The 61,758-nt window shown below is 33.4% G+C and overlaps 7 protein-coding genes across 9 annotated transcripts in view; all 7 read right to left on the bottom strand.

Annotated features, from left to right (window-relative positions):
* LOC100794184 (gamma carbonic anhydrase 1, mitochondrial) overlaps nucleotides 1–417 on the bottom strand; it is a 4,188-nt gene extending 3,771 nt beyond the window's left edge. The window contains exon 1 of the mRNA XM_003517170.3: nucleotides 47–417. Coding sequence (XP_003517218.1) covers nucleotides 47–161 — 115 coding nt within the window. The 5' untranslated portion in view covers nucleotides 162–417. The remainder of the gene's footprint in view (nucleotides 1–46) is intronic.
* A 1,241-nt stretch (nucleotides 418–1,658) lies between these two features.
* On the bottom strand, nucleotides 1,659–4,993 carry LOC100527574 (uncharacterized). Of its 2 annotated transcripts, none has more exons than XM_041015053.1 (9): nucleotides 4,776–4,936; nucleotides 4,214–4,350; nucleotides 3,976–4,004; nucleotides 3,557–3,622; nucleotides 3,255–3,362; nucleotides 3,088–3,153; nucleotides 2,465–2,585; nucleotides 2,078–2,159; nucleotides 1,659–1,968 (listed from the first exon to the last, which is right to left on the bottom strand). In XM_041015053.1, exons 2-9 carry the CDS (start codon nucleotides 4,338–4,340, stop codon nucleotides 1,926–1,928), a joined length of 642 nt encoding a protein of 213 aa, XP_040870987.1. In that variant the 5' UTR covers nucleotides 4,341–4,350; nucleotides 4,776–4,936; the 3' UTR covers nucleotides 1,659–1,925.
* Nucleotides 4,994–6,379: 1,386 nt separating this feature from the next.
* Nucleotides 6,380–11,442, bottom strand: LOC100817775 (uncharacterized). Of its 2 annotated transcripts, XM_041016232.1 has the most exons (11): nucleotides 9,412–11,442; nucleotides 8,993–9,103; nucleotides 8,885–8,917; nucleotides 8,508–8,685; nucleotides 8,238–8,419; nucleotides 7,872–8,008; nucleotides 7,690–7,785; nucleotides 7,393–7,462; nucleotides 7,233–7,307; nucleotides 7,001–7,046; nucleotides 6,380–6,678 (listed from the first exon to the last, which is right to left on the bottom strand). In XM_041016232.1, exons 1-11 carry the CDS (start codon nucleotides 10,609–10,611, stop codon nucleotides 6,617–6,619), a joined length of 2,190 nt encoding a protein of 729 aa, XP_040872166.1. In that variant the 5' UTR covers nucleotides 10,612–11,442; the 3' UTR covers nucleotides 6,380–6,616. The 2 variants fall into 2 exon arrangements, with proteins under 2 accessions (XP_040872166.1, XP_025984434.1); XM_026128649.2 differs by lacking the exons at nucleotides 6,380–6,678; nucleotides 7,001–7,046 and having other exon boundaries at nucleotides 7,203–7,307.
* Nucleotides 11,443–20,168: 8,726 nt separating this feature from the next.
* On the bottom strand, nucleotides 20,169–21,184 carry LOC106794483 (phenylcoumaran benzylic ether reductase Pyrc5-like). Its single transcript, XM_014761768.2, has 3 exons — nucleotides 21,158–21,184; nucleotides 20,797–20,827; nucleotides 20,169–20,683 (listed from the first exon to the last, which is right to left on the bottom strand). Exons 1-3 carry the CDS (start codon nucleotides 21,182–21,184, stop codon nucleotides 20,460–20,462), a joined length of 282 nt encoding a protein of 93 aa, XP_014617254.1. The 3' UTR covers nucleotides 20,169–20,459.
* A 4,615-nt stretch (nucleotides 21,185–25,799) lies between these two features.
* LOC547659 (NADPH:isoflavone reductase) lies at nucleotides 25,800–27,674 on the bottom strand. Its single transcript, NM_001249108.2, has 5 exons — nucleotides 27,399–27,674; nucleotides 27,152–27,286; nucleotides 26,646–26,883; nucleotides 26,354–26,557; nucleotides 25,800–26,220 (listed from the first exon to the last, which is right to left on the bottom strand). The coding sequence occupies exons 1-5, from the start codon at nucleotides 27,612–27,614 to the stop codon at nucleotides 26,057–26,059; spliced, it is 957 nt and encodes a 318-aa protein (NP_001236037.2). The 5' UTR covers nucleotides 27,615–27,674; the 3' UTR covers nucleotides 25,800–26,056.
* Nucleotides 27,675–32,591: 4,917 nt separating this feature from the next.
* Nucleotides 32,592–34,495, bottom strand: LOC100778149 (NmrA-like family domain-containing protein). The gene is made up of 5 exons (XM_003557045.5): nucleotides 34,091–34,495; nucleotides 33,867–34,001; nucleotides 33,348–33,585; nucleotides 33,051–33,254; nucleotides 32,592–32,951 (listed from the first exon to the last, which is right to left on the bottom strand). The coding sequence occupies exons 1-5, from the start codon at nucleotides 34,304–34,306 to the stop codon at nucleotides 32,788–32,790; spliced, it is 957 nt and encodes a 318-aa protein (XP_003557093.1). The 5' UTR covers nucleotides 34,307–34,495; the 3' UTR covers nucleotides 32,592–32,787.
* A 20,455-nt stretch (nucleotides 34,496–54,950) lies between these two features.
* Nucleotides 54,951–60,569, bottom strand: LOC100794711 (phenylcoumaran benzylic ether reductase TP7). Its single transcript, XM_003517171.3, has 5 exons — nucleotides 60,254–60,569; nucleotides 60,011–60,145; nucleotides 55,968–56,205; nucleotides 55,655–55,858; nucleotides 54,951–55,469 (listed from the first exon to the last, which is right to left on the bottom strand). The coding sequence occupies exons 1-5, from the start codon at nucleotides 60,434–60,436 to the stop codon at nucleotides 55,306–55,308; spliced, it is 924 nt and encodes a 307-aa protein (XP_003517219.1). The 5' UTR covers nucleotides 60,437–60,569; the 3' UTR covers nucleotides 54,951–55,305.
* Between the last annotated feature and the right edge of the window lie 1,189 nt (nucleotides 60,570–61,758).

Below are 61,758 nucleotides of genomic sequence, written 5' to 3' on the forward strand. Positions count from 1 at the left end.
GAAACCCTAATAAAAATGGAAACGGAGAAGTGTAAGTAAAGCATACGCTGTTCTTGAAAGAGGTAGTTGCCTTGGAGACGAGAGCCGAGGCGATCGATGGCTTGGCCGGTCTCGCGGATCCAAAATCCGACGGCGTAGAAAACTCTGCCCAAGGTTCCCATTCTGCTGTTGCTAGTGGCAGTGGCAGTGGCAGTGGTGACGGTGGCGGTGCTATTGCTATTTGCTTCCTCACTCACCGATCTTCTCTTTTCTTCTCAGAACTCTCGCATCCAATCTCAGAAATCACTTCACGGTTTACACTCATTTTATTATTATTTTATATAAAACCAGAATGCTTCTTTCTAAGAGTATATTTAATTATTAAGATAAAAAAGAAAAAACCATTTCCGTAGATTTAGAAATTATTTAGATTTTCCTCCTCTGAGCATATTTTTGTTACCTCTTATGAAAATAGTATTTTATTTACAAAAATTTATATAAAAAAAAGCTGCATAGCCACTTGCTACTGGCTGCCTTTCTTTTTTTTTTTTAATAAAAAATAACAAGTGTTGTTAGAAAAAAAAAAAAAGCTTTTGTGCCGATAACATATATTAAATTAACTTATTTTAAATATATTATTAACATAAGTTTGATTTTTAAAGTATTTAACGGATTTCCTATATTTAAAAAAAAATGGCTTCTTAGCAGTTTTTATTTTTATTTTTACAGAGGCTTCTTAGCAGTTAATATCAATTAAAACTATTAATATTTTAAACTTTTTTTAAGGGAATATTTTAAAGTGTTTTTTAAGAAAAAATGTTTTAATTTTATCGAACCTATTTCACAACTTATATAAAGTATAATATAATAGAAACTCACTGGTCTTGTTTTCGATTATCACGAATAAAGAAAATACTTAATATCAATATGTGCATTTAAATAAGTTTCAATATATGTATAAAAAAATAGGCTTCTATATTTTAATGAAAATTAAGGAAGTAGGACCTGATTAAAATTTCAGACTGAAAATATTTAGAATTTCATAAAAAAGTTAAGTTATAAGAGACTATTTAAATTTTGATAAAACTATGAAAAAAATAGAAAATAAGTTGATGTGTTTAATTAATTTTTTTTATAAAAAAACCCTGCTTATCTTTACTGATTGCCTAAAATAATTTTTTAAAAAACAGTTATAAGAAAAATTGTTCACAAACATGCAACTTTGTAATGTCTATTTGAGTATTTGTTTCCATTGTAATAGTTTTCGAGGGTAAAATAATTGGATTCCAAAATAATCACACGTTTGGTTTTTGGATTCTTAAAATTAATTGTGGTAAATAAAATTAATTTTGAAAGAAGTAAAAGTTTTAAACTTTTCCAACATGAAAACGTTGATTCTAAGTATGAAATTCCATTAAATTTTTAACATATGTATATTTACATTTCAAAACAATTTTACTTTAAAATACTATTTCGGTCCAAAATAAATGAATTCAATCTTTTAAATTTATTTTTTTCAAAATCTAAACCAAACTGAGTTTGAAGTTAAAACTAATGTGGTAGGACACACGTACTCGATGCAAGTCTCTATCTTTTCATGTGAAATTTAAAGAAAAAGACATACTATTATTTGTAACTTTATCAAAAGTAAAACCAAACATACAATAAAACTCGAGGAATTTGCTTAACTGAAAATTCATTCATGTGTTACTATTTCTCCAATACCAAACAAAGGATAAGGACTTCAATACTAGAAATGAACTCATTATTGGGGGGCAGTACAACCGCATCCAAAGCAGAAGTTTTAGACACTGTTGTGTCAATAACCGAGGCAGCACTAGTGCATCACAGAACAGCACGGAAATCACAATGTTTATGGAGTTTCATTCACATTTTACATATTTAGTTGGAGATCACTGAAATTGGCTATTCAGTTTCTAAAGAAGTTAGTGCCTTAAGCTCTCAACTATGTAAGCAGCATACAAGTCCCTGCAAAGGGAAACATCCATGTAAGAAAAATAAAATAATCATTCAAATTACAGCCAAGAATTCAAAAATGGACACAAAATTTGAGTCACGGTAAAGGAAAATAGCTCACATGGAGTAATTGATGGCATCAATGGCAGCTTCAGCCGGTAGAAAGTCTTCAACATCAACTATTTTGTTCTCATTCTTCTTGTCTAGTGTGACAAGCTAAGGAAAACATGCAGCAAACCACTGAAACCAGGGGATGCGGCATTGATAGAAGAAAGTTATTCAACAGGTCATCAAAACCTATGGGGGACTTAGAGTGTATTAGGTAATCCATTAGAAATTCGTCGTACATGTTACGAGATAGAAAATGTGAAAGTAAAAGTTTTTATATTGGCCCAAACGTTCTATAGGCTTTTATTCTAAAAGAAAACTAATCATTAATGAGCATAATTGTCAATAACTACGAACAGAGATGCATGTGGTTTATTTGTACGTGCAAATAACAGGATACAGTCCTCAAAGAATCTTCTGATTTCAGCAAGCCGATGTGGAGGAAGCTCATTGATGTCAGTGTAATGGCGGAACTCAGGGTCATCAGCACAAACTGCTATGATCTTGTCATCCCTCTCACCCTGTAGCAGAATTTGTTAGAAAAAAATAATTTTTCTCCAAATTTGGACTTTAAGTGGTGACAAATTATTCGAATTATGCAATGTTGAAAGACAAGTGAAATATAAAGTGAACAGAAGTTGCAGTCAGATCCTTATAATGGTGTTGAGATGCATTTAACAATGTTCCTCGCAACCTTCAATTTTATTTCTTTGATCCCAAGAAATGAACCTCCATCTCAATCATACCACTCTCCAAGGTAAAATTGGACTAGGGTTTGAAAGGTTAATGGTGACAAATTTCACCATGTCATATCAACTAAGAAGGTAGGGCAATGTTTTTTTTCTCATTTCAATAGACTTTGATGTTCAATACACTACCACTAGGCGAGGAGCAAATAATTAACTAATCAGCTAAATAATTAAAAATGCTTAATGCCTTTTATGTTTTTTCAGAAAAGATCCTCACTTCTTCATTGTTCCAATGCAAATGAAAAACAGAAAGCAAGGAGGAGGCAACTTTTACCTGGTCAATCATAGGCATTAGTCCAATAGCACGAGCACGAAGGAAGGAACCAGGAAGCACGGGTTCCTTCTCAGAACAAAAGTTCAAATTTTAATACAGTTGAAATTTTGGCTGGAAACAAACATTTTCTCTTAAGTATCAGAAACAACAATTTTAAGCATTGGTACCTGCATTAGAACCAGCACGTCCATAGGATCACTGTCTTCACAAATGGTTCTTGGGATAAAACCATAGTTGTGTGGGTAGACAACTGATGAGTAAAGAATACGATCAACCTAAGTTGGGTTGATCAGAACATTCGTTAGTGAGTTAGTTATGCTTCACCACAGACAGGTAGCAATGAGAAATAAATTTGGAAATGGTAAATGAGAATACTGCCCTATTAAAAGAAAGTCTTTCACATTTTGCTAATACATTAAGCATATGGAATGGAAGAAGAGGAGTGCAAGAAAGAAAATGGAAACGACACCTTTATAAGTCCACTTGTCTTGTCCAGCTCATACTTAACCTTACTGCCTTTGCCAATTTCAACCACCTGCCATGGAAATCAATTTATTTCTCTAGAAACAAGAGTTAAATGGAATAATCTATGTAGGCAAAATGTAAGATTTGGAGTTTCAGACTGCTAGTGATTTCTCTTTATTTAAGCACAACCTCATTTCAAGTCATAAAATGAGGATTCCATTACCATCGTATCCTTGTTAATGCTATAGTACTTTTTTTTAGCTGCATTCACTACATACAAGTACAAAGATTAAATATTTGAAGGATTGCCAGAAATAAATTATTATAAGCCCCAAAACTCAGATGGCCATGGTGTTGCAAGAAATCTTTTGATACTTTTTTTCCTATGATTTGCAATTAAGTTACAAAAGAGTAAAAGCTTACACAGTTGAAAACAGCTGGAGCTCCTGGCCCTGCATGTGCACAAAAGCATTTGATAGTTTTCCGTCAAATATTGCTACCTCAGTGAAAAGATGTTTTGTTGAAACTGAAGAGGAACTCCTTCTTCTTCATTGAGGAGAAAACAAACAAAAAAGGTTTTCGCTTTTAAAAAATAAACCATATTTCATTACATTATAATTAAAAGTGACAAAAAAAATCCAAAACAATTAGGGTGTTTTACCAATCTCTAAATCGTGCCAGGGGTGAGCAGCAACAGTTCTCCGTGACAGAGAAGACAGAATTCTTTCATTGAGCTTAGGGTGAGGTATACTCGAATTCCATGCACTTGAATCTTCAAGGTGAGCCATGTTGACTTAGCTACATAAGCATCACAATTATCACTCACACAAAATAAGAGACTATCAATCAAAATCATTACGATTCTTTTTTCTTTATCAGCAAATATTAGTTTGTTAGTTTGATTAGAAATGTCAATGGGGAATCCGAACCCACAACCTCTCCTCCCTTCTCCCTTCTCCCTTCACCCTTAAGCCCTCTTTCCAACTACAAAACCAATCTTATATCTCTCAAAATCATTACTATTCATTGCAATCAAAACAACAATCAGAAGAATCCACCTCAGTTTCTTAGAAGTACTGATTCCAAAAGACAAGTGAAAAAAAATGATTCAATTAAAACGTAGCTGTTGAAGAATAAAGACCGAAATTGACAAACACAGCATCAAGCAAAAAGAAACCTTGGGACCTTAAAAAGTACTAGCATATATGAAAAATGGTGATTACTTCATTTTTTTCAGGTTGCATTAGATCGAGAAACAAAAGAAAAAAAAAAGGGAAAAGAAGGAGCATAACGATCAACGAGGGCGATGCAGAGAATAAAAAAGGAATCATCAAAAGGAAAGCAGAAAAACAGTAGCATAGTGAATATTTTTGGGGTGGAAAGGGTTAAAGGAAGTTACAGATAAGAGAAAGAGTCGGAGATGGTGACTGAAAGAAAGTGCGAAACAAGTGAAGAGTAAAAAGGTAACGTATAGCACTCAGTTCAGCGGCCAGTCGTTGAGTGAAAATGTGTCGTGTGATTAAAGGGAGTTTCCATCGGACGGCTATGGTTGGAGCGGCTAAACGGAATATTTGGATTTCGGACAACGTCATATGTCAAATTGTCAATCACTGCTGACTGCTGGCAAAGGAACTTTTTCCTCTGTGCTGACGGCTGATAAAAAATAAAAGAATAAATATTTATTTTCATTTAGAAGACTAATAAATTTATTTTCAAAAAATAAAAATCTAAATTTAAATTTTCGAAAGTGAAAAAAATAAAAATACTATAAATTTATTCATCCAAGCTGTATGTTATCATTGAATTTGTCAATATTTTACCTATTTAAGAATAAAAATAATTATTTATCTAAAATAAAATTACTAATTTTTAACAATTTAATGATAATTAAAATAGGTGATTAGATTAATATTTATTAAATTAAAAATATATGGTATGTCATGTAAAATTAATTTTATTTATAAATTAAATGAATACAAAAGTAAGTTAAGTAAATAAGAAATTTAAATAAGATTTAAATATATTCTATTTTTATATTTTAAATAACTGAAACAATATATAAAGTGAAAGTAATGATATTATAAAATACTTCTCTTTGTTTTTGATAAAGTTGTGATATAATTGATAAATCTTGTGGTTAAATATATGGTCTAACAGTTCAATTTGATAGTCTTCATATTTTGTTAATTTTATTTTACTTTCCAACTATTCTTAAAATCATTTACAAAATATGGAGTCAAATCCAATAATGTCATAGCAAGTTAGCAATAATAAGTTTTTTCACATTCAACGTAAGAATATGACATGATTTTCACTCGGATCATCATTCCACCAAACATCCAAACTTCTGTTTGGATTTAAGGAAAGAAAATAAAGAAAAAATATTAAATTTAAATTAAAAATAAAATAAAATTTAAAATTTGATAAACCGCTGCCCAAGAAAAGATAACGTGTTTTCTTGACTAACTCATAGGCGCGAGTCAGTGTGTTTTCGGGGTGACGACACAGTGAAGCAAAATCATCGCCAATCTCATGATGGAGCTAAACAACACATTGTTGTTTCCAAAAATTCACGGTGACATCAGGATTTTAGCTCCCAAAATCGATTACCTGTGGCATCCAAACACACTCAAACATTTTACAATATCACGGTGTTAAGGTTCACTGACTTCTCTGTGGTTCACTATGAGTTTTGAGTAAATTGGCTTTTTTTATTGTTCTTTTTTCAATTATTTACTGTGTGTTGTCTATGTAATTATGTTAATATTTAATTTTATGATTCAATTTTAAAAAAAAATATAAGAACAAGAGAGAAATCAGGTCCGAAAAGCTGACTTTTTGCTTGAACAATAATAAATATTTTATGCATGCGTTTTACAAATGAAACAGAATCTGATTTAAGTACTTTCCTTTCTGATCTCTACTAAAGTATTGTTCTTTCGAAAGGGGATACGGAATCACGTTCTTCTACTAATTAAAACATTCATTAGTGCTGCTCATATGATGTTAACATTCTTAACTGTGTCTGAGTGAGGATTCATCCTGTAATGACATCCATGTTAACCTACACATATTGCCGATTGCCAGAGTTTTTTCTGCACATGCTCATGAACTTGGCCACGAATTCTGCAGAGAATAGCATATTAGTCAATAACAGTATACCCATCTCAGTAGGTTATTTAGGGAAGTCATGCATATTTAAGGTTTTAAATTGCGGTTGCGGTAAGTCAAAAAACTTTTATATTACGGACAATTGCAGAAAAATGTGACTGATGTGGCTGCAATTGCGGGGCGATGCAGTTGGGGACAGTCAAGAAACTGTTAAGTTGTGGCTGCAATTGCGGTTGCGGGTCGCAACTTAAAACCATGTATGCCTTAATTCTTGGGTTATTTTTGCTAGGCAATCTATATGGTTAGTTTAAAAAAGATTAGAAGTGTTTTGCCTTACCTTCTAACTTTAGTAAAGCAGTTATTCCTGGGGGGAGTCTTCTGTCCTGTTCATTATAGACTTTGGTTACTAATTTACCACAAGAAACACACATAAACTATGGGGTGGAGGGGTTGTCTAGAATTTTAGGGAAAATGGGGAAGGAGCACAGAACTGTTATGTTAGAAATGCGCCAAGTTCTATTTTATAATATACCATCACCTTAAGACAAATTATGGAGGAAGAAACTCACATAATAAGCATGCCAGTAGTAAAGCTCCCTTCTTAAGCTGACCTCAATTCTTTTTAGGAGATGTCCCACGAGTTTCTGCATGTTTGAACAGAATGTACTTTATGCACTATTTTGATGAGTTGAATAAATTGTTTATGGACTCTTATTATTAGTTTATTACCTGGAGAATCAATTTCGGGTGGACAAAATCCAAGAGAAGCATTTGAAATTTCCCTCGTATTGAGAGTAAGCTGATAAAACCATAACAAAATTCAAATTAAAAACTTAAACCATAATCTGATCGACACTTTTCAAGTTACAAAACGATGCTACTTATATTGTTTCTGCCTTCAAATAAGTCAGTCTTAAAAAGAATAGAAGTAAAGCATATTAGTTGTGTTCAGAACCCAAATGATAAGATGTTGTTAGCTTCTAATTCTCTATTATAAAACATAAGATAGAAAAAGAAGTTTCTTGCCGTGAAAATGATGGATCAGCTAGGATCTCTGCGGCAACTTCTATTACAATCTCCTCCCATCCAACCGGAATTGGTTGTTCTGCAGAAAATGGATAGCTGCCCATCATAGTGCCCCGTTTAGTCTCTATAGAGAATTTTCTAGAAATGTTAAAATAAATATGTCGCCAGTCAGAAGTTCTTACTTGTGTGCTTTGCATGCTTCAAGAGCCATGATTGCTTTTCTGAGGTTCTGCTTAGATTTTGTAGCAATTTTTGCAGCAAAATTCATGGATAGATCAATTTCCTCATTCTTTGCTATCTGAATAAGAACCTCAATAATCTGCATAGTTGAAGGTGCATATGTGTTAATTAATTTTTCTTTTTTGACAGTAATGGAAGCAAAGTTTGATCTTTACCAAAATTGCAATTTACCACAACAAAAAGACATCTTGTAGGATAAAATGATCTAGAAAAAAATACGTATAGAATTGCAGGGGAAAAAATCCATGATCTGATATGTTGCAGATTGATGTTTACTTTTACAATTTCTATAGTGTTTTTATTCTTACTTCGTGATTTTGAGGAGCATCAACTTGGATAACTTTGAATCGATTTTTCACATGTTCAATAATGTCTGCATCATCTTCACAGCAGAGCACTAATTTGCAAATATCCGAATAGCGGTCTATGATCCATTTGATAATGTGCCGGATATTATCTACTGCTTTGTGGACGTCATAAAGAACTATAACTGAAATCAACAGAACTCAACCACATTAGCTAGGCTCACATTAAAGGATCACTCAGACGTAAAATAAGCATGCGTTTAAGCTACTAACCTTTAAAATCTGACTTGAAATTAATATTGCTGACTTCGGGGGCAACTGCATATATATTGCTAATTTCTTTGATTAATCCCATTAAAGCATATTTAGCATTTGATTCTGAATTTACATCGAGCTCCATGTGATGAGAACTGGATGTTATTGGAACAGATACTTTCTTAAGCCTTTGGTCCTGTCAAAGTAGTAATACTATAGGAGATGCAACTTTTTGAAATAAAAAATTAATAATAATAATAATAATAATAATAATAATAATAATAATAATAATAATAATAATAATAATAATAATAATAATAATAATAATAAACGGTTTTTTAATCTGTACTTATCATATATCAAAACCTATAGGTAGGAGAGTGAGAAATCTCTACCTGAATAGGGAAATGTCTTAAATCATGAGACAGCTGCAAAAGGGTCTGATAAAGTCAGCCTAGAAATACAAAACATAATTGGAATGATAGTTATGGGAAGAAGCATACGTTACAACATGCATCCCCATATATTTCTCGAAGAAGAGCCATTGCTAGTTCTCTTTTCCCAGAGCCAGAGGGTCCTTGAAGCAAAATATGAGGACAAGAGCCCTGAGACACCTGAAAAGCAAAGTAGCTTGAGTCATAAGTTATTATACAAATACAAGTAACAATAAGAGAAGAGGAAAAAACTTAGACGTAATTTATTAAGTGATTTTAGTATTGCTCTATAACCAGAATGAAAGTTTTATCTCAGTAATTCGCGTATTAAAGATTAGTATTAAATATCTGCTCGAGGTACTGAATGAAACTTCAATTCTAATTGAAAAAAGACACTAAAACTACCTAGGGAACTACATCTTAGTTTTGTCCACAAGAAGAATTCAAGGGATGTAATGGGGACCATATTTGAGTGTTTGAGAGCATACCAATTCCTTGAGAAGTTGAGCTTCTTGTCTGTTGCAAATGAAGCCATTAAGTGAAGCAGGTTCGTGCTTATCTGCCCAGAATTGTGGGAGGCTTTCGACTACCACTGCCCTCTCTATGAAAGAAGATTCATCAATTGGTCGACGTTCAGGCGATTTTCTAGTGGTTCTACAGTTACCTGTTCTCATGCAAGAAAACCATGTATCTTTCTGATTCTTTTTTCTGTTGGCTGTGAATTTCCTCATGCTTTCAGTTGTCTTTCCACTACCTTCGCTTGTTACACTACTTGGCTTCCCAGTGCCACTGCCCTTTCTGCTCGTAGCCGAAGTACTTAAAACCGTGGTTGATCGAGACAAGATATTCATATTCATCTTAATGTCAGCATTCTTTCCTTTTCTTTCGGATGGGACTCTCGTGGTGTTCACCGGTGGCCTTGGACTGAAATGCTCACGTTGTTCGATGCGTCTTGGCAACGAAGAATTCTTCGCTTGAAAGGCATTGCATTCGCGAGAAAAGAAAAGGTCACCCGGATGAATGGAATCAGTGCTTTCAAGCACTGACGAATAATCACTGGTGGGATCTTGAGATAGCTTCACCTGTGCTATCATCTCGTTGATTTCTCCAACCGAAGGAGCTTTGAAAGGAGAAGCTTCTCTTTGTCTATTAACCTTTTCATTGGTTCTCCCTCCGTTGTTGCTCTCTTGAATCCTCAATCTTGGAGCAGTCACTGATCTCTTGTAGTGTGGCTTCTCAATTCTTTGCTCCCTGAAAGGAGACACGGTTCTTCCAATGTCAGGTCTCGACAAGGGACTGATATTTCTCCTTGTATTCAAACCTATTATGGGTGATGATGATGCAACACCAGCAACAGCAACAGCAACATTTGCTTCTGCTACGCGCAGCTTATAGGGTGATTTACTATGGTGTCTTCTTCGTGGAGCTGAAGCTGTTGAAGCTGTTGAAGCTGATGAGACTTCGTTTTCAAACCTTGAAGGGTGCCTCCTGTGTAGTGCCATGGGGCTTTTGTTCATTAGAGTAAAATCTTTTGTTTCTTCTAAAGTGAAGTTTCTTCTTTCTCGTTCATGCCGTGGAATCTCTTGCCGCTCTGACTCTGTGTCTGATGGTTCATAACCACTTCTTCCCTTTTTGGTTGAGCTTGGAGTCTGAGGAAATCGGTTATAATAAGGTGATGACTGATCCATTTATGGATAAGGTTGGTTAGTTTACCTTGATTGCACACAAACAACTACTAATGAAACTGGTGTTTGGGCTCTCATGAGTTTAGAAACTAAAAAGAGGTTGGGTGGAATCTCGTGAGTGGTAATGATATAGTGACAGACAAAAAGACGAGTTTGATACTGTGTGACAATGTTACAAAATGGTATCTTCCAATACAAGGAAAAAAGAAGAAGAATTGGGGATAGAAGCACGATGGTTTCGAAATGAGACCGGTTGGTGACGATAATGACAACATGCTTGTACGTGGGTTTACGTGTGATAGTTTTATTTTGAGTTTTTTTTTTATGTATATCTCTCTCTTTTATTTAACCTATAGATACAAGTAGAAAAATAATTTGCATTTTTCTCTAATTTTTTATTTTCTTTTCTTATAAAAAAATATTTTTTCGGACAACAACATGCAGAAGGTTTGAGAATCCTTTTGCTACACACAATCGGAACCAACGAATTGTCGTCTCTTAAGAGAGAAGTACAATCAGATTTTTCTACCTGGATGTGTTTTTTCTCTAAGGATAGGTTTGTGTGCTTCAACACATACTATTTAAAATTTTTCCCTTAAAATTATTTTCCTTTTGTGTTTATTGTATTTTATATTGTATTGTTAATCCATATTTTGTCATATTCTAAATTTAATTTGCTACTGTAGTTGTGTTCTATAGTTTAAGGCTTTGCATCTTCTTCTTGTTTATTTCTTTTATTTTATTTTTCTAACAAATTTAGGGAGAGAAATCACTTTCTTCTTGCATAGTTTTTTCTGCAATATCATTCTGTTTTCTCAAAATGTCTATCATGGATATGATTGAGTCCCTTTCTAGTACACCTGAACAATTTATGGGTGAAAACACAATGTATTATGCTCCATTAAAAATGTTTTTATTATATTATTTCATTTCTTTAAATTTTAAAGGAGTGAGAGATTGTTGGAATATTTTCTTATAATTTAAAATTAAAATATATTTTCTTATTAATTATGTTTTTAAAGATAAAATACTTTTAGAATTAGTTTTCTTGAAAAACTAAAAGCATTCCACTACTTCTATTCTTATATCTTAGGAAGCTATCTTTTACTTGTCAATTTCCTTTCTAAACGTTACAAGTCTTTAACATTAGAAAGTTTGTTGTTCGATTTTATTTTTTTGTTTCTTAATGTTATTGTTGCAAGTATTTTGTTGCTACACGTTGGTGACTGGTTGCCTTTATATATATGTAGCTCCTTGTTATAAAAAAAGTAAATACATGAAAATACAACACACAAAACAATCAAATGAACATAACACTAACAGTAGATATTTTGCCTATCTCTTTACAAAATTCTACTATTATTTAAAATATGATTTGGGAGTATAGAACATGTGTTAGGAGAAGGTCAAGTGAAACTAGAGCTATCTTTAGTAAATTTTCTTGTTTTAGATGGAGTCTATCACATTTATAATTTTAGGAAAAATTTAATAGGCAAATTTTTACTTTTGGTCCCCATTTTATCTCTAATTTTTGGATTTGGTCCCCCTATAATTTAATTCACAAACTTGGTCCCCCAGTTTTATAAATCCCTGCAAAATTGGTCCTAGAAGCCCGATTTGGACGTTGACCGTTAACCTCAAACGTTGACTGTCACGTGTCAATGACACATGTCAATGTCACGTGTCAACGTCTACGTGGTTCCCTGTAAAGACTTCATTTTTTGTAGGTAAAATTGTACTTTTAGTCCTCTAGTTTTACTCCAATTTCGATTTTGATCCCCTTATAATTTAATTCGCACATTTGGTCCCCCAGTTTTATAAATCCCTTTATAAATTCAGTCAAATTTCACTACTGGAGAAGTTGTATTTCAAACAAAAATACCATTGTCATACATAGGCCACTTAAACAGTTGTATACACATAATACCGCATGGGGGAGCAAAAAAAGAAAAAAAAATAGGGGATTATTACAGAACCTGTTAAAGTAAGAGATCTGAAAATTTCAAACCCAGGTTGAGATTCATGCGTCACTTTCCCAAGTTGAACAACCCCGAAAGTGGGAGAGAGACAAAGAGTGATTTTTCTCTAGATTCCAAGTGAGTGAAAAACTTGCGATGAAAAAAAAGTTCGAGATTTATCAAGACTTACTATGTCTCTAGCACCAGTGGCTAAACCATTCAAAAGATCAATTTTGCAGGAACAATTTATAAAGGGATTTATAAAAATGGGAGACTAAATGTGTGAATTAAACTATAGGAGGACCAAAATCGAAATTGGAGTAAAACTGGAGGACCAAAGTGCAATTTTACCTACAACAAATGAAACTTTTACAGGGAACCGCTCAGACGTTGACACGTGACATTGAGGTTAACGGTCAATGTCTAAATCGGGTTTCCATGACCAATTTTACATGGATTTATAAAACTGGGGGGCCAAATTTATGAATTAAATTATAGGGGGACCAAATCCCTAATTGAAGATAAAGTGGGAGACCAATTTTGCAATTTTGCCAATTTAATAAGTATTTCTTTGTTAGTCCAATAAGGGTACAAGGTTGTTTTTGAGTCCAATAGAGTTGTTATTACTAGACATGTTGTTTTTATTGATAAAGGCTTCATTTGTGATGGTCTGTTTAAGTTAAGTCTGCCTCTTTCTATTAATAAAATATCTAGCATTTCTTCTTTTGTTGCAAATGTTGAATGTTTTGATATGTGGCATGTTAGACTTGGACATGTGAATTTGAATTCTATCAAAAGAATGATATCTCTTAATCTTATTCCTAAAACTTCATGTATTCAAGCAAAATAACCTAGAAAGGATTTTACTACATATATTAAAAGAGAAATTAACTTGCTTGAATTGGTTCATAGTGATGTGTGTGATAGTAATGATGTGTTAACACGTGGTGGTAAGAGATACTTTATTGCTTTCATTGATGATTTCTTCAAATATTGCTATGTGTATTTAGTTAATCACAAAAGTGAGTTATTTGATAAGTTCAAAGTATATAAAACAGAAGTAAAAAATAAATTAAAAAGAAAAATTAAAATTCTACGCTCTGGTAAAGGTGGAGAATACACATCTTTAGATATAAGTAATTTTTGCAAAATGCATGGTATTATTCATGAAGTGACACCTCCGTATGCTCCTCAATCTAATGGTATTGTGGAAAGAAAGAATCGTACATTGCTTGATATGGTGAATGCTATGCTTATAAGTTCTAGTTTGCCAAAAAATATGTGGGGTGAAACTTTATATTCTGCATGTCATATTTTTAATAGGATACCTTACAAATTTTTTTAAAAAACCTCTTATGAGCTATGGAAAAAAAGAGAACCAAATCTGAAATATCTTAAAGTATGGGGATGTCTTGCAAAGGTTAACATCCTTGTTAATAAGAAAAAGAAAATTGGACGGAAAATTGTTGATTGTGTTTTTATTGGATATTCTTTACATAGTACTACTTGTAGATTCTTGGTTGTTAATTCAAAAGTGTCCAAAATTTCTAATGATACTATTATGGAATCTAGAGATGTCACTTTCTTTGAAAATGTTTTTTCTTTGAAAAATAATTTGTTTAAATCTATTTGTGATACTTCTTGTTCTAATTTATTATCTTGTAGTAATGTTAATAAGGACATTGTTTTTGAACCCACGAGGAGTAAAATATTTAAAAACGTTAAGGATTTGTTCTGAATTTTGCTTTTTTCTACTTGAAGATGATCCTAAAACTTATGGTGAGGCCACGAGGTCTATTGATGCACCTTTTTGGAGAGAAGCTATTACCGATGAAATGAGTTCTCTTAAAACTAATAAAACTTAGTTTCTTACTGATTTTCCCCTTAGTTGTAAAAGTATAGGTTGTAAGTGAGTTTTCTGAAAGAAATTAGGAACTCATGGATCTATAGAAAAATTTAAGGCAAGACTTGTTGTGATTGGTTGTAAATAAATAAAAGGTGTAGATTTCTTTGATACATATTCTCTTGTTTCTAAAGTTACTACTATTAGAGTTTCAATTGCACTTGCTTGTGTTCTTAATTTGCAAATTCGTTAAATGGATGTAAAAATTGCTTTTTTAAATGGTGAATTAGAAGAAGAAATTTATATGAGCCAACTTGAAGGCTTTGTAGAACTGGGTAAAGAAAAGAAAGTTTGCAAATTTTTTAAATCTTTATATAGTTTGAAACAAACTCCAAAGCAATGACACAAAAAGTTTGATCAAGTTGTTCTTTCATATGGTTTTCAAATCAATAATAGTAACAAATGTGTGTATGTGAGACAATTTGATGATAGTGGATGTGTCATTTTATGTTTGTATGTGAATGACATATTGATATTTGGTAGTAATATGCATTTCATAAATGATGTGAAGTCTTTCTTGTGACTTGCCTAGTAATTTTGATATGAAGGACGTTAGTCCTGCAGATGTGATTTTGGGAATTAAGCTTATAAAGAAAGATGATGACATGGTTTTAACCCAATCACATTATGTTGAAAAGCTATTGAAGAAGTTTAATTATTTTGATGTGAAACTTGTTTCTACGCCTTATGACTCATCCATTAAGTTAAAGAAAAATTTGAGTAAAGGAATTTAATAACTGTTAAATATGAGTTATTTTTTATAATAAAAATATATTGAAAATATCTTTAAAAATATTTATTTAGCATTTATTTTTTACTTAAATGTTAGGAATTGATATTTTCGTATTTATGGATTGCAGATATGAAAAGGAGAGATTAAAAGCGAAAAACATCCAGAAAATATAAAAAACATGAATAAGGAAGATTTTTGGCACTAGACCTACGTCCACTCCAACAACTATAAGGAGGGAGTCAAACCAAGAAGAAAAGACATCACCCTAGAGACTCGGAGACTCAAAGCTCTCTGATGATTACATCCTAAGCCTGAATGTCTCTAGTAGGGGAAATCTTTCTTTTACTGTCATTTTTCCATCCCTTCTCTTCCATCAGTTTCTAAATCCATTTTCAAGTGTAAGGTCTCTTATGGCTATGAGAGGCTAAACCCTTAGTTAAGGTTTAATAGGCCTAAAAAATCAAAAGATGTATTGTACACTTCATATTTATCAATGCAAACGGGTGTTTTCTTTCCTATTATCCTTTCTTATATTTTATCTATTGAGTCTTTGCAAAGACATTTGCGAGATAGATAGGTAAGATAGGTTTGTCATCGTGAGACATCAGGGACAAGTATCCTAACAGACGTGGGTAGAAAAAATTCACAAAATTGATAGAGAAAAATCTAAAATAATACATCTTAGTCAAATAAGACAGGCTAGGTCTCGACATCACCACATTCTGCACTAATTTTTTTTATCATTATCTTTATCTTTTACATTAAATTTTATTATCTATTTTATCTTCTATTTTTTTCTTTATCATCTTTTAACTTAAATCTTTTATCTTCTCTATCTTTAATTTTTTTTAAATCTCTTATCTTTTCTTTCAGATCTGTACCTTATCTTTTATCTTTCTGCATCTTTAATTTTAAATTCCTTATCTATTGCTTGTAATTTGGGTTTGCACCAATCTAAGTACAAACAAAATCCTTGTGGATTCGACACTCGGACTTCCGAGTACTATACTACTTGTGACAAATTTGGTGCACTTGCCAATGAGTTAACAAAATTTCTTTTCATAAATATTCTTAAATTATTGGTTCTTTGTTGCATTTGACAAACTTCCCTAGGTTTGACATTACACATGCAATTGGTAGCTAGGAAGGTATACTGATAATCCTGATCATTCTCATTAGATTGCATTAGAAAAGGATTTTAGATACTTAAAAAGAACCATTAATTATGACATTCATTATACATGTTTTTCTATTGTTATTGAGGGATTTAGTGATGCAAATTGAATTTTTGATTCCGATGAAATAAAATTGACAAGCGGTTATGTCTTTACTTTAGTTGGTGGTGCAATATCATGGAAATCTTCTAAACAAACTATTATTTCACGTTGTACCATGGAAGCATAAATTATTGCTTTAAATACTGTCACTAGTGAGGTTGAGTTTCTTAAAATTTGTTATGTGATTTGCCATTATTGAATAAGCCTATACCCCTAATTTCAATGCATTGTGATGGTCAAGTTGTTATGTCTAAAGTTGCTAGAAAAAATTTTAATGAAAAAAGAAGACATTTAAGAGTGAGACATAAGTCTATCAGAAATTTGATTTCTCATAGTGTTATTTCTCTTGACTTTGTCAGGTCAGAAAATAATATTGCAGATTCACTTACAAAAAGGTTAATACATCAACAAGTCCTTGAGTCGTTGAGAGAAATGAGACTAAAGCTCATTATTTAGTTACAACAATGGACACCAGTCTTTATGTGATTGATGGTCCCATGAATGGAGTTCAATAGGTAACAACAAAATTGTTTGTTGACTAAAGTACAACAAAATAATTTTTACAAATTTGTTTTATTTCTCATTCCTATGATGAGGTGTATTATAAATTGTGACAATATTAAGGTTAAGGTATTTACATATGTGTATTTTTTGGTATAAAAAAATACCTCTTAATGAATCCGATAACAATTATTGTAGGGATGAGGTCACAAATCATTCTTTGAAAATTCACCTAGTGAGTGTGGTGGTGGGGCCGTCAATGTGAGATATGAGCTAATCTTTAAGTGACACTCATGAAACAAGATACATGCGCAAGGTTGTGTAACGCACAACCATTGATTAGAACCTAAATGAACACAAATATTGTAGGGGTTGTGTATTAAAGTTCGATTAAAAAAGGTGTAGTTCAAGACAAGTATGTATGTACATTTTTCTTGGGTGGAAGTTCATAAACATTTGGTATAGGACTCAAACCCGGAAGATTCCTTATATTGAAATACAATATCAGATGCTATTTCTTTTATGTTTCTACACAAATTGTGTTTTTTTTAATGTTTTAAAATTTATAATTATGTGGGAGAATATTAGTAAATATTTTTTTATAATTTAAATTTTATAAAAATATATTACTTATATTAATTTTGTATTTATAAAATAAAATATTTGTTTTAGAATTTGTTACGTAAAATTAGAATTCCTATCTTTTAGGATAATGGATCAAGTTGGTTTATTACGTTTGTTATGTTTTTTTGTTTGTTCTAAGTGTGGTATTTTTACTTTGAATTTTTTGTGTCACTCCATAAGGGGGTCTATGCATATATATATATATATATATATTAGCCAATAGACACAAGTAGAAAATTAATTTGCATTTTTTCTCTGAAATTCTTCTCTTACTTTTCTTATAAATTTTTGTTTGAGAGCAAGAGTATTAATATTCATAAGGTTTTGGGATCCTTTCACGAGTTGTGAAAAGAAGCGCAATTAGATTTTCCTACTAGTGCAATGAGAGGATTTTCTCTAGATAACCTTTGAGCGCTTTAACTCAGACTATTTAAAATTTCTCCCTTAAAATTATTTTCTTTTATACTTATTGTATGTTATATTATATTATTAATATATGTCCTGTCATATTTTGAATTTATTTTATCATTTAGTTTAAGACTTTGCATCTTTTTTTTTTCTAACATATGTTAAATTGTCTTTTTTCTCTCTGGCTTTGTGGTGATTTTGTATATTACAATTTATATAGGAATTTCGAGTATCTTGTCAGATGCCAGCAATCTGTGACGAGATTACCCAACTTGGTTATCAACGTTGTTCTATCCTGGTCAAGCCTTCTAAAAATTAGCTTAGTAAAATTCACCAATAGATTATATTAGGTTAATTATGCTTTTATTTAACTTCATTATTTTGTTTCTATATTATAGACAATTATGCCTTTGACTTTGTTGCCTACCATGCATTGGTAAACGATGACATTTTCTCATTATTCATGGAGGGGGAGAAAGGGGACCAAGAATGTATTGGAAAGTGATGTGCAGCAATAGCGTGACAATATATATTTTTTTAAATTACTCTTATAATAAGTAATTTGATCCCTCCACTAAATACAATAACGTGATGTGATGATGATTTGACTGTTAAATTATAAAAAAAATAAAGATGAAGATCAAAGAGTTACTTTTGCAATTACTTATCTCTCTTCTTTAAAAAAATGTTAAATAATTGTAAAAATGACAAAGTGGTGTTTTCATCCTTGTATGTTTGATGTAGAGATATGGTGCATGAATGTGTCTTTTCACAAAGAATCTCAATACTCATTTTTCATAAAATATACTAGCATGATATCGGAAACACCAAAGTTGCATGAGAAATAATGTAATTTTAATGTAAATTCAGCTTCAAGGATACAGATAAGCAGTGTAAGTTATATTTATTATTTACTATACCACATCGTTATTTCGTTTAATACGGGCAAAAGAAAGTGCTTGAACATTTTGTTCTTTTTCGTAAAGCGACAAAGCGTAAACAAAATATCATTATATAGACTGTCTATCCTTCCTCAGGTTTGCACTTAATATAAACGACGAATCTTCACTATCAAAAAGCAAAATATGAACGAAGCCAAAGAAGTTTAGTGATAAGCAATTTGTTATACAGTTTACAACTTCAATATTTAGAACAATTTTTTAACAACGTGTAGCCTAGCAAAAAGCAGCACAGACTACAGACTTTGTGCATGGTTGGGTATCCGTTGCAAATGGACGTTAGTGGAAAAATTAAGGGGTATTTGGTTTGCATTTTCATTTTCTGTTTTCATTTTTTGAAAATTGTTTTCATTTTCAAAAGATTTGAATTCTGAAAATATGTTTGGTTTGATTTCTTGTTTTCTGTTTTCATGAAATAAAAATACTGAAAATTTATGATATATTGACTTATTGTCCTTTTGTATTTTTAGATTTGCTTAAAACTACATTCATTGTCACCGCGATTTCATTTTAACCAAAATGAGGTTTCTGTTCTCAACTGAAAATACTGAAAACTAAAATTTTTTGTTTTCATTTTCTAGTTGTTTACTGTTTTTATTTTCACTGAAAATGTTTTCAGAAATCAAACCAAACACATTTTCATCACCGTTTTCTGTTTTCAGTGAAAATGAAAACAGAAAACAACCAAACCAAACACCCCCTAAGTTTGCAAAAGCATTATCACCCTTCCTTTTGCATTCAGTTTGCGGTAGACTATTGAATTTGGTCTCAAAATTCGTGTACAGAAAATTAGACCGGAAACCAAACACGCTCTGTATATTACAGTAAGGAGGTTAGAACTTAGGAGGGATTATTTTGAGGAAAACAGATGGCCAACTGGCTAATACACAAGAGGCCAGAGGTTGTTGTTTTATAAATTTATTGACTTGGGTGGAGGTGTGGAGCAGTTTCTAAATTTCTGTTAACACATTCCTCAGATTTCAGACAAACCGATCCAAATAGTTGTCTATTGTGGTGTATTTCACCTCAGGATAAAGTTCAGAATTTGTATCGGTTTTTAGGGAAAGGAGACTCTACAAAAGGAACCATCATACATAAAATTAGAGATACTTAATTTCACTAATATGATGTATCAAAATACTCATGTCCTAAGAGGAGTTGAACTAAGAATGTTTCAATTTTTGTAGAGATATATCCTTACTGTAATGATAAGGATTACCAAGAGAAGCGAACATCACGTATATTAAGTATATGAGTCACATTTCTTATATATCTTTCTGTTGAGCCTTCTCCTAATCAATATAGGACTAATTGCTCACACTTGATTTTCCAACATGATTGCTGTTGATCCGTGAATTGAACTCTTTCTCTGTTGTTAAGACTCTAGACTTGACAAACAAGACCATCCACCTCTCTATCTATAAATCATTGATGTGTTGATGGATACTAAAGATTCGCATAGGTTAAATTTGTGACAGTAATTAAGTATCAAAGGAGTTCATATTGACCCTGGATGCTCTTGATAATTTGATCCTCAGGAACATAAGTTTTCTCTAGTGCCTTCTGAATCTTGCTCTCCCACAAGGAGATGAGCTCGTTGAAGGTCAAAACATTGGCAGGGGGTTTCAGGTACAGAATTTTGTTCAAGGTTCTTGGGTCATCCACTGCTTTGATGGTATTTGTCCCAATGTATTCCTCGGTGACATAAACTCCTGAAAAAAGGCTTTCAAGAACACAACTTGAGGCAATTGAACTTCATGTCTATTATCTTATACTTGAAAAAAAACGGTAATAGATTAATTTGGCACATAACATTATTTGTTACCTTTGATGTTTCCATCTCCCAGAATGATTGCCTTAATGTGGAGATTACAACATCAACTTCATGTCTATTATCTTATGTCACTTGGTCATCTATCTGATGTTCACTTAATGTGGAGATTACAACATCAACTTGCTTGATTGCCTTAACCAAACTCTAATAATCAGTTAGATCACCCTACAGAATCAGAGGGAGAGGTTAGAACAGTTAGTTTGAACTTTATTCAGTACGAATTAAACTAATTGACTTTTTTTTTTGTTGAAAGATACAAACATAGAGTATAGTAATTCCTGAACTTTTGAAGCTCTCAATAAAGTTTGATTTTGAAGGATGAGCAATGGTGCTTTCCCTGACCAAGGCAAACGTGGGGTGTCCTGCTTTTCTCTGCCATGGAATGGAACCAAACTTCAAAATTAGAGCAGCAATAAATTCGTGATTGTGTGATCTGTAGGCTACAAACCAGATATATTTTTAAAATATGTCATGAATGAAATTATATTATCATAAAATATATTTATGTTCATTTTATTTTATAAGTAAAATGATGAGAATATGAATTGATATCTTAAAGTGCTATGTGCCCCACCTCAAAACAAGTAGTGATTTTGTTTTGAGTCCTTTGAGTAGTTAAACAACTATTTCATGCGGCTAAATTTTAGTTAAATGGATTCTAATCTCTTATTTCCTAACCCAAATTGTGTGGCCCAGATCCAGACAATGGCAAAATTACTTTTATTTAAATATATTTTATTCCTTATAATTTAGTATTTTTTTATCTTTATAAAATTATTTTTTATTTTTAGTTTTGTTTTATTTTTTATCTTTAAAGTACTTTAAATAGTATCTTAAATAATGAAAAAAACATGTTAAAGTGTTATAAGGATAAAAAATTGACTAACATAATTTGCAATGAATAAAAATTAAAAAAAAATATTTTACTAGAATAAAAAATAAAAAAAAAACACTAAATTATAAAAAATATATTTAAGTGTTTTTTTCCTTTCTTCTACTCACTCCCAAGTGACCAAAGCCAATCCATTATTGTTATTACCTCTGAATATCATTATGATCGTTATCCTGCTGTTAATGTTATCTCCCACATATTGCCACCATTACCCATCATAAGTTGTAATTATCCTCACCATCATCAATCACTGTAATCATTTTTTACTCTTTCTTAATATTATTATCACTACCAATCTACCATCACCAATTGTTTGCCATCAGCTAACGCCACCACCTTACACAGATGGTTTGAATTTTTTATCTATTTAAACCACCTTTAACTATCTAGAGCTCTTGCAGGAAAAAAAAAAAAAAACTGTCTAGAGCTCTCATAATGACTGATAAAAAAAGAGTTCACAAAATGAAATTAAAATTCCATATAAGATTTCAATTCTATAGCTTATTATTTTTATGCAATTCAAACATAGAATTATGATTCTTACCAATTTCAATTCTAAGAAAATATGAATTTATTTTTTTAATTCTAAACTAGATTGTCAATTCTACGCCAGTCCAAACCCTTACGTTTTCTCAACAAGCATGTTTTGACATTTGACACCATAACATTGCGGTAAGCCTTCTATACAAATTAGGAATGTTTGAGTGTAGTGAATGTTTGAAATAAAATTGGGACCTTAGAGAGTTCAAAAACAATTTTACTTTCAAAGCAACGATTTTTTTTCTCATTTTATGCATTAGAACACGTAATTTTGTATTAGAATTTGTAAATATACTTTTTTTTGTAATTTTAAACCAAACATACTATTAATCTTAGGGATGATTTGGTAGTGTGAAATAAAAAAAAATGAAAAATAAATATTTAAATCAAAGTAACATGATAGAGATATAAGACTCGCCATTGTTTTGAAAATTTCTCTTCAAATAATTGATAGGGATAGTACTGCAGGAAGAAAAAAAAAACGTGCTATTTAGATAAGTTGTTAGAAAAGAATAATATTGGTAGGGATAGTACTTCTCTTGTTGTTAGTGTTGTCGGGATGTTCTTAGCTATATATATGTACGAAGGTGCATTGGAGGCATGATGAATGAAAATAACAAAGTTTCCTTCCAAAAAAAAAAAAGCAAAATCACAAAATATCCTAATAATATTATTCTTTTCTAACAACCTATCTAAATAGCAAGTTTTGCTTCCTACAGTACTATCCCTATCAATAATAGTGTCTTCTCTTCGATCAAACCACCCCCTTATTGCCTCAATTGACTTTTCATTTATCAATTATGCAATTATATAAAGAATTTTTGTTGTTGCATTTTGTCAGTTTGTATTCATTGATATCTATAGTTATTAATAGGCATGCTTAATTATGAGTACTTTTTTTTAATGATATCTCTACTTGTCTTATTGAATCTAAATTGGTTGTTTGTAACACGTCAACCTAATGTTAAATAAATCTATTTTGTAGATGAAAATTGCATGTATATTTTGATTATTTTCTAAGCTTAAATAATTTATTTTCTATAAAATAGGATTTTTTTTAAAAAAAAATTTAGTCCTTTAAAGCTTTTATTTATTTATTTTAGTTCTTTAAGGATTTTTATTTTATTGTTGTTAAATAGAAACTGACAAGATAATCATATATACATTTTTTAAATTGTATTTTTAAATCCTCATTTATTCAAAAATGAAATTAAACTAATTGATGGGAATTAAGCATTAAAGTTTCTATGAATATAGTCTTTGTTTAAATAAAATGAAACTAGTATATACTTTAATTTATTTAACGGTGAAAATGCAGATAACAAAGTAACATAATATTATTTAAAGACTATATCAATGAAGATTAGTCTAATATCAAATTAATAATATAAAATCTTTTTTTGAATGTATATGGTAGTTGAATTCTATTTTTTTTTATCAGGATAGTTGAGTTCTATATAAAATACGACTTTTATATTAAGGTCTCTAAATAGATCTATAAACCTATTGCTAAATAAACTAGTAACAACAACAATGACATTATTATCATTATATTATTTACATTTATTTAAGTAAAATTATATTCAATCTCCCTTTAAAATTATTGATGCAGTTAGTCCTCTAATTATATTCAATCTCCATAAATATGATCAGTAAGTCTCGATTTAGACATTGATTGTTATAAAAGAATATTCACTGTAACGTAATTTTAGTTGAACTCACGTGTCACGTTTTGATTGGATGTTGACTCTATCGACGATAAAAATGTATTATTGTTATCAACGTCTAATTAGAACATGACACGTGTAGTTAATACTCCTTTGTAACAATCAATGTTTAAATCTGGACTTGGAGATCATATTTACTGGATTGAACATAATTGGAGAACTAAATGCATCAATAATTTTAAAGAGATACCAAAATTAAAATTGGAGACAACTATGGGAACCAAAAATATAATTTTACCTTTATTTAAATAAGTTAATTACTTTGGAATCATGATAACATTGATGTGGAGTGTTAATTGATTTTATTAATGATTAGTTTTTGTCCAAAAAGAAAAATGTATGAACACCTTTTATGAGGTCTTATTTCTCAATCATAATTTTTTATTTACACAACTAAAATATGAGATTTTGTTTAAGAAGATTGAACTTAATTTCACTCATTCATATTGATTAAATAAGTTGATATTTTAAATCTAAAAGATTTTTTAATAACTTAAAACTTAACCCTTTTAGTTAAATGAACTTTTAAATATATCTTAAATTAATTTATTTAGTAACTAACTTGAACTTAAATCTAATGACAACTAAGTCATAGAATATAATCTTTATTATTAGTCTAACTTGTTTCATTATTAATAGAAGATTGTTCATAATCAGTAATCACAAAGTCAATTTGTGATATTCAGTTTAAGATTTTTTTAATGAAACTAGATGACCGAGATTATGTATCTTTTGAAAATTGGAGTCTTTGAGAAAAATAAAACAAATAGATGGAGATTGAAATAATTTGTTCTATTGTTCAAGGATCTTGAATAATGGATTAGGATATAATAAAAAATTCAACGTAATTCAACTTGCATGATGTCACATGAAATTATCTTCCTTTTACAAACTCCGTTGAATTTGGCGACCAATAATGTGTTTCTATATCATGTGGTGCTTGTGTATGATACAAATACAAATTATACAATAAGTAATTTAGGAATGACAAAAATAGTTGAAGTCCAAAAGAATGGAAAAATAATTTTAATTTGTAAATAAATAAAAAAAGACAATTTTAACATGTTATAATTATACTCGCATGCAACAAATTTCAGTGCACTAACTTACGATATTTTTATTTCCTATTTTTTTTACAGAAACTTACAATATTTTTATAAACACTACAAATATTATTTTAAACATTCAACTACTTGAATCAACAATCACGAGATTGTTTTATATTAAATTTGAATTTCAACTATGTAATTACGGTGAATATTATGAGAAAAAGTTTTGACAGTTTGATCTTTGAAAAATAATACTAAATATATTAATTATTGTGTTTATTCATTTTTTCATAGTTTAGGAGAGTATTGTGTTTCTGGCCTTAAATATATGGTGTCTGCCAATGAACTTTGAACCTATATATTGATAAAAAATAAAGCAAGAATGATAAAACTTAAAGATAATATATTTTATTTCATTAAAACATAAAACCAAATAAAATATAATTAAACAAAACTATTCCATAAGGTCTGATTTTATTACAGTCCCTCAACAGATGATACAGTAAAAAAATGTTATATTTTTTAAGAACATGTTTTATGAATATTGAAATGAAATAATAAAAAATATTTTCTTATTTTGATTAATATTTTTAAAAATACATATAAGAAATAAAATATATAAGAGAACTCTACGTCGTTACGAAGAAAACAAGCAATGACAGATGTAACCAAGACGGTATGACCAATACTTTTTTTTATTCATAATAAGTCAATACTGGTGTGCGCTTTAAATAATATTGTAAGAGAACGCTACGTCGTTACGAAGAAAATTAAACAAGCAATGGCAGAGATGTAACAATATTAAAACAGATTATATTATTATTTTTCAGGTAGAACATTACATAAATGATAAATGTGGATACTTTCTTGAGAACAGGACAAACACAAGCAACCACTACGAAACAGACAATGGTAGTGCAGCAAAAAAGCCTGCATAGGCCTTTTCTGAAAGAAAAACAGAAGGAAGAACTGCATTTGTTTTATTAAGCATTTTGCAGAGTGATAAAATCATATAAGTGCTTTGGTTCCTAAGATTTCGGAAATCAGACAAACTGATCCAAATATTCAGAAACAGTGCTGTATTCCACGTGAGGATAAGCCTCAGAAGCCTCAAGGTCTTTGGCAGGGTCAATCTCATACACTGCATCTCCCTTTATCTGCTGTGAGTGGTATAGTGCCAGAAGATAATTATTTGGGAAAGAAGTCTCTGCAGTAAACCAAAAACATTATAAATCAAGACATGGTTTATGGTTAGTTTCACAAAATTGATGTAACATGTACTTAAAACCATATCCTATAAAAATGAATTTTTTAAGTATAAAAAGAGTGTTGTTACTGACCCTTAATTTGCTTAAGAACTTCTTCTTCTGAAACATAAATTTTCTCAAGAGTTTTCCCAATTTTTTTCTCCCACAAAGAGATGATATCATTTAAGGACAAATAATTGTTTGGGAGTCTTATGTGCACGGCTTTGTTCAAGGCTCTAGGGTCATTTGCTGCTTCGATGGTAAAAGTTCCCACATCAGCCTCAGTAATATACGCTCCTGAAACAAGAAAATCAAATATACACCTTGTCCCAATTGAATTGAACTGTGTCACTGTTATTTATATTTATCACTTGGGATTAATTACCTTTCACATTTCCATCTCCTTGTATGAACACCTTGTCCCTAGGAGGAACAGTGATGTCAATCTGTGCCAGGTTACGTAAGAAATAACCAGTAAAGGCATGACAACATAGGTAAGTGTAAGGAATTCCTTCAGCTTCAATTACTCTTCGAATTTTCGCTTTTTCCTCGAAAACTTCTCTTACAGGCTCAGCCGCATCGTGACGGTCCACATCCAGCCCAAATTCAGATGGGAAAAATCTCTGTTGACACAAGAAATTAAGAATCAGCGCTTAACACTGACCATAGTTTAAAATTTTAATGTAATATAAAGTTATAGTGTTTGGAAACAAGCTAGAAACCGCTAAACGTGGATCTCCAACGCAACTAATAGTTTCTTTTGCATCACTTTTGATGTGATTTTGCTCTAAACATGGATCTTGGATGTGGAACCAAACACACATTTAGTGTACCATAATTTTACACCCAACGGCGAAATGGTTATACAATAAAAGGGAGCAAAGTGCGCACCTTGACGTTTCCAGCTTCTTTTATTGCTGCAACGATCTTGACTTGGTCTTCTATTAGTAGTCTACCAAATGAGCAGATTACTACATCAACTTGCTTGATTGCATTAACCAGACTTTCATGATCGTTCATATCTCCCTGCACATTCCATTAAACAGATATATTAAGTTCTCAAATACCTAATGATGTTAGCAGACTTGAGGTCGAAACAGTTTCAAATAGAAGTTGCTAATCAAATGAAAGCACCAACCTGGATTAGAGTAACTCCAGAATTTTGGAAGCTCTGAATGAGCTCTTCCCTGGTTTCAGGATTAGCAGCAGTGACAAGCCTTGGCTTGTTAACAGAGGCAGGGGTGTCCCTAACCAATATAAAAGTGGGATTCCCTGCCTTTACACTTGCCCAAACTATGTGTCTTCCAATGGCTCCTGTGGGTCCCAAAACCAGGATTCTATCTTTCGGAGCCATGGAAGATACTAGTCTAAACAAGCACTGTGTTTTCAAGCTATGTACGTAACTAAACTAGCAATGGTTTGTGGTGCAGAGCAATGCTTTGGTTAGTATTTATAAGGCACTAACTATGATCTCTATGAAATTTTTTTCCGCGTCAATTAAACAAATATCCATTTCGTTTCCGTCCAATAACAAACTCCATCAAAAACTTGTAATAACACCTGAGAAGTATCAATAAAAATAGAACACAACATAGAAATTAAGAAAAAATAGATAAGAGAACCAATTTGATTAACATAAAAAACTCCTTAATACAAGGATAAAAATCATAAGTTGTCGAGACCAAATAAATAATTTTAATGGAGAAAAATATAAGAGAGTCTTTAACAATTGCATTGAAACTTGTTAGATGAAATCCCAAAATGTAGAACAGAGAATGTGAAATACTTATCTCTCTCTAGGTGTAATCGATTGAAAAGTGAAAAAAATTTTAAAAGTCACTTTGAAAAGTCGCATCCCTTGATAAGTTTTTGAAAAGACACCGAGGGCCTATAAATATTGTTGTCTTATCCTCTTAAAAACAAATTATTGGTCAAACACTTGTAAATCAATTAAGGATTCTTCTAAGAACTTCATCTTGTATATTTTTCTCTAAAAGAGATAAAAGATATGTACTTTCTTTAAAGACTTATTGAGATCAAGATATTGTTTGTCTCTTGAATTATGAGTTTCTTGAATACAATGAAAGAAATTTCTTGGGTGTTCAGAAGTTGTAAATTTTTTTTTATAAAATTAGTGAAAATCTCAAATGAGTTGCTTGAGAACTGAAAATAGACACATGATAAACTGAGTTTGCATCTCTCTCTTCCCTATCTTGATTATTTTATCTTGCATGTTTTATTTAAAAGTATTCTGTTAATATAACTTTCATCTTCATCTTCAATATTCTTAACATATAGATTTAAAAGGAAATTTAGAAGTCAATTAAACGAGAAATTTGTTAACTTAATTCACTTTTTTAAGTTATTGAAGTCATTTGTACAACGTGGGTCTCTCTATCTAATCTGATTCTTCTAGACCAAAATAAACCTTCTTATTTAAGTCTTACTCAACATAGGAAGCCCAAAAAACCCAAAACACTCTCAATTTGGAAACAACCTTTTATTGGATAGGTCCTGCTGATGTAGAAAACATGTATACTTACAACCACGACTACCAGGATATTTTCATAACTGTTTAATAATCAATATATAAAGTGATTATTATCATCAAACCATAATTAGTTATAAAAAGCTGAATATTTAACCCATTGTATAAGTGGATATATATTCATAACCAGTTATAAATATATAACCGGTTTTAATAATATTTTTTATATTTTTTATATTTTATAATTAATTTTATACATTAATAATTGTTTTATATTTAATTAAAATCAATTTTGAAAGTCAATTTTTTTAGAGGCCTAAATCAATTGTTATTTTGAAATATATAACTAATTTAGTCGTAATTAAAGTTTTTTCTTAACCACAATGATTTGATTATAATAACTATAGGAGTTTTTATAAGATGAATTGAATTAAATTATGTTAAATTCATGATCAAATCTAACAAAATTTAAACGGATTGAGTTGAATTTACTATTTAATTTTTTTTTATAAATTTTAATCCTAATAAAATTATTTACAAATAAATTAATTTGAATTGGATTAGAAAGTCAAAAATTTAAATTTATTTATTAATTATCACAACACCCGTACCATATTATAGGATGGGAGTATACAACCTCTACAACAACGATCTAATAATGTGTTGTCCCCACCAATTATTGACCTGATTAATAATACTAATATATTTTTAATTATATATATATATATATATATATAATAATAATAATAATAATAATAATAATAACTTAAACCGTGGAAAAAACCTTCATTGATTATTGTGTATGAGATATGAGTTTGATTAGTTAATCCTTTGTTGATTTTTTTATTTTGTTAAAACAGTGGAAAAAACTAAAATAAACTTTACTGAAAGACACAAAACACATATCACACCTTTGTTGACTATAGTAGAGAGTTACTGATTTTTAATCAAGAATAATTGCATTCTCATATTTCTCTCTCTCTCTTTACCGTAAAAGAATCAAAATATGTTCGAATTATGTTATTTTTAAATATTATAACATAATTGATAGAAAACATTACCAGTACGACAGTATTATTCAAATGCGGTTAGTATTTTATATTCAAATTTGAATAAATGAAAATATTTTTCTATGATAAATAAAATCTTAGAATTTATAATTAAAAGCTACTAATTTATGTATTTTAGTTATTTTTAATTTTCCATCTTATCCCTAACAACTTTTTTTTGGTGAATACCTCATCCCTAACAACTAATGATTTAAATACAAAATTTACCACTGTAAATAATTATGTCACTTAGTTTTTTTTTTCTGAGTTAATTATTTCACTTAGTTTTTGCAATTTTATTATAAAAACAATTCTTTAAAATCATTGAAATGAAATGAATTATTTTAAAACCATTTTTATCTTAATATATTCAAATATAAAACTAAATTAATTTCTCTTAATATGTTTTTTTTAATTTTTCTCTTATTTAAATTGATTATTTTTAAAAAGTTTAAATATGTGTTGTAAATGGGTTGAATAGAGTCACAGGCATACACACCGTACTGTTTGACTGGTCAACATAAACGACTCTTGTAACAATTTTATATTAAATCGTATGTAATTTGTCAACTGAACATGTCATCGTTACAAATCATAAACCAACCACAGCGTCATTATATTTAGGTTTGTTTCTGAATAAATTTTGATAAAATTGAATTTTAATTTTTTTTTACAGAATTGAATTTTAAAAGTTAAATACACACCTTTCATTTTCTATATAAATTTCAGTATATACATATATAGTTAAATTTAGTTAAGAACATCTTCTATACACAACACATATTAAAAGCTTTTTTTATGAGACATACATGTATCATTTTTAAGCAACTTGCTTAATATGTTACTATTAATGAAGTGACAGAGGAGCATAAAATATTGGGTATTGTTAATTAATATATTTAGAATATTGATTAAGAAATTAAAAGAAAAAATATTTATTATATAAATTATAGGAGAATTTTTAAAAATTATGTTTATTTTCTAATAAAAATATTTTTATTTTAATTTCTTTAATTAATATATTTAAGACATTAGTTAGTATTTATTTAAAAATTATTTCGTATGAATAATATGACTATAAAAAAATTATAGGATCATTGTGAACCGAAGACTTTTTCAACATTCTCCAAAACCAAACGGGCCGTTAACCATCAGTAACTTATCAATGTGATAGTCATTTCATGAACATAACTACAACTACAAGCTCAAAAGTTGATTTTCTAAAAACTTCTAATGGCAAGGCATGAATGAACCAGATAATGAAAACAAAAGGGGGAAAAACTACTTCAAATTTAACACTTACAGATGCTAATTGTGGGTGAAGATCTACATTATAAGGAGATTTAAGTACTCACTGAGCTTCTAACCACCGTTATGGGCTTGCATCGTTACTATAGAGATTAAGTGACATATCCATGCCTAAATTTCCGCATCCAACAAGTACTTGTACAGCCACCAGCCACCAGCCACCAGCCACCAACACCTAGACCTTTGGCTTCCTGAAATCGACTTACTAATTTCTGTCTTTCATTTTAAGGAAAACCCTAAACCCATATCCACTAAAATCTCTCACGTGGACAACACATTAGTGTAGTAATTATTGTTTGCGTCTTATTATGATATATTATCTTTTTTATGCCTTACAATTTTAATATTTTTTTCTTCGATAATATAACTCTAAGAAAATGGTCAAACCTCCTATCTTCATATTTCATAAATATTTATTCTTCTTTTGCTTATTATCTGGCCTCTCTGATTTCCAATGATTCATCTATATTCCATCTACTCAATTATAAAAGTAATTTAAACAAGATTAAATTAACCCACATGTCTTTGAATTATTTGATAATTTTTAATTAGGTTATTGAACTATGTTTTTTAATTGGGTCCTTGAGCTTGTATTTGTTTCTAATTAGATTCCTAAATTTGCTTTTATTTTTTAATTTAATAACAATAATGATACATACTTTTATTTTCTTTATTATTTATTTTTCATATATATGCCCTATTATATTATTATTTTTCCCTCCTCTCTTATATTATCATCTCTTATAACCTGTGAAAAAAGAAGAAAATAAAAAAAGAAATAAGATGAATTACGTGTAGATTTTTTTATCCGTAAATTATACATGAGTTTCACACTTTTTATACTCAACTTTAATTAAAATATTTTTTTCTTTATTTCCATCCTCAAAACCAAACCGAATAGTGTATACCTAACTTTTGGAGTACACCAAACATTATGCTTATTAAGAAGGACTCGAACATGTCAATAACGTCGTCCTATATATCTTTTAAAAGACCATGCTACGTTTTCTTTGACTTATTCTACCATTCTACCTGTTGACTATCATTTCATACTTTTCATAATAAAAAACCACACATATAAATTTTAAAATTGATGCCAGATAAAAAAATAGTAAGATATTTTAATTTGTTAAAAAATGAAAATACAAATAAACAAAACAATTACGTTATTACCAACAAAAAAATTGATGTAGGAGTACTTTAAATATTTTTGTTATAGTGTTTTAGTTTCAACCAAATTATAATTTTACTTTAATAGGGAATATAACTCTAAAAATACTTAAAATAATGTAGCATTTTTTTATTCCGTTAAGTCATTTTATATATTCGACAATTTGTAGAGTAGAATACATTGTAGAGTATCCCTCTTTGACGAAACTCCGGCACCCACGTGTGAGTGCAGTGTGCTTGAAATATTTTTCAAAGTGAATCCCTCGCCATCAAGCAGAAAATGAACAGTGACATGTATTCAAGAATAATGTAAAAATTTGTAAACAGTGCTTCCGACTGCAGATTAGAGTATTATTACTCATTCTTCTAGGTGAAAAGAAGATTACATTAATGTGGATGGTTTCCGAAGGGTAGGACAAAAGCAAGCAATTTTGCAAAAAGTAAAAAAGGCAAGGGTTTTATTGGGCACTTTCCAGATCAACAAAAATTGCATTGCACCAGTTCCTCAGAAATCAGACAAACTGATTCAAATATTCATCGACGGTGGTGTATTCCACGTTAGGATAAGCTTCAGAAGCCTCAAGGTCTTTTGCAGGGTCAATCTCATACACTGCATCTCCCTTTATCTGCTGTGAGTGGTACAATGCCAGCAGGTAATTATTTGGGAAAGAAGCCTCTGCAGTAAACCAAAAAACCATCATAAATCAAGACATGGTTTATGGTTAGTTTCACAAAATTGATGTAACATGTACTTAAACATGAATTTGTTACTTACCCTTAATGTCGTTAAGAACTTTTTCCTCTGAAACATAAGTTTTCTCAAGAGTCTTCCCAATTTTTTTCTCCCACAAGGAGATGATCTCATTTATGGTCAAATAATTCTTAGGGAGTCTTATGTGCACGGTTTTGTTCAAGGCATTAGGGTCATTCGCTGCTTCGATGGTCAAAGTTCCCACATCAGCCTCAGTCACAAACGCTCCTGAAACAAGTAAACAACATTTACACCTTGAAGAAACTGTCTCTGTTATTCACTACTTGTGTCTTAAATAAATTCAACATATATGAGTATTACCTTTCACATTTCCATCTCCTAGAATGAACACCTTGTCCCTGGGAGGAACAGTGATGTCAATCTGTGCCAGGTTACGTAAGAAATAACCAGTAAAGGCATGGCAGCATAGGTAAGTGTAAGGAATTCCTTCAGCTTCAATTATTCTTCGAATTCTTGCTTTTTCCACGAAAACTTCTCTAACTGGGTCAACTGAATCGTGACGGTCTACATCCAACCCAAATTCAGATGGAAAAAATCTCTGTTGACACAACGAATTAAGAATTAGCATTTTTTAATTATTAGTTTAGAAAAATTTATAACAGCATTAAACAATTGGATAAGTTTTTGAAAAAATAACCTGCGTACTAATAGTGCCATTATTGATTTTTATAATAATTAATTAAAAAGTGATGTTAACGATTATTATTTTTGTTACATGAGCAAATAAAACTAATCTACTAGTACTGCATTAATTTATTTAAAAGTGCATGGCAATTTGAACACATGAAAATTTAAAATTATTCAGTAAAAAGGACCAACCTTGACGTTTCCAGCTTCTTTAATTGCTGCAATGATCTTCAACTGGTCTTCAATTAGTAGTCTACCAAATGCGCAGATTACGACATCAACTTGCTTGATTGCATTCACCAAACTTTCATGATCATTCATATCTCCCTGAATATTCCATCAAAACAGATATCTATCAAATCAATTACTCCTACTAGTTCTAAATAAGAATTTGCCATTCAAATGAAAGCACCAACCTGAATCAGCTTAACTCCAGAATTTTTGAAGCTTTCAATGAGCTCTTCTTTGGTTTCAGGATTAGCAGCTTTGACCAGATTGACCCTGTTGTTAGAGCCAGGGGTGTTCCTCACCAACACAAATGTGGGATTCCCTGCCTTCACACTTGCCCAGACTATGTGTCTTCCAATGGCTCCAGTGGGTCCCAAAATCAGGATTCTATCTTTCCCAGCCATGGAATTGGAAGAAATTAAAACTAGTCCAAACAAACAGTGTTTTTTTTTTTGATAGGTAATCAAAGTAGCTATGGCTTAGTGATGATGTATAGCAATACATCAATTGGTATTTATAGGGCCATCAACTTTGATCTATATGTCAAAATTTTCCCTTCATTTCTCTCCAAGTTTAACGCACCAAACAAACACGTATTAATTTCCTGATCAGCGGCCGGCGGCTCCATGAGTTCCGTAGTCCAAACCAACCAATAATTTGATATAATTTTTAATTAAAAATAATACAAATATATAATAATTTTATGTTTCATTATTCATATTGTAACGAAATGATTTTAATATTCATCTTTTTATTTTTATATTTTAAGATGGCTTCGTAAAAATATTGTTTTGGGAACCAGTGAAAAAGACCATACATGGTCTTAGTAAAGAAAGGGACGGGCGTGTTTGTTTCTTGAGTAGCACAAAATTAAAAATTGAGGAAAGTTCAAGCCATTCATTAACCAAATTATTATAAATGTTAAGAAATATTGTAATAATCGAAGATGAAAAGGAAGGGAAAACGAACCATTGAAGATAAAAAAAAAAATTAGAAAAAAAAGAAGAGAAGGTAGTACTCATCGATCCACCAACTCACCTCCTCCCTCAGGTGCCATTGCCCCTTGGAAAGAGCTATAAATTTTTGTCTTTCCAGTTCTTATATAATGGATAATGTTATTAATTTATTATTGAAATTCAAACAAAACCAAAGTAATGTACCAAATCAGTACAATTGGGTTGGCTATATAATAATATTAAATGGTATACTTATTAAATTGAATTAAATATAATATATAATTGACTTTACTAGTATAATTAAACGCTAAACTTATTAAATCAACATATTCAATTAATAGATGGATTTTCTACATTTAAATCGATCATTTTATTTTTATAGACCTATTTTCAAAGTAAAATTCAAAGCTTGCTTTATTGTACAGTTTTGTTCATGACATAAGTTTTGCTTTCCATAAGTCGTCATAACAATTACTGATACTAGTACTAGATTAGTCAAACAAACTAACACAAACTTATGTCATGATTTTTGTTTTTGTTGGCGATCATGCACGTCTCGTTCTGACTCCTTTGCTCTTTGGTAGGTGAAATATTACGTATAACCTAACAACCTCATTTTAGTCAGTTAACACTAGTAAACGATGCTATTTGGAAAGTTTTGAGACTGAAAAAAATGTAATAGGTTTAATTGGTTTTTATATAAATAACATAATTTTAAGGCAAATGAAATTGTTTTTTAGGTTAAGACTCGCTAATTTTTTTTCTCTAAAAAAAACATATTTCAAAAGTGAATCATTTTATCATTTTTAAAAAATGTTTTTAAATATTCCATTTTAAAAATATTATTTCTAAACATAGATTAATTTGTTTAACATCATTTTTTAAAACAATTCTTTTCATATTAACATGTTAAAATCTATTCTATCAAATTCAAACCAAAAATATCTTTGTTTTTAACGGCAAACATATCCTTTGTAGATGCAGTGCATGTTTGAACTTTAGACAAGATGAATATTTGGGTTCGTCATTGTTTTATTACGTCATTTAATTTTTTTTTAGTATAGAATGAATTGATAAGATAAATCTACTCAAATATTATCAGATTCTTATTATTCGGCATGAATAACATATTTGGATTAGATTAATATATTTTTTATATTATTGATTTATATTTTTAATTATAATAAATAGTTTTCTGTTCTAATTTTTTTTTAGCCAAACCAAAACAACATAATCTTCTACTAGCTAAATTTCAACCAATTTATTAAAGGTTTAATGAGTCATTTGTTCCTGTAATTTCATCACTTGTACTTTTTAGTCCTTATAGTTTTAAAGTGGTTTTTGTAGTCTATGTAGTTTATATTTTAATTCTATGTTAGTCCATGTATTTTGAAAGTAGTTTTTTAATCCTTATACTTTATATTTTAATTCTTTTTTAGTCCCTATAGTTTGAAAGCGGTCTTTTTAGTCCCTAAATTTTATATTTTAATTCTCTTTTAATTCTTATCATCAAAATATGAGTAATACTATCAATTATAATTAACTACAAAAATATTAACAAGTAATTTATAACTAATTTATCGCAAGAAAATCTTTAATAAAAAATAGTTGATAATTTATAATTAATTTGTAGTTAATTATTTTTATATTTTTTTAGTAAGGACTAAAAGGTAATTAAAATACAAATTATAGAGACTAAAAAGATCAATTTTAAACTTTAGAGATTAAAAGAGAATTAAAGTACAAACTATAAAGAATCATTTTTAAACTATAAGGATTAAAAAAGAATTAAAATATAAACTATAGGAACTAAAAAAATCACTTTCAAACTATAAAGACTAAAAAATATGAATCATAAAACTATAAAGACCAATAATTTAACCTTTATAAAAAAAATGAAAAAGTCAAACAAACATTCATGATTCAACAATGGAAGCTTGTTTGATTGCCATTTTAGACGAGCGAGTACAGTGATCCGGAGCTAGAATAATTCTAGTCGAACCTTTTGAGACAATTGAATAAAGATGATAAAAGTTATTTATTCATCTCTTTAATATTTTGAGGCTTGGAGTATTTAATTAGTGAAATGATGTAAGATTTTATTGGGTTCATATGTTAAGAATTTCCTATGATGAGTGAGATTAATTTATTCATTAGGTTAAAAAATATATTGGATTCTAGTTAAGGCAATATTTGAAACATATGAAATAAAATGAAAGGAAGAAAAGATGAAAGTATAAAAATTATTTAAATTTGAAAGGGACAAGACTATGTTCGGTAAAATTAACATATAAGCTAACTCAAAGTTTATAAGTTATAAATTATGAGATGAAAAGTTGAAAACTAGCTTATTAAATTAAAAGTGACATATTTAATATTTTTAATATTTGAATTTTTATTTTTAATTACTTTTCATTTTAAATCATAGGATAATAATTTTTAAAATTTTGAATTACAAAAAATGGTATAGTTAATTTTCTCATTTTTTGGAAAATAAAATAAAATAAATTTTATTAGAATTATATTGTTTAAAATCATTTTTTAACATTTAAATACTTTATTAATAATATTATTTTAAAAAAAAAACTAAAAGTATTTTTTCATTATAATTTTTCTTAAATATTCATTCTTTCTATTTGTACAAGAAGAACTTGAATGTGTATATTTTTCACTTGCGTGACAGGGAAACATGATATGAATAATATTTTCTAATCCTAATCGATAAAATAAAATAATAAGGATAAAATTAAGAGGAAAAAATGAAATAGTAAGAATACAATGATGAAAAAGAAGAAAAAATTAGTAAATTATAAACTAATTCATTTTCTATAAGTTAATTCAAGTAACTTATTTTGATAAACTATTTTATAAAAAATAAACCAATAAAATAAGTTTATATACCAGACAAACAAGCAAGTTTATTTTCATCAAAGTTAGTAAAAAAAAGCTTATATAAATTACTCAAAGGTCTGATAAAACATAGTCAAAGAAAGTGATCTTTTTTATAAAAAAAAATAAAAAATACTGCTTATATGTTATATGTTATGCATATGGCCACATGCTTTTGGTCAGAGAATGAATTCCAAAGACACGGTAGAAACTAAAGGAATCTAATAATAATAATATATTTTCATTTAATATAAAAAAATTATTTATTAAATATTTTATCTTTTTCATTCTAATTAAACAGTTATTTTTCATTTTTTACAATCAAACACCACAAAAATTTCACGTCAATTAATTTACCTTATCGATGCTTATAAGATAGGAGTTTGATTCTTGTTAATTAGATTAATTTTTATTGGTTAAATACATTGAGTGCAATGGGTCGTTCACCCCGAAGTAAAAGCAAAGATATAAAACGTTATTCCAAAGTCTAAACTAAATTACTTTAACGAATTTCATGCATTTTTCTTGACATAAAACATATACTGAACATTTGATAATTCAGTTTAAAACAATACCGGGCGGAACAGACCGATTATATACATATTGTAATGAAGAAATTTAATTATCTTAAATTACTTAAAAAATAAATGTTTAATTATTAATAAAAAGTAACGATTAACATCACATTTACATATATAATAAATAATTTACGAATTTATTCAAATTTATTTATTTAATTTTATCAGAATTAAGATATAAAAAATACTCTTCATTTTAATTGAGCCACATACTCGAATTAAAATTTACACACTTTTTTTCTTACAGAAAAATTTAAATATACGTTAGAGCATAAAGCTTATTGAATAAGAAGCCCTTGGTTTGAAAAGCATGCTATGCTCTCTTTTATCTGCATTGACTGGCTTTTTTTCTTTTTAAGGTTTGACTGACTTTGTTTAATGTTACATAAAACTGACTGTTTTTTCTTCTTTCTAGATAGACGATAAAACAAGGGACAAACTGATATCTGCGTTGAACAATTGGGGGTTTTTTTTTTTTCGAATTGAAAGATTTTCATTTTAAATTTATTTTAGTTTTCTCACTTGCATCTTTTATATAAAAATGATAACATTTTTGAGAGAAGAGTCTATATTAAATGTGAATATATCTCTTCTAATCTACTATATCTATAGTAATATATATGAAGATATTTTTCAATAGGAATATTTATACGTGATATCTTCAAGAACTTTAAATAATAAATTTATTTATTTTTTAAAGATAATTTATTTTAAATTATATAATAATTATAATATAATTATAATAATTTATTGCAATTAAATTTTTAAAAATTATAATCTGTAACAATATATATTATAGATAGATAAAAACCAATTAATTTATTCTATTTTATATTTGTTTTTGTCAGTCTTGTGTTTCATTTATATATGTTTGCCTTATGGATGAAATAGGAAAAGATTGTTGAAGTTTGTGTTTCAAATAGCAATCCCACAGTAAGAATTAAATTTTATATATTCTTTGATATTTAGAATATAATATACATAATCTTGTACTTTGATAAGATGGATGTAGATGAGAAACATAATCAAAATTGTATTTTATCTTCTATTTTATAGGTCTCTAAAAAAATCTTTTATGTTATAGAATTATGAATTAAGAATTAATAATTTTGTATTTTGTAAATTCAATTTTGCTAATCAAATTGTGTTTGTAATAAATAAACTTATATGTGCATTCTTATTTATTCCTTATTGTTTGTTTCAGTCACATTAATAAATTTAGTTTAAAGATTTTAAGTTTTAAAAATAATTTTTTTATAGTAATATATAATCAAAATTATTTTAATGTATGGAGTTAGAATAAAAGATTAATACCAAATATAAATATACCATTAAACATTAATTTTCATGCTAATTATAGTTTATTGAAATTTGATTGATATATTGAATATTTGATTGTTTTAATTAGACATATTTGATTGTGTTAATAATGTTTGATTGATAATTAATTGATTTAATAAATATATTTAATTTAAAATTTTATTTAATAAAAGACATACAATCATTTTTTAGGTTAATTAAATCAATTTTAATTACTTTTCAGTAGGGGTGGGAATAGGCCAGGTCAGACCAGGCTTTAAAAGGCCTGAGCCTAGCCTACGATGAATCTTTGAGGCCTAAGCCTGGCCTATAGCCTATCAAAGACTTTTATTTTGACTCGGCCTGACCTTTTTAAATGCCTGGCCTGGCCCGATAGCCTTTTTAAAAGCCTTTTTACAATAAATAGAACGTAATAGGAGATAATTTTTGTATAGGAACGTAAATATGATAGGATATAATTTTTGTATAGGAACGTAATTGGATATGATAAGATATGATTTGTATAGGAACGTAATATGATAATAGGATATGATTTTTATTTGCTCTAAAATATACCTTGTAATTAAAGTTTTACTTAATTATAGGAATGAAATCTGCTAGTTTAAAAAAAATATTAATTATATCCAAAAAATAATATATATATATATATATATATATAGGTTGGCCTATCAGGCTTATAAGGCTTTTTAATAAGCTTAAGCCTAGCCTATTTAATTAAATAGGCTTTTAAAAAAGCCTGAGCCTAACCTTTTAATTAAATAGGCCAATCCAGGTCGTAGGCCCTTGTAGGCCGGCATGACCTATTCCCACCCCTACTTTTCAGCAAACAATTATGTATAGAAAATTTGACAAAATTATATAAACAATTAAATCTTATATGAATTTTTATTTTATATAATACCTTAATTAATTTATTAATTTTTCTGAAATAATTTTTATAATTACAATAATTAATTATCATGTGATTAAAATAATACATAAAACATTTTATTTATTAATTGTTATATATTTGATAACTGCTATGGATACATTATTTATATATTTAAATCACATAATAAGTATCTAATTTTCTTTTCTTTTATTGTTTTTTTTTTGTGTTGAAACAACAAGAACTTAACTTCTTCTAAGTTTTTATATAGAAGATGCTAAAGTTAATGATTTTATAGTAATTTTGAGTGTATTTTTTGTAGAGATATAATAGAGTTATGGAAGAGGATTGAAGAACTGAAGTGTCGCACTCAGCGTGACGCCCTCACTTAGTGAGTCAGAACTGCTCACCCCAAGCAATTCTGCTTAGTGCAAGAAGTTACATTGAAAGACAGTTGTCGTGTGCAGCCGTGCTAAGCACATATCCTATGGCTTACCGTGTGACCACCTAATCCAATTGGATAAGTGCGCTCAGCGCAAGCATCACGCTAAATGCACAAGGATGATTAGTCCATCAAGTGGTGCAGTATATAAAAATGAATGAATTTTTCATTCACGAGGTGGTTCCTTCACCATGAAGCAAAGCAAAAAAAAAAAAAAAATAGAGAAAGGAGATGCAAGAAGCCATACACAGCTGGTGCAAGGAAAATTTGTTTCAAAGCTTCGACCAATCCATTTTTATTTCATTTTCTTCCATTCATTTCACTCTTTATATTTATTAGCTTCTCATGACAATAAGAGGCTAAAATTCCTCTGTTGTTATTAGAAGTCCTACAAATCAAACTCTCTTTGATATAATAATTCTAAACCATCTATTTTATATGATATTAATATTATTGTTCTTTTTTGTGTTTATTCACATATCTGTGGTTTGTGATAACTGCTAAATAATTGTGAATTAATAGTAAATAATTAGTCAAATTTTGGCTTAAAATTAATTATTTAGCAGTTATTTGTAATTAAAAGTGAGAAAATTAATTTAATTGAATTTCTGGTTGCAGATACAAAAAATAAGGTTGCATTTAGCAAAAGTGGCACAGAAAGGAAGGAAAAAGAAGAAATTCTGAAGCAGGCCCAATCCAATAGGGGCGCTAAGCGCGCATCTGGCGCTAAGCGAGCAACTAACTGCAGGCGCTGAGCGTGGCGTTAAGCACGAAGGTGGAAACCGTTACACGCGCTAAGCCCAGCTAGGCGCCCAGCGCCCGATCCAACAAAAGCACACCCAGCGTGCATGGGGCGCCCAGCGCACGATCTGAACGCGCTAAGCGCGAGGTGTGGCGCTGAGCGTGACTACGAAGGCCCATAAGCCCACTTCAGCAACTATAAATAGAGAGGCAGTCCCAAGGAAACATCATCCCATCTCAGAGCATCACTCTCAGTACTTCAAGCCTGAGTTTTCTTCCCTCTCTACATTCTTTGTTTTGTTAGCCTATTCTTTCTTTCATCCCCAGTTGTAAGCCCTCAAATGGCCATGAGTGGCTAAACCCCTAGCTAGGGCCTGGCAGGCCTAAAAAGCCAACGATGTACAATGAGCTTCAAGAGTTATCAATGCAAAGGAATTTATTCCAGGTTTTTCTGTTCTATTTCTTTTCTTTTATTCTTGCATTCATTCTTAGATCTCTTTTTGGGTTTTATTCGCTCGGGAGAGGGTAATTCCTAATAAATATTTAAGATTCAATGCATGCATCAGTTTTAGGGGTTATACGCTTGGGAAAGGGTAACGCCTAATAGAACATTTAAAGAAAAGAATCATTGGGTTAGCATTGCTAGGCATAAAATGATAACCCACTGCCCATGCATTTAAGCAACATCTAGAATTTAATCTTAATGCATTTTTAATTATTGAATCTTCGCAAAGGCATTTGGGAGATAGGTATTTAAAATAGGCTTGCCAACGTGAGGCATCAGGGGCAAGTAGTCAACAGATGTGGGTAGAACTAATACCATTTCATTGATAATGAATATCATATTTACATGCATCGTAGGCCAATTGGGTTTGTCTGGTCTTGGCATTGTTATCAATTGTTTTTTCCTTTTTACTTATTTGTTTGTGATAGCGCTCTATTCCTACTTTTATTCTTGTTTTTACTATTTCACTTTCACTTACAAATTGAGGAGTATTTAATAATTGCAATAAAATCCCTGTGGACACGATACTCGGACTTCCGAGGTTTACTACTTGTAACGATTTGGTGCACTTGCCAAAGTCTTAACAAGTTTTTGGCGCCGTTGCCGGGGATTTTGTTTTCGCACTTAATACTATATCAGTTTGTAAGCCCAACTTTTCTTTCTTGGCTTACTTTATCAGTATTTTCTCTTTACTTCTATTCTTTCCTTCTTTCTTTTATAATTGCACGGGTAGTGCCTTCTTGTTTTTATGCGACTTAGGACTGCATCTGGAGACGTGGTCCCTATCAACTTGGAAATCGAAGCCACTTGTCGGCGTAACAACGCTGCAAGAAGAAGAAGGGAACAGGACACCGAAGGAAGCAGTCACACATCACCTCCTCTCTCTCCACATCACGCTGAAATGGACGGGGAACCGGCACGAAGAGTCACCTTAGAAGACTTCTCCAACACCGCCACTCCTCAGTTCTTTACAAGCATTGCAAGACCGGAGGTGCAAGCCGCAAATATCTCTTACCCGCATTCCCTTATTCAGTTAATCCAAGGGAATCTCTTCCATGGTCTTCCAAGCGAAGATCCATATGCTCACCTTGCCTCGTACATCGAAATATGCAACACCGTAAAGATCGCTGGAGTCCCAGAAGATGCGGTACGTCTTAACCTTTTCTCTTTTTCTCTAGCAGGAGAGACAAAACGATGGTTGCACTCTTTCAAAGGCAACAGCTTAAGAACTTGGGAAGAAGTGGTGGAAAAGTTTTTAAAGAAATACTTCCCAGAGTCGAAGACCGCCGAAGGGAAAATGGAGATTTCCTCCTTCCACCAATTTTCGGATGAGTCCCTCAGCGAAGCACTAGACCGTTTTCACGGGCTGTTACGAAAGACACCGACACACGGATACAGCGAGCCGGTACAACTGAATATATTCATCGATGGCTTGCGACCCCACTCGAAACAGCTACTAGACGCGTCCGCAGGGGGAAAAATCAAATTGAAGACTCCGGAGGAAGCAATGGAGCTCATCGAGAACATGGCAGCCAGTGATCAAGCAATCCTTCGTGATCGAAGCTATGTGCCTACGAAAAGAAGCCTTTTGGAACTTGGCACGCAAGACGCGACATTGGCACAGAACAAGCTGTTGACGAGGCAGATTGAAGCCCTTACCGAAACCCTCAGCAAACTACCTCAACAGTTACAAGCGGTAAGTTCTTCCCACTCTTCTGTTTTGCAGGTAGAAGGATGCCCCACATACGGAGGAACCCATGAGCCTGGACATTGTGTAAGCCAACAGGATACTTCTCGAGAAGTAAACTATATGGGCGTACCAAATCACGGATATCAAGGTTACAACCAGGGGAACTCATCTGGATTCCACCAAGGGGGAGCAGGATTCAATCATGGGCCACCAGGATTCAATCAAGGAAGGAACTTCACGCAAGGTTCAGGGTGGAGGAATCAGGGAAACCAGTACAAGGAGCAGAGGAATCAACAACCATACCAACCGCCATACCAGCATCCTAGCCAGGGCCCCAATCAGCAAGACAAGCCCACCAACATAGAAGAGCTCTTGCTGCAATTCATCCAGGAGACACGGTCTCATCAGAAGAGCACGGATGCAGCCATTCGGAATCTTGAAGTTCAAATGGGCCAATTGGCACAAGACAAAGCTGAAAGGCCCACTAGAACTTTCGGGGCTAACACAGAGAAGAATCCTAAGGAAGAATGCAAGGCTGTGCTAACTCGAGGGCAGAGGAAAGCACAAGAGGAAGGTAAGGTTGAGGAAGAAGACCAGACAGAGGAAGATAAGACAGAGACACAGGAGGACAGGACATAAGTAGAAGAGAAGGTGGCATCACCACCTAAAACCAAGAGCCAGAAAGCACGGGAAGCCAGGAAAGAAGAACCACCAGCCCTACCACAAGATCTCCCATATCCTGTGGTGCCCACCAAGAAGAACAAGGAACGCTACTTCAAGCGTTTCTTGGAAATATTCAAAGGGCTGGAGATCACTATGCCATTCGGGGAAGCCTTACAGCAGATGCCCCTCTACTCCAAATTTATGAAGGACATACTCACCAAGAAAGGGAAGTACATAGACAATGAGAACATTGTGGTAGGGGGTAACTGCAGCGCTATAATACAGAGGAAGCTACCCAAGAAGTTTAAGGATCCCGGAAGTGTTACCATCCCATGCACCATAGGGAAGGAGACGGTGAATAAGGCCCTCATTGACTTAGGAGCAAGCATCAATCTGATGCCCTTGTCAATGTGTAAAAGAATTGGGAATCTGAAGATCGATCCTACCAAGATGACGCTTCAGCTAGCAGTCCGTTCGATTACACGACCTTACGGGGTGGTAGAAGATGTCCTAGTCAAGGTCCGCCACTTTACTTTCCCGGTGGACTTTGTGATCATGGATATCGAAGAAGACGCAAACATTCCCCTCATTTTAGGCAGACCATTCATGCTGACTGCCAACTGTGTGGTGGATATGGGGAATGGGAACTTGGAGCTGAGTATTGACAACCAGAAGATCACATTCGACCTCTTCAAAGCAATGAAGTATCCACAGGAAGGTTGGAAGTGTTTCAGAGTAGAAGAGATTGATAAGGAAGATGTCAGTATTCTCGAGACACCACAGTCTTCACTGGAGAAAGCAATGGTAAATGCTTTGGACTGTCTGACCAGTGAAGAGAAGGAAGATCTAAAGGCTTGCTTGGAAGACTTGGATCGACAAGACAGTATTCCGGAGGGAGAAGCCAAGTTTGAGAAGCTAGAAAAGAAAGTTCCGTCCGAGAAGAAGAAGGTAGAGTTGAAGATATTGCCAGATCACCTAAAGTATGTGTTCTTGGAGGAAGACAAGCCTGTAGTAATCAGCAATGCACTCATAATAGAAGAAGAAAACAGGTTAGTAGGTATCCTCAAGAGACACAGGGAAGCTATTGGATGGCATATATCGGATCTCAAGGGAATCAGCCCTGCTTATTGCATGCACAGGATAATGATGGAAGAGGATTACAAGCCAATCCGGCAACCCCAAAGAAGGCTAAATCCGACAATGAAGGAAGAGGTCAGAAAGGAGGTACTCAAGCTCTTGGAGGCGGGACTCATATACCCCATCTCTGACAGTGCTTGGGTAAGCCCAGTACAGGTGGTTCCCAAGAAAGGTGGAATGACAGTGGTGCAGAATGAGAAGAATGACCTGATACCAACAAGAACTGTCACGGGCTGGCGAATGTGCATCGACTATCGCAAGCTGAATGAGGCCACCCGAAAGGACCACTTCCCTCTACCGTTCATGGATCAGATGCTGGAGAAACTTGCAGGGCAGGCGTATTATTGTTTCTTGGATGGATACTCAGGATATATCAGATTGCGGTGGACCCTAGAGACCAGGAGAAGACGGCCTTCACATGCCCTTTTGGCGTCTTTGCTTACAGAAGGATGCCATTCGGGTTATGTAATGCACCAGCCACATTTCAGAGGTGCATGCTGGCCATTTTTTCAGACATGGTGGAGAAAAGCATCGAAGTGTTCATGGATGACTTCTCGGTTTTCGGATCCTCATTCGACAGTTGCTTGAGGAACCTAGAGATGGTACTTCAGAGGTGCGTAGAGACTAATCTAGTCCTGAATTGGGAGAAGTGTCATTTCATGGTCCGAGAAGGCATAGTCCTGGGCCACAAGATCTCAGCTAGAGGGATTGAAGTTGACCGGGCAAAGATAGAGGTTATAGAGAAGCTGCCACCACCACTGAATGTTAAAGGTGTCCGAAGTTTCTTGGGGCATGCAGGGTTCTACAGGAGATTCATCAAGGATTTTTCAAAGATTGCTAGACCCCTAAGCAACCTGCTGAATAAAGATGTGGCCTTCAAGTTTGATGAAGAATGTTCAGCAGCATTTCAGACACTGAAAGACAAGCTTACTACTGCACCTGTGATGATTGCACCCGACTGGAGTAAAGATTTGAGCTGATGTGCGATGCCAGTGATTATGCCATAGGAGCAGTCCTCGGACAGAGACACGATAAGGTATTCATGCTATTTATTATGCTAGCAGGGTCCTGAATGAAGCACAGTTGAATTATGCCACCACGGAGAAGGAAATGCTAGCTGTTGTCTTTGCCTTGGAGAAGTTCAGATCATACTTGATAGGATCGAAGGTCACCATTTTCACAGATCATGCTGCCATCAAGCACCTGCTCGCCAAGACCGATTCGAAGCCAAGGTTGATTAGATGGGTCCTCTTATTGCAAGAATTTGACATCATCATCAAGGATAAGAGAGGATCCGAGAATGTGGTAGCCGATCACTTATCTCGGTTAAAGAATGAAGAAGTCACTAAGGAAGAGCCTGAGGTAAGAGATGAATTTCCTGATGAGTTTCTTTTGCAGGTTACCACCAGACCTTGGTTTGCAGACAGGCAAACTACAAAGCCACGGGAGTCATTCCAGAGGAGTACACTTGGAATCAGAGGAAGAAGTTCCTACACGACGCACGCTTCTATGTTTGGGATGACCCCCACTTGTTCAAAGCAGGGGCAGATAATGTATTGAGAAGATGTGTCACAAAGGAAGAAGCACGAAGTATTCTTTGGCACTGTCACAGTTCATCATACGGAGGACATCATAGCGGGGACAGAACAGCAGCAAAAGTGTTACAATCAGGTTTTTTCTGGCCCTCTCTTTTTAAAGATGCTTACGAGTTTGTGCGTTGTTGTGATAGATGCCAGAGAACAGGGGGGATATCACGGAGAAATGAGATGCCGTTGCAGAACATCATGGAGGTGGAAATCTTTGACTGTTGGGGCATAGACTTCATGGGACCCCTGCCTTCGTCATACGGGAATATTTACATCTTGGTAGCAGTTGACTATGTCTCCAAGTGGGTGGAGGCCATAGCTACGCCGAAGGATGATGCCAGGGTTGTAATCAAGTTTCTAAAGAAGAACATTTTCTCCCGCTTCGGAGTCCCACGAGCCTTGATCAGTGATGGGGGAACACATTTCTGCAACAACCAGTTGAAGAAAGTCCTGGAGCACTATAATGTCCGACATAAGGTGGCCACACCTTATCATCCTCAGACGAATGGCCAAGCAGAAATCTCTAACAGGGAGCTCAAGCGAATCCTAGAGAAGACATTGCATCATCCAGAAAGGATTGGGCCTTGAAGCTCGATGATACTCTCTGGGCCTATAGGACAGCGTTCAAGACCCCATCGGTTATCACCGTTCCAGCTAGTGTATGGGAAGTCATGCCATTTACCAGTGGAGTTGGAGCACAAAGCATATTGGGCTCTCCGATTGCTTAACTTTGACAAAAATGCATGCGGAGAAAAGAGGAAATTGCAGCTTCAGGAGTTAGAAGAGATGAGACTGAATGCCTATGAATCGTCTAGAATTTACAAGGAAAGAACAAAGGCATATCATGATAAGAAGCTGCAGAGGAGAGAGTTCCAGCCAGGACAGCAGGTATTGCTCTTTAACTCAAGACTAAGGCTGTTTCCAGGTAAGCTGAAATCCAAGTGGTCTGGGCCTTTTATCATAAAAGAAGTTAGACCTCATGGAGCAGTGGAATTGGTGGACCCTAGAGAAGGGAGCTTCGAGAAGAAATGGATCGTCAATGGCCAGCGCTTAAAGCCGTATAACGGAGGACAATTAGAGCGATTGACGACCATTATCTATTTAAATGATCCTTGAGAGAGCCTACTGTCTAGCTAAGGACAATAAACTAAGCGCTGGATGGGAGGCAACCCAACATTTAGTGTAAAGTTGTAGTATTTTATTTTTGTAAAAAAAAAAAAAAACCAACAGGTGCAAACAACAAAAAGGGGGTACGAAAAGCAAAAGCCCAACAGGTGAAGTCAGCAAAAGGAGGGGTGCTAATAGCAGAAAACCAGTGGGCTGCACGAAACCACGCGCTTAGCGCGAGACGTCGCGCTAAGCGCCCAGGTAGGATTTTTAAATTTGAAATTTTAAGCTGAGGGGAAACCAAGGGACGTTTTCCCTTGGTGCGCTTAGCGCCCTCAGGCGCGCTAAGCGCGAACGTCATTAATTCTGGGGAGTTTTCGAAACTCCCCAACTCCTCAGTTGCCTCCAGGGGGGTTTTTAAGTGCAGCATTTCATTTCATTTCTTTTCTCTGCGCTTTGTACTTTCCGCATTTCCTCTCTGCACCCTCGTCTCACATACAATTTCCCTTGTGATTTTCACGCCGATTGACAAGAAAAACAAGGTAAGATGTGAATCTGGTTGTGTTGTCTCGTCTGCAGGTATCATCACACTAAGCCTTGCGTATAGGCTTAGCGGGAGCAAACCATGTGAAGAACAACACGAGGAGCGCGCTAAGCCGCTGCAAGACACAGGAGCTACCACGAAGCACTCGCTTAGCCGCACTGTCGCGCTAAGCGCGCTCATCTGTAGCAGTGAACGCGCTAAGCGAGTGCGAGCGGCGCTAAGCGTGTGCCAGCAGCAGCGCGCAGGGTGGCGCCAAGCGTGCGGCTGGGCCTTAGGGCCACCAGTCCTCGTGCTTGCTTTCTACACCCCCATTCCTTCTCACTTCACCCCCCTTCTTCTTTGCTTTCTGCACCCCCTTTCTTTCTAACTTCACCCCCCTTCTACTTTCTCACCCCATCCTTCTCACTTCACCCCCTTCTTCTTTGCTTTCTGCACCCCCCTTCTTTACTATTTTCACCCCTAATTTGTTTACTTTTTGCACCCCCACTAATTACTAACTGCAATCTATTTGCTGTTTTTTTTTGTGGACTTTGTTTGTTGCAGATGGCTTCTCGCAAGCGCCGTGCCGTGCCCACACTAGGGGAAGCGTCCAATTGGGACACTTCCCGCTTCACATCTGAGATAGCTTGGCACAGGTACCAAGACAACATTCAGCTCCGGAACATCCTTCCGGAGAGGAATGTTGAACTGGGACCCGGGATGTTTGACGAGTTCCTCCAGGAACTCAGGAGGCGCAGATGGGACCAGGTGCTGACTCACCTTCCGGAGAAGCGGATCGACGTGGCTCTGGTGAAAGAGTTCTATTCGAACCTTTATGATCCAGAGGACCACAGTCCCAGGTTCTGCAGGGTGCGAGGACAGGTCGTTCGTTTTGATGCTGACACCATTAACGACTTCCTCGACACCCCGGTTATCTTGAGGACGGGGAGAATATCCAGCATACACCAGATACCTCAGCACTCACCCCGATCCTGACACCATCGCGGCCACACTGTGCACTCCAGGGGGGCGCTTTGTCCTTAATGCTGATGGTCTCCCCTGGAAGCTCCTGAGGAAGGACATGACGACACTTGCTCAGACATGGAGTGTCTTTTCTTACTACGATCTTGCGCCCACTTCTCACACTTCTGATGTTAATCTTGACAGGGCCCGCTTGATCTACGGTTTGGTGAGCCGCATGGACATGGATGTGGGCAGCTTTATATCACAGCAGATCAGCCAGATTGCCCAGTCCAGCACCTTGAGGCTCGGGTTCCCGCGTTGATTATAGCGCTGTGTGACATTCAGGGGGTGGTTTCTGATACCCTGATCTTTGAGTCACTCAGCCCTGCGATCAACCTAGCCTATGTGAAGAAGAACTGCTGGAACCCCGCCGACCCATCGATCACGTTCCTGGGCCTCGCCGCACACGTACCAGAGCTTCAGCATCAGCTCCGAGGCCCCTCTCCTACCCAGTCTCCGTCTCAGCCATCCCAGCGACCGCGACATCCACCTGCTTCCACCTCAGCATCCATGGACACGCATGGGCAGATGCTGAGGTCCCTTCACGTTGGACAGCAGCTCATCATGGAGAATATGCACAGGCTGTCCCTACACCTGCAGATGGACCCCCCGCTCACCACTCCAGAGGCTTATCGTCAGCGAGTCGCCTGGCCAGGAGACCAGCCCTCCACTGACAGGGGGAAGAGCCTTCTGGAGCCGCTGAGGATCCTGCAGTCGATGAGGACCTCATTGCTGACTTAGCCACTGCTGACTGGGGCCATGGGCGACTTGGGCGGAGGCAGTTGATTTTTCTTATGTTTTCCTTTTATGTTCTGATGTTTCTTTTATGTTTTGTTTTTTTTGTTTTCTTTTTGTTTTGGTCTGTTTAGGTATTAAAAAGAAGTAGTAGTAATAATATGAGAGATTTAGCATTTGTTTTCTGAGTAATAATTGCATGATAACTTGAGCAGTCATAATTTTTGAGCTTGTTCTGAAAGGTTGAAACACTTGAGATGCCACTAGTCCTTGGAAACATTGGTTCTGGAAGCACGAGTCAGGTCAGGAAGTGGAACATGAATAGCACAAGGTGGGAAGGATAGTCTGATGGAACAAGGTCATAACTGGTATGCGTATACTTGCTTTAATTCCGGTGAGAGTGTGAACTTAATTGTGAGAGAAAACGCCTGTTTTTAAGTTCCTGGTTTTGCATCACTCTTGGATTGTTAGAATAGTTACTTAAGGTGGATATGATCAAGGCCATGTTTGTATATTAGCTACTTAGCCAAAAAGCCAACCCGACATCATCTTTTTCCCCTTGCACCCATGATTGAGCCTATATATATCTTATTCTGAATTAACCCTTGAGCCAATAAAATGATAAGTCCTACCTTTAGGATGATAAGAGAGCAAAAATGGGTTATAAAGGTTTTAATTTGGGGGATTTTGGGAAAATAGGTAGCTAAAGACAATAGTACACCTCTCACAAATTAGAAGCCCAGTTTATTTAAAAAAAAAAAAATCATCATCATGAGTAAAATAAAGGGCAGAAACAAAGAGCAAGAGAGGTGTCAAAAGAAAAGTGTTGTGGGGAAATAAAAGGGTTAAGAAGAAGGCATCGGAAGTATTAGAAATTTTTGCTCTCTTAATCCTACTTTGAATTTTCAAGAAAAACCATGATTTTTTCCCCAATACACGCCGATAAAGTCCTTAGTGATCCACCTGAAGGTAACTAAAGATAACTGTACTTAAGAGGAAATGCAAAACTTTGGAATCTTACTTGCAGGTTGTTAGAAATTGCAGACACTAAACCATACACTTGTGAGCAGAGGAAAACCAGCCTTGTGAGGAAAGTAAGGCAGCCAGATTGATCAAGATTCCAAAGGACTGACTAACCACTTGTTGTGTTTTATGCTTTCATTTTGAGATATTGACATATGCGGAAAGGACCACTGGAAGAAGGAGGAACTAAGGCCATTGACAGTGTTGAAACACTCAGAACTTGTTTGAAAATTTATTTTTGTTCTTGGTTTGCTTGGGGACAAGCAAAGTTTTAATTTGGGGGATTTTGATAACTGCTAAATAATTGTGAATTAATAGTAAATAATTAGTCAAATTTTGGCTTAAAATTAATTATTTAGCAGTTATTTGTAATTAAAAGTGAGAAAATTAATTTAATTGAATTTCTGGTTGCAGATACAAAAAATAAGGTTGCATTTAGCAAAAGTGGCACAGAAAGGAAGGAAAAAGAAGAAATTCTGAAGCAGGCCCAATCCAATAGGGGCGCTAAGCGCGCATCTGGCGCTAAGCGAGCAACTAACTGCAGGCGCTGAGCGTGGCGTTAAGCACGAAGGTGGAAACCGTTACGCGCGCTAAGCCCAGCTAGGCGCCCAGCGCCCGATCCAACAGAAGCACAGGCCCAGCGTGCATGGGGCGCCCAGCGCACGATCTGAACGCGCTAAGCGCGAGGTGTGGCGCTGAGCGCGACTACGAAGGCCCATAAGCCCACTTCAGCAACTATAAATAGAGAGGCAGTCCCAAGGAAACATCATCCCATCTCAGAGCATCACTCTCAGTACTTCAAGCCTGAGTTTTCTTCCCTCTCTACATTCTTTGTTTTGTTAGCCTATTCTTTCTTTCATCCCCAGTTGTAAGCCCTCAAATGGCCATGAGTGGCTAAACCCCTAGCTAGGGCCTGGCAGGCCTAAAAAGCCAACGATGTACAATGAGCTTCAAGAGTTATCAATGCAAAGGAATTTATTCCAGGTTTTTCTGTTCTATTTCTTTTCTTTTATTCTTGCATTCATTCTTAGATCTCTTTTTGGGTTTTATTCGCTCGGGAGAGGGTAATTCCTAATAAATATTTAAGATTCAATGCATGCATCAGTTTTAGGGGTTATACGCTTGGGAAAGGGTAACGCCTAATAGAACATTTAAAGAAAAGAATCATTGGGCTAGCATTGCTAGGCATAGAATGATAACCCACTGCCCATGCATTTAAGCAACATCTAGAATTTAATCTTAATGCATTTTTAATTATTGAATCTTCGCAAAGGCATTTGGGAGATAGGTAGTTAAAATAGGCTTGCCAACGTGAGGCATCAGGGGCAAGTAGTCAACAGATGTGGGTAGAACTAATACCATTTCATTGATAATGAATATCATATTTACATGCATCGTAGGCCAATTGGGTTTGTCTGGTCTTGGCATTGTTATCAATTGTTTTTTCCTTTTTACTTATTTGTTTGTGATAGCGCTCTATTCCTACTTTTATTCTTGTTTTTACTATTTCACTTTCACTTACAAATTGAGGAGTATTTAATAAGTGCAATAAAATTCCTGTGGACACGATACTCGGACTTCCGAGGTTTACTACTTGTAACGATTTGGTGCACTTGCCAAAGTCTTAACAGTTTGATCATCCATTTTTCATGCACTGTTTTAGGACTTAGACATTGGAAAATATTTATATGATAAGAACTTGGAAAGAATATCTAGGTGATCCATGTCTAGGGATAAAGTGGTATTGTCTAGCCCGTTTATCATATTTGTTTGTAATGAAAATATTTAATATAACTCTTAAGGGATTAGGAACAATATTAAGTGATTTAGGCTCTCTCACTTGAGAAATCATAGTTAGAGTATGTTAGTAGATACGGATAATAATCAGATTAGTATTAAATAGTGAAAAATCAATTACAATTACATCAAGAATAGTTTTGGTAACCTAAGCCCTTAACATGTTTCATAACTCATTATCAACACCATCTCACAACTCCCTGTGTTTGTTATACTTAATCAATGAATAATATTCGATTTGAATCACAAATTGTTTAAACATTATATATATATATATATATATATATATATATATATATATATATATATATATATATATATATATATATATATATATATATATAAAATTGTGAGTACAAGCAAAATTCTCATGTACTCGATACTCAATCTTACCGTCTTATTACTACTTGTACGAATTGATACGCTTGTCAAGGATTCAACAATATTTAAAATGTTGAACTATGCAATTAACTACAAATATAAAATATAAAAACATGTGTGCAAATCATAATAAATATATTTAATTAAAAAACATGAAATTTTATTATAATTAAATAATTTCACTCAATTTTTATTATCTCAAATCAAGCATGCAAACAAAAAATAAAAAAAATGAACTAAACAATTTTTTTTTTAAAAAAAGAAGTTAAAAAGAAACATGCAAAACATCACTAAAGTGAAAAGGATCTACCTAGGATAATATTCTCAATAATAACAAGTTTATGCATATATAAAGTATATTTAAATATTTATTGACATATCTACTAATATACATTTATTAAAATTTAAGCTAAATTAAATATATTAAAATTCAAATAATATAAAAATTTATTTCTATAAATTATAAAATGTGAATTTCCTATCATCTAAGACATGGAGAACTAAGCTAACGAGATTTAAATATTGGTTTGTTGTTTTATGAAAAATACAAAATGTTTATATTATTGAATGTTTATTTTAATTTTAATTATAAAAATAAATAAAATATAAAAAATAAAAATAACAAAATTAATGGACATATTTTAAACATACAAGTTAATAAATTTTTAAAATACGTAAAAATTCCATTAGAATTCCCGGTTCATATTAGGTCAAAATAGCTTGTTTTTGTCATCCAAAAGGTTATATTGCACCAGATTTCCTCCTAATGAAACTAGTATAAAAAAGATTGTTTATATTGGCAATTTACATTGATTTCTTGAAAATTGGTATAGAATATAACGTGATGATATTTTTGTAACATTGGGATGAATATTCTAGATCGGTTATTAAATTAAGAAGCAATTTGTTCCATACTTGTATTGTAAATTTCTCACAGTCTGACTAGAATTATATTCATTAATCTCTAATAAAGTTATCACCGTGACTTTGTTCACTTGACATTCGTTTTCTACTTGATCCAACAACTAAAAAATGGGTATTAGAATTTACAAAGCAGTGATGATAAATTTAACAACCATGAACGGACAGTGAAAAACTTTGACATTAATTTATAAGAACTTCGAGATAATCACACTGTAATACTTGTTGGCAATTGAGTTTCAACGCACATCCACTAGGATCAGAGTGGTGATGAACAAATTGCAACGGAGCCATAATAAATACTAGAAGAACTTGCAAGCAGCACCAAGCTAAGCGAACAACAGTACAGTTTACAGTGTAAAGTAAGGAAGAACTCTTTTGACGCCAACACAAGCACAAGTAACTAAATAATAGAAAGACAGTACATATTCTCCAGCCATACACAACAAGATGCTTTGATTTTATTGATCAACTTGGGTGCAATAGTTTATTGGCAATAATAACGCATTCGCTGGATTTCAGACAAACGCATTCAAATAGTTGTCGACGGTAGTGTATTTCACCTCAGGATAAAGTTCAGAAGCTTCCACACTGACAGAAGGGTCAACCTCATTGTTAAAAGCTTCCTCAACCAGCATTGCGTGACCTAATGCTATTAAGAAATTGGCAGGGAAAGAAGACTCTGCATTGTAAAAAAAAAAAACAAACTCAACATAAATATTAGGTAAATGTGTACATCCAATTCCAAACGTTGTGTGTTTAAAAAACTCAAGACAAATAAGATGTCATGTTAATGGAGACAAAAGATTCTTGTAAGTTACTATGTTTGTGAGGGCAGAAAAGTCATAAATGAGTATAGACACTGACCCTGGATTTTCTTAAGAATTTGCTCTTCTGGAACGTAGATTTTGTGGAGGGTGGTCTTAATCTTGTTCTCCCACAAGGACACGAGTTCGTTGAAGGTCAAAACATTGGCAGGGGGTTTCTGGTGCAGAGTTTTGTTCAAGGTTCTTGGGTCTTCCACTGCTTTTATGGTATAAGTCCCAACATCTTCCTCCGTGACATAAACTCCTGAAACAAGCTCACAGCTTTAGGTAATTGAATTGCAAGTATCTATTATCTTTTGCTTAAAGAATATGTTGTAAAAGATGAATTTGGCATATTGTATGTTAGTTGTTACCTTTGACGTTTCCATTTCCTAGAATGACAACCTTATCACGGGGAGGGGCTGTGACATTTTCTTGTCCCAATGTAGGCAAGAAGTAACCAGCAAAGGCATATGAGCAAACGTAAGTGTAAGGGATTCCTTCAGCTTCAATTGCCCTTCTGATTTTCACTTTTTTGTTGAAAAAGCTTGCTGCTGGCTCAACTGCATTGTGATGATCCACATCTAATCCAAATTCGGATGGGAGGAACCTCTGGTGATAAAAGAAACACCGCTTCAGATGACTAAGTCAAGTTTTCAACACTTCAACCATTTAAACTCATCAGAAAAGAAATTTGGTTTTCATTAAGCTATGTTGGATGAGTATGCATACAATACCAATTTGAAAAGCATAGAATTAACAAACTTGCATATTAGATCTTAGAAATAAGCATGAAATGAATTTGATTAAATAGCAAAACAAAAATGAAATATAGAAAGTAAGGCAAAAACCCACCTTAAAGTATAATTAATATTGTCACTTGATCTATTATATATATTATAAATTAGAATGGTAACTTAAGGCTAGTTTACTTTGAGAAAATGTTTTCTATTTTCTATTTTCTCTTATAATTATAAAACTGTCACCTTGTTTTGAAGTTGTTTTTTTTTCTTCAAATATTTGTATTTGTTTTGTCTGTTTTCTTAATCCTGCCTAGGTTAGCTTTGCTATTCTTAGCCGGTCCCAAGCCCGGATAAAAGGAGAGGGTTGTGTTAGGCTTTCGACAGCCAACGTTAAACTTTGTCGAATCTCTATGACATGGATCAATTACGTAATAATGTGAATGCTAGGTCGTTGCCCGGAAGCAACGCGCTGTATGGCTCGAGTACAGTGTCAAAAGAGCAAGAGCCGCTGCATCGCCGCCCGGATGTAGTGAAAAGTAAGCAAGGGTTCCCACATTTTCGTGAACGGGTGTGGGTAAAGAAGCTAGTTCATGACAGGAGGATTCGCTTTGGTACATGGAATATAGGCACACTTACTGGAAAATCTATGGAAATAGTGGATGTTATGGTGAGGAGGAAGATCAATTTTATGTGCCTACAAGAAACTAAGTGGACAGGAGAAAAAGCGAAAGAATTAGACAACTCGGGATTTAAGCTGTGGTATACGGGAAAAATCAGATCAAGAAATGGGGTAGGGATTATTGTGGACAAGGAGTGGAAGAAGGATGTCGTGGATGTAAGAAGAGTAGGAGATCGTATCATAGTCTTAAAATTGGTAGTGGGACAGGACACCTTTAATGTTATTAGTGGGTACGCACCTCAGGTTGGGTTAGCAGAACACTTTAAGGTAAAATTTTGGGAGGATCTAGAAGGGGTACTTCAGGATATACCCCAAGGAGAGAAAGTTTTCCTAGGAGGGGATCTCAATGGACATGTAGGTAGCGTGGCTAGAGGTTTTGAGGGGGTGCATGGGGGTTTTGGCCTAGGGGAGATGAATGGGGAGGGTAAATCCATCTTGGAGTTTTCGGAGGCTTTGGATCTTTCTATAGCCAATACATGGTTTAAGAAAAGAGAGGAACATCTTATCACTTACAAAAGTGGAGGGACATGTTCTCAGATAGATTTCTTCCTTATCAGGAAGTCTGATAGGAAGTATTGCTTGAACTGTAAAGTTATCCCGGGAGAGAGCTTGACTACCCAACATAGAGTTTTGGTTATGGATGTAAGAATTAGAGATAGGACAAAGAGAAGAAGTCCTCTGGTAGCACCAAGGATCAAATGGTGGCACTTGAAGGGTGAGAAACAAGGAATCTTCCAACAAAAGATATGGGAGGATTGGTGTGGACAATCACAAGGAAGTGCAAATGATATGTGGAACAAGATGTCCCAAGAGATTATTAAAGTGGCTAAAGAGACGTTGGGTGAATCTAGAGGTTTTGGACCTAGGGGTAAAGAATCGTGGTGGTGGAATGAAAATGTTCAGAGCAAAGTTAGAGTAAAAAAGGAGTGTTTCAAGGAGTGGTCTAGGTGTAGAAATTCTGAAACTTGGGATAAGTATAAGATAGCTAGAAATGAAACCAAAAAGGCGGTGAGTGAGGCAAGAGCCCAAGCTTTTGACGGACTATACCAAGCTCTAGGAACCAGGGACGGAGAAAGATCTATATATAGGCTTGCTAAGGGTAGAGAGAGGAAGACTAGAGATTTGGATCAAGTAAAGTGTGTTAAGGATGAAGAAGGCAAAGTCTTAGTGCATGAAAAAGATATCAAGGAAAGGTGGAAGGCGTATTTCCACAACTTATTTAATGATGGATATGGATATGACTCTAGCAGTCTAGACACAAGAGAAGAGGACCGGAACTATAAGTACTATCGTCGGATTCAGAAACAGGAAGTAAAGGAAGCGTTGAAAAGAATGAGTAATGGTAAGGCGGTGGGGCCAGACAACATACCTATTGAAGTGTGGAAAACTCTTGGAGATAGAGGTCTTGAGTGGCTCACCGAACTCTTTAACGAAATTATGAGGTCAAAACGCATGCCGGAGGAATGGAGGAGAAGCATGTTAGTGCCAATCTATAAGAACAAGGGGGATATACAAAATTGTGCAAATTATAGGGGAATCAAGCTCATGAGTCATACCATGAAATTATGGGAAAGAGTGATCGAACGGAGATTAAGAAAGGAGACTCAAGTTACTGAGAATCAATTTGGTTTCATGCCGGGAAGGTCGACCATGGAAGCGATTTATTTATTACGGCGGGTGATGGAGCAATATCGCATGGCCCAACAAGACTTGCACTTGATTTTTATTGACTTGGAGAAAGCGTATGATAGAGTGCCTAGAGAGATTTTGTGGAAAGCTCTAGAGAAGAAAGGGGTTAGGGTTGCATATATTCGAGCTATCCAAGATATGTATGATAGGGTATCGACTAGTGTTAGGACACAGGGTGGAGAGTCAGATGATTTTCCCATCACAATTGGTTTACATCAAGGGTCAACCCTTAGCCCCTACCTTTTTACCTTAATTCTGGATGTCCTCACGGAAAAAATCCAAGAGATAGCGCCGAGATGCATGCTTTTTGCAGATGACATAGTCCTCCTTGGAGAGTCGAGGGAGGAGTTGAATGAGAGGTTGGAAACTTAGAGACGAGCTTTAGAAACACATGGCTTTCGCCTAAGCAGAAACAAATCGGAGTATATGGAATGTAAGTTCAACAAAAGAAGGAGGGTTTCTAACTCAGAGGTGAAAATAGGAGACCATATTATCCCTCAAGTCACACGGTTAAAATATCTTGGGTCTGTAATACAGGATGATGGGGAAATTGAAGGGGATGTGAATCATCGCATTCAAGCAGGATGGATGAAATGGAGAAAAGCATCGGGGGTGTTATGTGATGCAAAGGTACCGATCAAGCTAAAGGGAAAGTTTTATCGGACTGCGGTAAGACCGGCGATTTTGTACGGAACAGAATGTTGGGCGGTCAAGAGCCAACATGAGAATAAAGTAGGTGTAGCGGAGATGAGGATGTTGCGGTGGATGTGTGGTAAGACTCGACAGGATAAAATTAGAAACGAAACTATTAGAGAGAGGGTTGGAGTGGCGCCTATTGTAGAGAAGATGGTGGAAAATAGACTTAGGTGGTTTGGGCATGTAGAGAGAAGACCGGTAGACTCTGTAGTGAGGAGAGTAGACCAGATGGAGAGAAGACAAACAATTCGAGGCAGAGGAAGACCCAAAAAGACTATAAGAGAGGTTATCAAAAAGGATCTCGAACTTAATGATTTGGATAGAAGTATGGTACTTGATAGAACATTATGGCGGAAGTTGATCCATGTAGCCGACCCCACCTAGTGGGATAAGGCGTTGTTGTTGTTGTTGTTGTTGTTTTGTCTGTTTTCTTCTATATAAATCTTAAAAAACAAGAAACGAATATGATATGTTTGTCGCCTTGTTTTGATAAGTACCCAAACTTACCTAACATGCACCAATATACTATATCTTTTGGATATGGGTGCATTTCACAAAATGAAGTACCTTGGACAGTCATTAATTAATTAATTATTTTGTAAAGAAGTACCTTGATGTTTCCGGCTTCTTTTATTGCTGCTATGACCTTCACTTGATCATCTATCTGCTGTCCACCTAGTGTAGATATTACAACATCAACTTGCTTGATTGCCTTAACAAGGCTTTCATGATCATTTACATCACCCTACAAATTAAATCACAGAGGTATCAGAAAAGTTGAATTATTGAACTTTGAAATAGTACTGTATTTTATTTGAAAAGAAAATAGAAATTGTGATTGAAAGGCACATACATAAAGAAGAGTAACTCCAGAGCTCTTGAAGCTCTCAATAAGTTTAGACTTTTCAGGATGAGAAAGGGTGGTCTCTCTAACTAAGGCAAAAGTGGGGTGTCCTGCTTCTGCGCTTGCCTTAACTATGAATTTTCCAATGTATCCTGTTCCTCCAAGGACTAGGATTTTGCTCTTCGCTGCCATTCCACAAAACAACTAAACTTCAAAGTTGAAATCAAAATAAGCTCTGAGTTTGTAGCTGTGATGAATTTGCCTGCTATTTGTAGACAGTTTCAGTCACGAGATAAGCCTAGGTTTGAAGGTTTTGCAATCAAAGTTAATACTAGTCAATACTGAATAATCAATGATAAAATGCTTCGAAATTCCTCACTTAAAGGGATTCATTGACTTTTATTACTCTGATTGTGACGGAATTCCTACAAAATAAATTAATATAATGATCTGTTTTTAGTCGCTATATGGGCAATGTTCAACGAAGTATGAACCGGTTTAGAATACAAATTAACTGAATTCATTGATATGAAGTATTGAAGTTGGGATGTGATTTGTTTTCCTTGTCTGCTTCATTTATTCCCTATATTATTATTTAATAATTATAGATAAGTTGCTTACGTTGCTATGTTTATTTTCTTTGTTCAAGTTTGACTTTGATTTGGTCCCTGCAAATAATATTCCCTTTGACACCACTATACTATAAATTGCGCTAATAAACTCGAACATAATTAATTTTAAAACAATGATGCTAAACTTTAATTTGAAAAAAATAATTTGGGTGATTGTCTAAAGTGGTATAGCTTTATAAATTATTATTTATTAAAAGAATGCTAGCAAACATTTTCAATACGGTTGCTTATGTGGAATGCTTATACAAACAATATTTTAAAAAAAAGTATTGATCCTGATGATCTTAAGAGTTTGATCTTCAAGAATGTAGGTTTTCTCAAGAGTGCTCTTAATCTTTTTCTCCCACAAGGACACGAGCTCGTTAGCAGACAAAACATTTCCAAGGGGTTTCACGAACATGAGATTTGTTCAAGGTTCTTGGATCCTCCACTGCTTTGATGGTATAAGTCCCAATGTATTCCTCCTTCACATAAACTCCTGAAACAAGAATTTCAAGCGCAAAACATGACAAAATAATTGAACTGCATGTCTTTTACTTGTTAGTGTTAATCTCCAGGAATGACAACCTTATCACGGGGAGGAGCTGTGACATTTTGGTGTAACAGGTTAGGTAAGAAGTATCCAGCAAAGGCATTTGAACTGATGTAAGTGTATGGGATTCCTTCAGCTTCAATTGCCCTTCTGATTTTCACTTTTTTTGTCGAATAAGCTTTTCCAATGTATCCTGTTCCTCCAAGGACTAGGATTTTGCTCTTCGCTGTCATTGCACAAAATAACAAAGCTACAAAGTTAAGATCAAAATACGCAATGAATTTGTGGCTTTGATGAGAAAAGGGGTGAATTTCCCTGGTATTTACAGGAAAGTTTTGGTCCCGTGATAA

The sequence above is a fragment of the Glycine max genome, chromosome 1 (assembly GCF_000004515.6).
Source record: "Glycine max cultivar Williams 82 chromosome 1, Glycine_max_v4.0, whole genome shotgun sequence".
Taxonomy (NCBI): Eukaryota; Viridiplantae; Streptophyta; class Magnoliopsida; order Fabales; family Fabaceae; genus Glycine; species Glycine max.

Bases quoted from the DNA above. Each gene is read 5' to 3' on its own strand.
- LOC100527574 (XM_041015053.1), bottom strand. From the start codon at position 4,340: ATGGCTCACCTTGAAGATTCAAGTGCATGGAATTCGAGTATACCTCAC. The intron at 3,154-3,254 runs GTACCAATGCTT...TGTTCTGAGAAG, and splicing joins ACGTGCTGGTTCTAATGCAG to GAACCCGTGCTTCCTGGTTC. The intron at 1,969-2,077 runs GTGAGCTATTTT...TTCCCTTTGCAG, and splicing joins GATGCCATCAATTACTCCAT to GGACTTGTATGCTGCTTACA.
- LOC106794483 (XM_014761768.2), bottom strand. From the start codon at position 21,184: ATGGCAGAGAAAAGCAGGACACCCCAC. The intron at 20,828-21,157 runs GTTTGCCTTGGT...CTCCACATTAAG, and splicing joins AGAAAAGCAGGACACCCCAC to GCAATCATTCTGGGAGATGG. The intron at 20,684-20,796 runs GTAACAAATAAT...GCCTTTTTTCAG, and splicing joins GGGAGATGGAAACATCAAAG to GAGTTTATGTCACCGAGGAA.
- LOC547659 (NM_001249108.2), bottom strand. From the start codon at position 27,614: ATGGCTCCGAAAGATAGAATCCTGGTTTTGGGACCCACAGGAGCCATT. The intron at 26,884-27,151 runs GTGCGCACTTTG...TTGTGTCAACAG, and splicing joins AAGAAGCTGGAAACGTCAAG to AGATTTTTCCCATCTGAATT. The intron at 26,558-26,645 runs GTAATTAATCCC...TTCTTGTTTCAG, and splicing joins AGGAGATGGAAATGTGAAAG to GAGCGTATATTACTGAGGCT.
- LOC100794711 (XM_003517171.3), bottom strand. From the start codon at position 60,436: ATGGCAGCGAAGAGCAAAATCCTAGTCCTTGGAGGAACAGGATACATT. The intron at 60,146-60,253 runs GTATGTGCCTTT...TTTAATTTGTAG, and splicing joins CTGGAGTTACTCTTCTTTAT to GGTGATGTAAATGATCATGA. The intron at 55,859-55,967 runs GTAACAACTAAC...AGCTTGTTTCAG, and splicing joins AGGAAATGGAAACGTCAAAG to GAGTTTATGTCACGGAGGAA.
- LOC100817775 (XM_041016232.1), bottom strand. From the start codon at position 10,611: ATGGATCAGTCATCACCTTATTATAACCGATTTCCTCAGACTCCAAGC. The intron at 8,009-8,237 runs GTAAGAATAAAA...TCAACTATGCAG, and splicing joins ATGCTCCTCAAAATCACGAA to ATTATTGAGGTTCTTATTCA. The intron at 7,047-7,232 runs GTGAGTTTCTTC...TATAATGAACAG, and splicing joins ACTACTGGCATGCTTATTAT to GACAGAAGACTCCCCCCAGG.
- LOC100778149 (XM_003557045.5), bottom strand. From the start codon at position 34,306: ATGGCTGGGAAAGATAGAATCCTGATTTTGGGACCCACTGGAGCCATT. The intron at 33,586-33,866 runs GTTGGTCCTTTT...TTGTGTCAACAG, and splicing joins AAGAAGCTGGAAACGTCAAG to AGATTTTTTCCATCTGAATT. The intron at 33,255-33,347 runs GTAATACTCATA...TACTTGTTTCAG, and splicing joins AGGAGATGGAAATGTGAAAG to GAGCGTTTGTGACTGAGGCT.